Here is a 72089-nt window from a genome sequence, read left to right as displayed (position 1 = left end):
ATTTAGCTATGAAACATAATTTAATATGAATAAAATATAAAAAAAAAGTTGAGAAATTAAAAGATTTTTCTTTTAGTTCTGCATGACATTTTAACTGAATGTCATAATACATTTGCTTTTACTGCAATAAAATACACATTTGTATTCAGCGATGTCTCATGTGTAAAACAGTAACACTTATGTACAGGTTTTATGGTGTTTTGGGAAGTTACAGGGTCAAATATAGCAGGTTACATTTTTCAGTTTTTTTCACATTGAAATTTGCCAGATTGGATTAAGTTGCCTTTGGGACCGTATGGTAGCACAGGAATGTGAATTACCCCCATTTTCAATACTAGACAACCCAAGATATTGCAAATGGGGAATTTCCAGTCTTTTTTAGTAGCCACTTAGTCACAAACACTGGCCAAAGTTAGTGTTAATATTAATATTGTGTGAAAAATGCAAAAAAAATAAATAACGCCAATTTTGGCCAGTGTTTCTGACTAAATGGTTACTAAAAAGGACTGGACATACCCCATTTGCAATACCTTGGGTTGTCTACTTTTGCAAATGGTTTGCCATCATGGGGGTTAATTCTCATTCCTGAGCTACCATACAAGGCAACGTAACCAATCTGGCAAATTTAAATGTGAAAGAAACTGAAACACAAGCCTTATATTTGACTCTAACTTTTGAAAACACCATAAAACATGTACATGATAGGTACTGTTATGCTCAGGAGACTTTGCTGAACACATATTAAGGTTTGAAAACTGTAAAACGTATCACAAGAATTATATAGTCCGTGTAAGTGCTGTTTGTGCGTGAAAAATGCAAAAAACTTCACTTTCACTGATCCCATCGTTTTACTGTTTTGAAACACTAATATTTGTTATCAGCGAAGTCTCCCGAGTAAATAGTACCCCCATGTACAGGTTTTATGGTGTCTTGGAAAGTTACAGGGTTAACTATAGTTCTAGCAAATTAAATTCTCTGGACTTTCTGCCTGGGTTGTCAGGCAGGTCCAGCAAATTGTAAACTGATAAAATGACTTATGTAAAAATATTACATAAATATATATGTAGAAACAAATGAAAATATATTGTTATAATTGTATTTTGATATCTATTTAATAAAATACAGCTAGAACGAAATTACACAAAAATTTTGTAATTCTTTTAACGTATTTATATATAATTATATATTTAATTCATATCATTCTACATGTATTTTGATATTAAAATATACTTAGTGTAAGTAGATATTATTTTACATGGTTTTAAAACGTTATCTTACTTGATTACAGGCAGCAGGGGGACTACCTGTCATTCCAGGCACTCCTATTCAGTCCATGTAATCTTGAGGTTTGGGCTGGATCAGCAGCAGGGGGACTCCCTGGGATGTCAGGTAACTTCCTCCATAGAGATTGTTGTGGGATCACAGTTGAGCAGGTAAGTCCCCTGGACAGCGTGGACGTACTATGCTGCCCGCCGGCATTTAGAGCCAGGTCCTCAAGGACAGCATAGCATGCCCGCCGCCCTTAAGGGGTTAAAGGGACACTACTATAGTCACCTGAACAACTTTAGCTTAATGAAGCAGTTTTGGTGTATAGAACATGCCCCTTCAGCCTCACTGCTCAATCCTCTGCCATTTAGGAGTTAAATCCCTTTGTTTATGAACCCTAGTCACACCTCCCTGCATGTGACTTGCACAGCCTTCCATAAACACTTCCTGTAAAGAGAGCCCTATTTAAGCTTTTATTGCAAGTTCTGTTTAATTAAGATTCTTATCCCCTGCTATGTTAATAGCTTGCTAGACCCTGCAAGAGCCTCCTGTATGTGATTAAAGTTCAATTTAGAGATTGAGGTACAATTATTTAAGGTAAATTATATATGTTTGAAAGTGAAACCAGTTTTTTTTTCATGCAGGCTCTGTCAATCAGGGGAGGTGTGGCTAGGGCTGCATAAACAGAAACAAAGTGATTTAACTCCTAAATGGCAGAGAATTGAGCAATGAAATTGCAGGGGAATGATCTATACACTAAAACTGCTTTATTAACTAAAGTAATTTAGGTGACTATAGTGTTCCTTTAAGTATAATTTGAGGGACCAGCCTGCCAACCCAGGCAGCAAGTCCAGAGAATTTAATTTGCAAGTTCTATGTTTATCCCTGTAACTTTCCAAAATACCATGAAACCTGTACATGAGGGGTATTGTCGTACTCTTGAGACATTACTCAACACAAATATTAATGTGTTTTAGAGCAGTAAAATGTATAATACGGATATAAATCGGTGAAAGCAGTTTTTGACTAAGTGTCTACTAAAAAAAAAAAAAAAAACTACTAGACATATCCCATTTTGAATACCATGGGTTTTCTATTTTTACAAATGGTATGCGCAGATGGGGTTCATTTTCATTCCTGGGCTACCATACGGTCTCAAAGGCAACATAGGCCCAGCAAACCAATCTGGCAAATTTCAATGCAAAAGCTCTATATTTGACGCCTGAAAGTTTCCAAAAACTTGTACATGGGGGTACTGTGGTACTCATGAGACATTGCCGAATACAAACATGTATTTTATTGCAGTAAAAACAGCATCAGGACATTCACAATTAAAATGTCACTCAGAACTTGAAAAATAACATTTTCTTAATTTCACATACAATTATGTTTTATATATAAATATGTTATATGAAATTAAATCCCTGTTTCTCCTGAACAAAAATATACAATAAGTGTGGGTGCACTTAATAAGAAGGGGGAATTATGGTTGAACATTGCACAAATTGCAGGTTTTGTTTTGATCACAACTTGTATAATTGGCTCTATCCTTAAGGGGTTAAAGGAACACTATATAAATCAGGAACACAAACGTATTCCTGACCCTATAGTGTTAAAAACCACCATCTAGACCCCTCTCCTTGCTTCCCTAAATATAGTAAAATCCTACTTGTATTTAAGTCTGCAACTCCTGGCTCTGCCTCTGAAACTGCCTACTGACAACAGAAGTAGTGGTCCGAGCCAATCACATTGCTTCACCACAGCATTGGCAGGGACTGACAAGGAGGCAGTTCAGGGGCAGAGCCAGCATGATTCAAAACACAGCCCTGGCCAATCAGCATCTCCTCACAGAGATGAATTTAATCAATGAATCTCTAGGAGGAAAGTTCAGTATCTGCATGCAAAGGGTGGAGACACTAAATGGCAATGCTGCTCACTACAGCACTGCCCCAGAAAGCACTTCTAGCAGCCATCTAAGGAGAGGCCAGTGGAGTGATCACTGGGTGGAATGTAAACACTGCAAAAAAAACCAACAAGCAAAAACAAAGCCTGTTTACAGCAAAAAGCCTGAAGGTAATGATTCTACTCACCAGAACAAATACAATGGGCTGTAGTTCTGGTGACTATATTGTCCCTTTAACTAATATAACTATTAGTATATGAATGTGTGCAGTTGCAACCCTGCAGTCATGGACAGAATTTTAGGTTCACATACTTGTTAATAAGTGACACGATACATTATGTTGTGAAATAATTTTTATTAAACATCTTGACGGGATAACATGTCTAGGATCTGGGTCTCTCCTTCTTGCCTTTGTACAAGGCCAAAAGTGACACGTTGGCTACTTTCACAACCTTGAATCGGACACCAGGAATATCACCAACGGCATGACCAGCACGACCAAATCCAGCAACAAGAACTTCATCGTTTTCCTGGGGGAAATATAAAAAAAAAAAAAGTAAGATATGAAGAAATGCCAGTGGAAGAAAGCGGTATAAGGAACAAGTATACAGAACTATAGAGTGTGCAATTCTGACAAACAAGTTTATTCACTGAACTCCAAATTGTAGTGAATCTAAAGGGTTATTCCAACCACCAATAACTCTTCTGTAATTTGAAGTGGCCATGGTGGTAGGAGTCCAAGTGTAGAGTTTTTGCTTGAAATATCTGCATTAGTTACAGATTGTGTGAATGGGCTCAGTGTCACAAAATGGTCCAATCATCCTGGCTGATGCCACGAAGGATCATGGAAAGCAATGGTGGGAGCTTCGCCCATTGCTGTAATCCAGGTAAAAATAGAAGACAGACATAATAGTGGTCAATAAGGCATTTTACATAAAAAATGGTCTCTCCAAAGGAGGGTTGGAGCAACCCTTTAAAGTCCAAATGGCAAAAAATAGCCTTGCAAGTTGGACAATGTTTTCAGAAAAAGCATTTGTGTTACTTTTGCCATTTGAATTTCAATAAGCTAGAATTCAGAATTTAGTGAATAAACTACTATGGAGCAACAGAGCTGCTTTAATAGTGATTTGAAGTTTCTGCAAACATAACATATTAAAGACTGCTAAATCATACCCATCACACTTGTATTGTACATAATTACACTACATGCCATTTTGTAATAAAAATATAGGCACACATACATTTGATAAATACACCTTAGTCAACACCATCCATACCAGAGTTCATTCACTAAATTAGACTTATGAAAACCCCAGATCTGCTATATGAAGCCTTTAACCCCTTAAGGACACATGACATGTGTGACATGTCATGATTCCCTTTTATTCCAGAAGTTTGGTCCTTAAGGGGTTAAAGGAAAATAAAAAAATCTTTACTCAAAGACTTCAGAACAGTGTGGGGGTGGGGAGAGGAACATAGTATTCCTAAAATGACTAGCACCAGCTCTTCAAATTTGGCACCAGAAAGAGGAATTCAGATTGCACATGCGGTAGTAGTGCTATCAAAACCAGTGGGATGCAAATGTTGCCAGGGTGCAGACTCAATGCCTGCCCAATCATAGGCACTTCTCCTATGCTCCCAGTACTTCCTATGTGCCTTAGACATAATGGAGCTGTATGAACCGCTATGTAATGTCACCAGCCTACGACTGCCTTGCAGTTCTTCATTAAGGGAACCATCCGTATTGTTCCACCAAGTCACAGCCCCTGCACTTCAACAGACCAAGATCAGAAGGTTCCCACCAGTGGGACGAGTAAGAGCTGGGATTGTGGGATCAAATGCCAATATTTAAGGTATGAAAGGGTGGGGCTTCCTTCAAAAGGTTTTCATATTTTATCAGAGGCTACTTGTGCACCTGAAGGAAGAACATCCCTTCTGTACTGACACAAATAAAAATATTCCCTTACAATAAATGAATAAACCTTATTCTTGCGTCAAATATTTTACAGAAACTATCACTACTAGTTTCAACTCAGGTATTGTAATACATGCTGGGGAAAGATTCGCTACAGAAAATGAAGTTACACCTGAAAGATGTTCTAATACATGTGCTGTAAATCCACACTAGGATTATTTATTACGACGTCTGTCTCCAAAGGGAAGATTTAACTGGGATTATCGGCAGAATTACAGTGTTCGCTTTCTAGCACCAAGAAAATCCCAGTTAGACAAAGATCCCACCTGCCAGAACAACATTTATATATTTTGCTTAATGATATGCAACTGAATAGATCAATTGTGATATAAGAGTTAAAAGAACATTACAGTGCACTGAACTCTGGTGCTCTCCCAGGGTAATTAAACGGTCAAAGAAAGAGGTGGAGGGTGGTTTGCCGCTTACCTCAATAAAATTCAAGCAACCATCATTGGGTACGAAGGCGGTGATCTTCTTGCCGTTTTTAATCAGCTGGACTCTGACACATTTCCTGATAGCAGAGTTAGGCTGCTTAGCCTCTACACCACTGAATAAGATACAATAAAAAAATATTAAAATTCACAAAAATGACCACCATCATGCACAATTAAAACAATTATGAACTGACAGGGAAGAGGGGAAAAAAAGAAAGAAAAAAAACGCAACATTTTCCTTCTCAATGGAAGCTTGAGAGTTGAATGTCAATCAAAGTTCGTATTTAGAGAGCTTTACAATGCCATTTCATTCATCTATAAAAGTACCAACATAATGCAACATTATCAACTCAGTGAAATTCCTAGAGTCCAGCTTGACTCGGAACATAATGCAGTTCTGTCTTTTGAGTTTTTCATAAAGATCTCTTTTTTTAGTCTGGTTTGGAATTCCTTTGAAAGTTTAACGCAATCAAAGAATACACAAAATAAAGTAGTGACTATAGCATCTTACAAAATTGCAAGACTTTGGCAGTGCGAAGAGATTCCACCTTCCATTCCAGAATATTGCAAAAATAAAAATAAATTATCTATGCCACTTTAGTAATGCAAGCACTATAATTTCAAACCAGCAGCCAACATTAAACAGCCAAATTGCAAGTTGTGCTATAAACCAAACCATTAAAAGTTACTGAAAACAGATCTTTAATTTTACTGGTGGAAAGGGTCACCAACAGGAATTATGACAGCTCTGCTTTGTCTATACTTTCATTTGAAATTTACATTATTTGGGATTTAGTTAATGCTAAGACTGCTGTGATATAAACAAAAAGGTGACTACCTAACTTATGAACACCCATGAACATTGAGCGAACACATATGAGACGAGACATACCGTTTGAGATTTCAACTGCCTCCATCTGATCAGCTATTGGTCGGAACACCAATAATTTACCATCGACATTAAATGGGCCATCTGTTGTAGAGGCTCTATACAGGTATAACCAGAACAAATTGAGCTACTTACACTTTTTCAAGCACAATTCCTTTGGCATGGGAAGCACCTCCAAAAGGGTTAGCCTTCAGAGCAGTTCCCAAATGTGCCTTTTTGTACTGCTTGTCATGCCACTTCTGCTCACGGCGGTGGTTGCGGAGCTTCCTAGCTGTACGAAGACCACGGCACTTGCCTATGGGAAAAAAAACGAAACATGGTAAATGATATAACGTGCACAAAATAGGATGTTAAAATCAATGTTTTAGAATAATGCATTGATCTATTTAGTATATAACTAACCCAGTTCCTTTGGACTTACATGGATAAACTAAAGATGATTTGGTGTCTATAGTACTCCTCTAAATCTGTTTTCCAATTGAGCTCACTTTGCAGTAGTGAATAGTTTAGAGTCTCAGACTACAGTAACCATCAAATTGTCATACACCAAATTTGCACAGGATTCACACTAGCCACCAGGAATTTGTGTTCTCTGCTGGCTAATTACACCCCAAAGACACAGCCACAAATGGAGTTACACCTCTTGCAACAGAAGAGTGAAACGGTATGAGCAGCAATTCACCGCTAAATCTTGATCTAGGCACCATAACCACTAAAGCTATGATAAACAATAAAAATATTTTTTTAAAAACCCAGCATTGTTTGTAAACGTAAAGGGCTACTCCAAGCAACATAACTTCATAGTTTTTAAAGTGGTCATGATGCCTGGAGTCTGTAAATGCCACATTTAGCAAAATAGAATCTGCTAGGAATTCAACACTAACTTCACGTTTTAGGCCAAAAGAAATAAATAGTATGAGCCAAAATAGGGAAGATAAAAAATTCTCAGTCAACTGTGCATAAAACCTGAAATTAAGTCTCAGTTGCCACTATTCTGTTCATAGCCCTGCTAATACATGCATCTTGGGATTCATCACCTACAATGCTACATTGTTATTTCTATAAGACAAATGTAGGCCAATCGCAATGCTACTTTTTTTTTTTAAATCTATATTAGTTAAAAAAAAAAAAAAAATAACCAAACTGCCCACAGTATTTGCCCGATCCTATATAATAGCCCAATACAGTAGAACACACACACACACACACAAAAAACAAGCTTACACTTCACCACATTCCTGCACAATCAAGACAATCACGTACAAAACCAGATAAAATTGTATAAAAAAATTATTCTGAGCACCAGCCATCTGATCCAAAAGGCAATAATACTCCATCTCTAAAAGGTAATATTCCCCCATGGCCTGTACTATCCAGCAGGGAGGACTCGGGTCTGATTTCCTACATGCTGTCTGCCCTGCATTGACAGAGCTGGTTCAGATCATTCAGTGTCCCCCTATCAGTGTGGAGACTACAGCCACCAGGCCATGTGTTTCCCGGATCAGGAGGCAGCCTGGGCCCATGATGGCCGCTCTGTGTACCCCTGGCCGCCTCGTGGTATCCCTCTCCTCCCCCCCCTGCCGGTCACAGTCTGAGCTCCAGCGGCCTCGGACTGTCCTGACACTCCCTGCCGTGTTTGCCAGCGCCCCCTCCCGCGTGTCTCATCGCCCTCCCCGCTGATCCGCCGGCAGAGAGACACTCACCCATCCTGCCTGTCCCAGGGCTGACTGCGGAAAGAGCGATTCCCAGAAAGCACCGAGAGACAGAGCTGGCCGCAGGACCCCAGCGGGGCTGCCCGGAGATGTGCCTGATCAGACACAGCACAGCGAGGACAGAGTTACCGGCTCATTTTACACATTACACTGTTACATTCACACTATCCGAGCTCTGTCTGGTGTGCGCACAGGGGAGACTCGATTTTAGTGCAGATTTCGTGGATTTAGTGTTTGGAGGTTACAGGCAAATAAGTGGACGGATCAAACCAGGGAAAGAAAAAACTACATTTCCCGTGATGCTGCGCGCCAGAAAGGTCCTTTACATTAACACCTCCCACGCAGGTGGCTTCTTCCTGCAGTCATAGAAGATAGCTCAGTGTCTCAATGCTAGTACACAGACAGCATGTATAGTAATAATAACTGTACAGGCATACCCCACTTTAAAGTACACAATGGGACCAGAGCATGTATGTAAAACGAAAATGTACTTAAAGTGAAGCAATACCCTTTTTTCACTTCCCAATGCATGCACAGCATTGCAATAGTAATTTACAGGCATAACTGATACTGCAACTGCAGGTTTCCTGTGATTTTATTTCCAGTGATTTATTTAATGATTTCCAGTGGGCTTTTATTCAGTTAAAACAAACAGTAAAAATAAAAAATCTCATTCCAGATTGTGCCATTCATCTTTAATGTCTTACCCATCTGACAACCTTAAACTGGGAGGAAAAGTAAAATAAACCTGCTCACTGGACCATTTTCTGTCAATACATTGTAATTTTGTATTTGTTAGCAGCTTAGTTTAGAAACACCTCTTCATCATCTTAAAGGACCACTATAGGCACCCAGACCACTTCAGCTCAATGAAGTGGTCTGGGTGCCAGGTCCATCTAGGATTAACCCTGCCTGCTGTAAACATAGCAGTTTCAGAGAAACTGCTATGGGTAAAAATGGGTTAATCCAGCCTCTAGCTGTCTCATTGATTTTCACAGTGAGAAGACGCCATGGTCCATAGGAAAGCATTGCGAATGCTTTCCCATGAGACTGGCTGAATGTGCGCGAGTCCCCAGCGCAGAGGGAGCCCGACGCTGGAAAAAAGGTAAGGGATTAACCTCTTCCTCCCCCCAGAGCCCATCGGGAGGGGGGCCGTGAGGGTGAGGGGGACCCAAGGACCCTATAGAGCCAGGAAAACGAGTATGTTTTCCTTGCAAAATAGTGGTCCTTTAGGCATTTATGGTTTGACTTTGAATTCTCAGAATTATGGCTAATGCAGCTAAGCTGCTAAGTCATAGTTATAGAAAATGGCAGGGTACCCTTTCACTGGATGGCGCCGATTGCAGAATATGGACAATGTAGGCATTATAAATTTTAGATGATTAACCTGTGCCATGTCAGAAAGTGTCCCAATGACACTGAACTGAGCTGCTCCAGGCGAGAATAGAACCTTCCATTTACTGTTCACTAGCAAACAGAAGAGGCACGGGAATGTCTTTACTCGTAAGGCACCTTTAAGTACCTTTAAGTACACTCGCGGGTATGTCTGTACTCACGAGTGTATGTAAAGTGAGTGTATGTAAAGCGGGGTATATAGTAATAACTGGATATAGAACACTGTATAGTAATAACTAGATACTAATTACTATGATGGACTGGATAATAATAACTAGATATATAGCACTGTATAGTAATAATTGTATATTAATAAATAGATATATAGCACTGTATGATAGACTGGATACTAATTACTTGATATATAGCACTGAGTGATGGACTGTATAGTAATAACTACATATATAGCACTGTATGATGGACTGTATAGTAATAACTGTATACTAATTACTAGATATATAGCACTGTATGCCGGACTGGATACTAATACCCAATCATTGATTATGGGGATGTAGTATATGCACCTGCACCGCAAATCCACCTTAATAAATTCAACACATTGTATAACTCGTTCTGCCGCTTTGTGCTACAATGTAATTACATGACCCACCATTGTGACATGCTAAAAAAAAACTAAACTGGCTCTCGCTGGAATCCAGACGCACCTTTCATCTTTCCAGAATTGTGTTTAAGAGCTTTTCTGGGAAGCTCCCCCCCTACCTGAGCAGAATGCTCTCCTCGGCCGTTACCACCTCCTATAACATCCGATCCAGTACCAGCACTTTAGTTAGTCTACCTCAATACAAAAAGAAAGTGGCCCGATCCTCATTTTTCTACAGAGCACCGCAATTGTGGAACGACCTCCCGCACAATTTAAAATCTTCCCTAAGCCTAAAGTCCTTTAAGAGATCCCTCTCTACATACCAAAAACAGAATGCACCTGTCATGGTTGATTATATATTTCCTACCTGTTCTATGTAAAATTTTGTATATATTGTGTATTAATATTGTTTTTGTATTTTATTGTACCCTAATGTATCAATGCAATGTTTTGTGGACCCAGGACATACTTGAAAACGAGAGAAATCTCAATGTATCCTTCCTGGTAAAATAGTTTATATATAAATAAATAATATATTGCACTATATGATGGACTGTATAGTAATACCTGTATACTAATTACTACATATAGAGCACTGTATGTTGGACTGTATAATGGATGTGGATATCTTGCATTGTGTTACACTGGAAATATACAAGACAATTTGTATAAAAAATATTAAAATTGAAAAAGTTTATTAGTTGAACATAAATTAAATTGCATCCTTGTTTATGGTGACTAAACCACAGAGCAAATATTATTATTATTATTATTATAATATTAGTATTGCATTTACTGCTCATTATTATTGTGTTTTTTTCTGCTGTAGCCTTAGCTGAGATTGTAATATTGCAGTTTACTTGCCATTGTTACTTATCTCAGCTAGTCTAAATATGCTCCATTCTATGAAGTTAATAGTATTTCTTGGCTTTTTTCTGTTTCACTTGTAATCACTGCCCCACTGTGCAATATTCTGGATTTATTTGTACTCTTCCACTTTTTTGGGGGCTCAATGTAATTGGGTTGACTATATAAATTTAAATGTATTAAAAACATGCAAACAAATTAAATATATACAAGGGAAGGAGCGGTGACGTGCGTATAAGCCACGTCTTGCGGTTGAAGAAAGCCGTTGGGCGGATCAACTGAAGCGTGGGAGGACAGTGACCACAGGCGGTTCGCGGCAAGTATTAGCCAGCGAAATACTACCTGCTGATCATGTGGGGCTCTATTTCCCTGATAATATTTGGTGCAACATGAGACAGATAAGCTTACGGAATGTCCGGATATTCCCCCAGGGACTTTGCCAAGTTAGATAGAGAAGTGCTGAATATGAATGTCTTGAAGCACAACTCAAAAAAATAAAACAAGAAATTCATACTATCTCTTTAAACTTTAAAGAAGAATTGCACAACTTGAGTAACAAATTCACTGCTCTAGAAGAAAAAGTTGATCACTCACTTTTACAAAGTGGCATACAGGATGATAAAATAAGAGTATTGGTACGAAGAATAGAACATCTAGAAGCAAAAGTAATAGATAATGAAGACAGAGCTTGCAGGAACAACATCAGGGTTAGGGGAATCCCTAGACGTGCAATTCGTTTCGGTCAGAATATGTATTCGGACGAATTTCAGGCAATTCGGACATTCGGGTACTTCCGAATGTCCGAATTGCCGAAGTACCGAATTGCCGAGGTCCCAAAGTTCCGAAATTACCGAATTTCTGAAGTGCCGAAGTTTCGAAGTGCTGAAGTGCCGAAGTTCCGAAGCACAGTATTGCCTAAGTACTAATATACCTAATATACTAATATATGAAAGAAGAAGAATGTTACATTGTATACAATTTTAAATAAAAAGTATACAAACATAGCCAGGTTTCACCTGTAAGCATTTGCAACACTTACAACAATCAAGTAACCTACATTCATATAAAATGTAAGTTACTTAGCCAGTCAGTGTAATGACAGGAATGAATAAGTAGATAACTCCCTAATTCCCACGGTATTAGGGAGCTATCTACTAAAAGGCTTAAAGACCTAGATTGGTCTTTCAGCCAAATTTACTAATACTAAGTAAAGATTACTTAGTATTAGTAAATTATGCCCCTACTCGCTATACCGCGAGTAGGGGCATGTCTATTAAACAGTGAGCAGTTAAAAAAAAAAACTTTTAAACTAAAGGGGGGACCAATTGCCACCCCCGCGCCCCTTTAGTGGGGTGGGGGCCAGGGGGAGGACATTAGGTCCCCCCCCTTATTAGTATTTAGGGCCCCCACCCGCCGCTCAGGGGTGGGGGCCAGGGGGAGGACATTAGTCCCCCCCTTATTAGTATTTAGGGCCCCCACCCGCCACTCAGGGGTGGGGGCCAGGGGGGAGGACATTAGGTCCCCCCCCCTTATTTGTATTTCGGGACCCCACCCGCCGCTCAGGGGTGGGGGCCAGGGGGGAGGACATTAGGTCCCCCCCTTATTAGTATTTAGGGCCCCCACAGGCCACTCAGGGGTGGGGGCCAGGGGGGAGGACATTAGGTCCCCCCCTTATTAGTATTTAGGGCCCCCACCCGCCGCTCAGGGGTGGGGGCCAGGGGGAGGACATTAGGTCCCCCCCCTTATTATTATTTAGGGCCCCCACCCACCGCTCAGGGGTGGGGGCCAGGGGGGAGGACATTAGGTCCCCCTTATTAGTATTTAGGGCCCCCACCCGCCGCTCAGGGGTGGGGGCCAGGGGGGAGGACATTAGGTCCCCCCCCTTATTTGTATTTCGGGACCCCACCCGCCGCTCAGGGGGGAGGACATTAGGTCCCCCCCTTATTAGTATTTAGGGCCCCCACCCGCCGCTCAGGGGTGGGGGCCAGGGGGAGGACATTAGGTCCCCCCTTATTAGTATTTAGGGCCCCCACCCGCCGCTCAGGGGTGGGGGCCAGGGGGGAGGACATTAGGTCCCCCCCCATCATTTTACTTAAGGGCCCCCACCCGCGGGGGGGGCTATTTTGTATTTATTTTTTTAAAACAGTGAGCAGCCACAGGCTTCTCACTGTTTACTAGACATGCCCCTACTCACGGTATAGCGAGTAGGGGCAACATTTACTAATACTAAGTCATTTTTACTTAGTATTAGTAAATTTGTCTGAAAGACCAATTTAGGTCTTTCAGCCTTTTGGTAGATAACTCCCTAATACCGTGGGAATTAGGAAGTTATCTACTAAGTGGCTGCAATAGAAGTCCCGAAGTGCCGAAGTCCCGAAATTCCGAAGTGTCGAAGTGCCAAAGTTGCCGAAGTTCCGAAGTGCCGAAGTTCTGAAGTGTCCGAATTTCCGAAGTGTCGAACTGCAGAAGTGCTGAAGTGCCGAAGTTGACGAAGTTCCGAAGTGTTGAAGTGCCGAATTGCCGAAGTGTCGAACTGCCGAATTGCTGAAGTGCCGAAGTTCCGAAGTTGACGAAGTTCCAAAGTGTTGAAGTCCCGAATTTCGGAATGCCGAACCGAACCGAAAATTTTCCCCATGCACATGCATAGGAATCCCTGAAAATTTATCACAAACAAATTTGGAGGAATTTTTCATATTCTTGGGTTTACACCCAGGTATTCATCCATATGGTATTGAGAGAGCGCACAGGATTATAAAGGCTAAGGGTCTACCGGACCATATCTCTAGAGAAGTAATAGTCTACCTTCACTCGTTTGCTTTCAAAGTCAAGATTACCACGGCATTAAAGTCCAAGTCTCTTAAGGACTCTCATTTTTTTTTTATATTAAAATCTTCAATGATCTATCAATATCTATTAGAACCGGATAAAAGGCATTTACAGCACATACTTTGAAATTGAGAAGCAACGTTATACGTTATACATGGATGTTTCCAGCTGGACTGAGAATAACTTACAGAGATAAAATGGAGTTGATCAAGGATGTGAAAAGCCTACAGCATTGGCTTCAGACCAATGACATTGCCCGATCGAGTGGAAGATCTTGGTGGTAGACACACCGGACTAAGTGGCAATTATGTGATTTACCGAAATTGGTTTTTATTTATCATGCAGCGGCTCACTGGATGGGCCTTCAAATAGGATATAATTGTGCTTTTTTTTTTTTTTTGCTACTGAACTTTAGTTAACTCACATGGAAACTTTAGCTATTTCTAACACACAAAGTTTACTACTTACCAACACTGGGGGTAATATAGGAACTTTTACGGCTCTCTCAGTCTGTTAAACAAGACACTTTAATCGTAAGCATATATGTTTTTTCTATCACACAATATATATCAAACTGCAATATAGTACAAGGTGTAAAGTTAAGCAGCTTGGTCTAACCAAGATTGATTATTATAACACTACGATAAACATGTAAAAGAATTGACACTAACTGTGATATATAGTCGGGTAACCGTTATTATTTTTCAGGGTTAAAAATTATAAGTATGTTATACATCCACTTATTATATTCACTCTCATTGAGAAATAATATCACTTTTATAGGCCCACATATAAGGGCAAACGTCAAGGGGACAGAGGTTCAGGAAGTAGGATCGAATGGAGAGTATTGTTTCTAAATCAATATTGTATATTATCTAATTCAAATGTCTAAATTACAGTAGCAATGATTGATGGTATATAGAGGTTCCTTGATAAACCTTTTATATATATATATATATATATATATATATATATATATATATAAACTGCAAATGTCCCGCACTCAATGTACCGGTCTTGTGCTTGCCTCGGTGCTGCCTCAGCCTTCAATATATACAGATGAAAAGAGTGCACTCTTTTCATCTGTATATATATATATATATATATATATATATATATATATATATATATTGAAATGATTTAACAGATCTAAGAGTATCAGGGATATACACTGAACAAAATTATAAACGCAACACTTTTGTTTTTGCCCCCATTTTTCATGAGCTGAACTCAAAGATCTAAGACTTTTTCTACGTACACAAAAGGCCTATTTCTCTCAAATATTGTTCACAAATCTGTCTAAATCTGTGTTAGTGAGCACTTCTTCTTTGCCGAGATAATCCATCCACCTCACAGGTGTGGCATATAAAGATGCTGATTAGACAGCATGATTATTGCAAAGGTGTGCCTTAGGCTGGCCACAATAAAAGGCCACTCTAAAATGTGCATTTTTATCACACAGCACAATGCCACAGATGTCGCATGTTTTGAGAGAGCATGCAATTGGCATGCTGACTGCAGGGATGTCCACCAGAGCTGTTGCCCATGAATTGAATGTTCATTTCTCTACCATAAGCTGTCTCCAAAGGCGTTTCAGAGAATTTGGCAGTACATCCAACCGGCCTCATAACCACAAACCCCGTGTAACCACAGCAGCCCAGGACCCCCACATCCAGCATCTTTACCTCCAAGATCGTCTAAGACCAGTCACCTGAACAGCTGCTGCAACAATTGGTTTGCATTTTCTCTACCTTTGTTTTTTTTTTTTTTTTTTAAAGGATTGGTAGTCTCCCTGTTTCATGTGGCACCACAGTGTAGATCTTTCAAAGGTGTGTTCCTTTTCTGTGCTTAAAATCACTTTTGTACATTGACCTCTGACATCCTGCTCCTAAGTGATGTTTTTTCCTGACTCCTGACCTTCAGCTTGACTCTTTACCTCGCTCCTTTGCTGCCAGCCCTGACCATTAGACTGCCTATTACCACCTCCTGTCTGCTGCTTTCTGACTTCTTCGCTTCCTCTGTAAATAAAGGTACCCATGCCCTCATAGATCTCCCAGGTTCCTGTATCATTATTAGGCACCTGGGAAGGTCCTGTTAGCAAGGGCTTGCCGTTCCACTGTAACCGAGTTCCTCTCTAAGCAAACCAACCAGTAATAAGCTGTACACTGTGGAGCTCGCAGAAACTATAAAGGCTATAGTTGCACTTATTCAACAGGTGACAGCAATGACTCAATAAGTTTTGCAATCCAGCCAAACTACCCTTCTCATATGTGTGCAACAGAGGGCTGAATCCACACCACTACCTGCTTCTCCACCTGCCTCAGCTCCTACTCCTGCTATCCCAATGCCAGATAGATTTTTTGGTAAAAAATCTAAGAAAATTCATCACCACCTGTGAACTATTGTTCACTTTAAAACCATGCACCTACCCAATTGAATATATTAAGGTACGCACTGCTATCACATTACTATTAGGTCAACCACAAACTTGGGCTCAACTACTTCATACCAACATTCCTCAACTGGCTTCATGGGAATCCTTAATTTCTGCTATGCAAGTTCTATATGATGATCCCTTAAGTACATCCACTGCACGCAAAGCCAAGCTGTTCCTGCGGAAAAAAAAAACTGTAGATGACGACATCACAGAATTCAGGGAGGTGGCCTGAAATACAGTTTACAATGAGATTGTTCTCATATAACAATATTGTGTAGGACTATCTGAACTATTGAAAGACGAGTTGGCTAGACTAAGCATTCCGCCCTCTTTTGATCCTGTTTGTTTCCCAATTTGGACAGAGGCTTTCTGAAAGGTTGAAAGAGCCTTCTCCACCTCGACTCCCTGCTCAAACCAATACTACTTCCCCTCACATACCTCGGAGGAACCTATGCAAATAGGGTTGTTTCACAGGGACTCTGTCTCTACTGTAGAAAAGCAGATCATTTATTGTGAAACTGCCCTGCTTGTCCGACTCCACCTTTGGGTTAACTAAACATAGCCTTCACCTCCTGGAACCTCACAGCTCCATCAGTTTTCGCTTACGCTCAGCTCAGGAGCTAGTGGCTTGATTAAACCAGTGCAAATTCTTGGATTCTTATCCACACATAAGAATCCGTATCCCCATCAGTTATATTTGGTTGATGGGACTTCTCACAAACCTGAATCTATACTCCTGTAGACTGAACCTATTCGCCTTCTCATTGGCCAACATACCAGGACTATACACCTGGATATAGTCCCATCCCCAATATTCCCACTTATATTGCGACTGCCTTGTTTCAGGCTCACAACCCCTCTATTGACTGGAACAAGGGAACTATTACATTCTCTTTCGAGTCCTGCACCGCCAAATGTTTAACTATTGGTCCTACAAATCTCCTTGCCAAATCTACTGCTCCTCCTGTTTCTTTGCCTAACCCCATGCACCACTCCAACAAATGTTCTCCATTCTTTGTAAACTACAGTTATTATTTATTGTGACTCCCATACCTACGATGCCCTACGACTGTACCTGACATCGCTCAAAGATGAAATAAGTTCAGAAAACAACAACACCTATTACATCAAAACCTGGTAGCTGCATAACAACGCTATAAGAGGCATGCTGACACCAAGAGATCTCTAGCTCCTACCTATGAGCCAGGAGACTCATACAGGGCAAATGCGTATTCTATGTGGCTCTCCACATAGAATATGTATTTGTCCTGTACCTCTGACCACACTCTTTAAGTTAACCAAGGATCTCAATCCTGCCACATTACACTTGGACTTTGCAGCCTCGTATAAGGTCCATCCAGTGTTCTATGTGTCCTTTCGACATCCTGGTTGGCCAACCCAAGTTCGCACCCTGAGGTCATGTCTGTGCAGGGGTCCCTGTCACGTAGACCGCCTGCACTTACCTGCTCCAGAGTGCATCCGAGGAGCAGGTCTACCAGGGCTGCCACTGCAGGACTGCTACCAGCAGTCTGGTCCAGTGTTCTATGTTGGTGACAGTCTCCGCAATGGCAGAGCCGCAGCAAGATGGCAGCCGCCATGCAGATTTCCGGCGGCGTGTGGAGCCTCTCAGGACAGAGTGGAGGAGGACAGGTTGGAGATTCCCTGATGCAAACAATATGGGGGCTCCGCCTACAGTGAGGTAGGGGCTGGTAACATGACATGCTCTCTCTATAAATTCTCAAACACTGCACTTGGTCAGTGCTTGGCTGTTCTTGTGCTTGCCCCAGCCTCCTAGCATCCTGGTTCCTGTTCTTGATTCTTGTTCCTGGTTCCTGATGCTTGTTCATGATTACCTGTTCCTGATTTCCAGTAAATTTCTCGGCTTCTGACCTTTGACTTTGACCCGGTCCACGCTACTTGTCTCTGACTTTTGATCTCTGTCATCCTACTCCCAATTCATGGATTTCATGGCTTTTGACCTTCAGCTTGACTCTTGACTTTGATCCTTTGTTGCCAGCCCTGAACATTGGGCTGCCTAGTTGTTTATCCGTGCATACATTTCTTTCCTGGTGGGACTCAGGATGGGATGGTTTCCCAAAAACCCAATGTTTTATATAGTGCAGACACAGAATTCCTTTCAACATATTTTACAGAACAGATGTCACCATCAAACCTTCTATCCCTGATGTAGAGAAGGCAACATTCAGTTAACACAACCCCCTAAGCCAGTGGTTCTCAGCTTTTTTGGACCAAGGTACACTTCAATAAGAGAAACATTATTACAACACACCAACCTTATTTCCCTTTTACCTTTTGTCAATAAATGATGAATTCCCTTGAAGCCCTGCTAGAGATATGTACATACTACTAGACAAGCTGACTTATAAATAAATAACTGCTCGATGGGAATGGATAGTACAAATAACAGGCAGTCAATGACCTTTTACCAAAACGTAGAAAAAAAAATAATATAAAGTAGGTGGGAAAAATCTTCCATATCCGAACATTAGACACGATACATTAAAAACAAAACGTTAGCATCAACTACAGACAAAATTCTAAATAGGAAAAAGGTTTCAATAAGGAATTCATAATACAAGGTAAGAGATGATGAATATAAAAAGAAAATAATGCACAGTTCATTGCACACAAAATGAGCTAATTAATGCCCAAGAAGCTGTCTAGAATTATGTATGCAGTGTTAACAAGAAGCTGGTATTGTGACATTGTACCTGCTACTCAGATGGATTGCATCCTATTGGGTTAATCTTGTCACATGCCAAGTGCGATGGGAAGGTCAAATCATTCTTTCTGCTTCCCCAGATTAACAAATGCATTTGATCTGAAAAGGTTTGCGAGCGCTCAATGGAAAATAATAGAATTTATCTTCTTCTAGCTATTTTAGGAATACTGTTTCTTAGCTCCAAGAAGCTGGTTTCTGCAAAACTGCATGACAGGTGAGCATGTGCAATTATTGAACATTTTGCTTGCATATTGTTATTATATTGTCAGCACCTTTGCTAAATTGTAAGCTAATTTTCTTTAGCAGGGCTTCCTCCAACTCCTGTTTATATTCAGTTTAACTTGTTTTTTATTTCTCATTTGACTGTTTTATTTTTTTTTTTTTAACATGCCTATTGTACAGCGTTGTGGAATATGGTGGCGATATAGAAATGCTACTTTTACTAATTATACTATTGTTGTAACTATAAAAAAAGACTGAAAATATAATTGATTCTAAATGATCCTGGCCAGAATAAAACATATTGGATTCAGAGTAATATCTAAATGAAGAAAGTTGAACCTTTTTGCATTTTGTGTTTTCTAAATACGGTATTACAATATAATGGTACAGTATCGAATAGTGATGGTTATATAGCAAAGGGTACTAATGTAATCAGCTCTTGATTTATTAGAATTTCCCCATATAAAGTTTTTGTTTATTGCAGAATGTTGGGGTGTCATTGTTTGATGAACTATCCCAGCTGTGGAAGTTTCAGAGGCATATTCACTAAACTGTAAATAATATAATGCATCAAGCAATCAATCTAGCTCATGCTTCAGTAAATTTACATTGTTGAGGTTTTCGCTCGCTTAGACTTAGTTTAAATTAGTGACATTATTATTATTTGCAAGTGCCAGTTACATAAAATATCCTGATTACAGCAGACATAGTAGGAATCAAATCTCTGGATATAGGGCAGTACGAACATGTGGCGATTCTTCTAATCTTCTATTAAGAAGACTTTGGGTCAGTAACGCTGTAAGCCACAATACGTTTATACTTATGCATACAGCACATATTTAATTAGCGGAGTATTAGCCTGTTACAAAATAGCTTGATGCTTAAAAAAAGAGATACGTCGAATGAACATACACGTGCATCAATATGATATATTTTAGTAATTCTGTTTGATGGAATGTTTAAAGAGGAACGCTTGCTTTTCTCTTCGTGTTGTACTTCCTCTTTCACGTACTCTATTGGGGTGCGATGTACAACAGGCGTAAGTATTAAACTCACTTCCACTGCACCTACAGGTGATCGGTACCACTTTCTTTCGAAGATGCTCCTTATGCAACTTCTGTGTTTCTCTGGGCATGCGCATATGGTCCTAGTCCATAAACTTTTTGAATTTGCATCTTATGCCAGGCAATGCCACTGCAGATTTACAGTGAGTACAGATCTATAATAATGAAATGGTCACTCCAACCCTTGTAATAAAAATGCCCTTTTACACTATAAATGCCCTATGTGGAATAACTAATAGACCCCCCCCCCCCAGCCCCCACTGTAAAACCTGTAAATAAAAGTATTTCAATTTACCTTAATGCAGCGCTGGGAGAAGCGCCCGACACTGATCTTCCATGTCTCGTTATGACATCACTCGTCACTCCCACAGTCCAATTTCATAGGCTTCTCATAGATAACACATTAAAACAAGTAATTACATTTTAGCTATTAGTTGTGCAGGAGGTGGGGGGAGCCCACAGTGATACGGAGAGGGGGTGCTCTTCTTGCAAGGTAGATTATCACGTCTATCTGCAGCGCGCAGTGCATGCTGACGACAGACGTAAAATATACACAGAATTAACATTAGGCAACTTGGAAAAGCATTCTTGGCTGGGGGTGCAATTACCCCTTCCCCCTCCCCAGCACACAATTAAAAATTCTAATGGATATGTTGTGTTTCAAGCACAAACACTGCACATACATGTTCCCACGACTATGACCACTTCAAATCACTGAAGTGGTCATAGTTATTCTAGTAACCCCTTTAAATAATAATGGAGGACAATGTAAACACATTATAGCACAACTAATAGCTAAAATGTAATTTGTTGTTTTAATGTGTTCTTTGAATATGTCAAAATATTGAAAATGTGTTTGTTGAATGTGTTCTGTATTTTTGTTAATTGTTAAAAATAAACTGTTTACAATTTTATTTATGAAAGCATATATATAATATACCACTAATGCTGCATAGCACATCATCTTACCTTTACTTACAGAGCCCTTGTTTCCTTGTTTCTAAACAATGATTTGCTCATTCAACCGGTTCTTTTTATGACCTTACTCCCCACCTCATTCATAAAATATTCACTCTCCCACTTACATGACATTTTACATGCTTGGAACACACTTTTACATCCCACCCCCTCACCATCTTCATATACTCTCTCAAACCTCAGCTGTAGATTATTTTGCTTATCTGAACTTTCAATCAATTCTAATTGTCCTTCATGTTTCATCGCTTCTTTCCATTTTAGATTTGGGCTGAGCTGTCAAACCTGCTGCGTTGGCATTTTTTTTTCTGCCAATCTTTTTGTTGTTATTGTTATTATAACAAAGCAATATGGCTCACTAATGGAGGAACTGGAAATCATTATGGAATACAGATGATGTAGTAGGTGGTGCTGGGGCTAGTTTCTGGGCATTCCTCTTGATCTTGGTGTATGGTGGTGGTTGACATGTAGGTGGACCAGGAGATTGGAGAAAGATACATATAGGTCTGTGTGAATGTAAATGCACTGGAAGATGGAAAGGATCGCGAAGACTGGTTTCATGAAACAAAGTTATGATGGGCAACAAAACTGAAAACAAAGTTTCGACCTCCAAGCTAACACCAAAGGCACATAATTAACCACAGATACAAGTGAAATTGCATACACTTAGTTGAATGAACCGAACAAGAGACAAACAGGGTACCAAGAAGTAGCCCGAAAATACACCACAGACAGTATTAAAGTATTAGTAGTAAAGTAGTAGTAAAGTATTAGAATATGCAGAAATGTTAAAGTATTGTAATAACTTTCAAAAGTCTCATATATACTAAAGAAACTTCTGCATGAGCACAAGTATAGAGTACACTCAGGCAAATATAATATATAGCATATGTACATAACAAACTATTATCTTGCGTAATAGGGACACTCTGTAGATGAAAAACCAGATAAAGTGAAAAGGTGCTTAATGCCAAAATAGTACTATAGATATTAATACAATTACTGCATGTGAAAAAAATACAAAAATACTATCAATACTTAATTGGATCACAGACCAAAAGAAAAAGTACTGTTGCTAAAACCTTAGGTATCAATTTTAAGTACAAGGTCAGTGCAGTGAACTAAGAACTGAAAACATGCTAAATAAACCAAACAAAATGTAAAGTGCTAGAACCTAGTATTTTGTACATCCAATAAATTGACTATGCTGATTTAATAAAATAAATATGTAATATCACTAGTAGAAAGTGCAATATACCACTACACCCACTTTATTTGAGACTTTATGTTATCAAGGAAGGTATAGGAAGGGGCTTACTACAGACATCTATACTGAACTTTGCTCGACCTCTAAAGCTTAGGGTCCCTTGCGATATGTAGAACAGTGGGAGAGGGACCTCGGGGAGGAGATTGAGGGTGATGAGTGGCAGGATATGTGGGAGGCAGCGGCAAAGGTCTCGGTATGTGTGGCACACCACTCCAGTGCAGTTATATAGGATGGGTGTACAACTCATGGATGATTGTTGGCGTGGATGTGGGATGAGGGGAACATACCCTCATATGTGGTGGTTTTGCCCCACTCTGGCACAGTTCTGGGGGGATATCAGACAATTGCTTAGGGAGTTCTTTCAAAAACCGTTTGAGCTGGATCCCTGGCTTTTCTTACTTTCCAAACCCCAGGATGTAATAGAATAACTCTGGCAGAGAGACGAGTAGTTGTGTCACACTGGTTACAGCCCTCCCCGCAACCGATAGGAGGGCTGTAACCAAAAAGGTAGAAGAAAATCATCTAATGGACCAATTGACGGCAACAGTACATAACATCCTCCCCTCATTCTATAAAATATGGGAACTCTGGCACGAGTATATGGATAAACTTTAATAGCCATTTCTGTGCAAGGTAGATTCATCTAGGATTTACTGAGAACCACTATACTTAAGGACTTACATACAGGAGACGTCCTTGGATATGGCAGATCTAGGGAGAGGTAGAGACGGGGGAGGAGGGAGCTAGGATGGGGGAGGACTTTTACCCCCTGAACCAGTAAACAGAATCCCGAACCCCACCCCTGGCGAACGGAAAGCAAGGGGAAGGAAAGCACTCTGGAGGTGAAATTCACTCCCAGACACCCAGGACAGAGGCCCTCACTATTGCAGATAATTTTCACATAGGATACATCACTGGTATCCCTCGACTTCCTACTCCCTCCCTGCCCCCCCCCCCCACCTTCTTGTTACAGCTACATGTTCACTTTTTCTTGTTCATTGGTTGGGCCAGTACTTGTAGTTCCACCGCATAACTACCTACTACTAGCAAGTCTCTTATTATTATGTGCATACTTGTCAATAGCAAGTGGGTAGGGCAGGGCTGGTTAAATGGTTACAACCACTGTTACAGTATTTTCGTATATATTTATAAAAACCTTGTCGTTAGATATACAACTGTTACTACCGCCGGTTGGATACTATGATGTGATACTGTGGTTACACATGGGCTACCATATCTTACACTTTGTTGGAAAGTCGGATGTTATGGCCTTGTATGATATGATATTGTATTGAATTGTATAAGATGGCAATTTAAAATAAAGAATTAAAAAAAAAAAAGAAAGTGCAATATACATAACATATATACATAAGAAACTATTATCTTGCATAATAGGGACACTCTGTAGATAATAAACCAGAGATAAAAAGTGCTTAGTGCTAAAAAATATATTATTAAAAATGATTGCATGTGGAAATAATACAAAAATGCAATCAATACTTCATAAAGCATTGTTACATTGATAAAGGCACAGGGGTCTCAAAACATTTGTATTTTTACAGGCTCTTCTAGTAAATTTAGGTTTCACCAGTGGGCCTGATTAACTAAGCTGCACATTGTACTTATTCTGAAGCATGTCAGACTGATCCTTCATGTAAGGGCAGTCCGGAACAGAAATGCCAGTAAGTTCTCTCTGCGCGAGAGATACGGCGACCCCAGATGATCATTTCTGTCTTCTTTGGGCCTCGTCAGTGAGATGTAGCGGATACCCCTCCAGGCACGGGGTCCACGTCTGGATTACCCTTTTAACAAAAACAATGAATATGAAAACTCTGAAAACAGAAAAAAGCTTGGAGAAACTCTAAGAGTAACTTGCCCTTTGGTAAATCCCCACTCAGGTCTCAAAATAGTTTTTGCTCGCTTGTGCCATTAGAGAGAGAACATATTCTAAAGCATATCAGACTGATCCCACCCATAAGGGAAGTCCAGAACCCAAACCGCACTCATGCAGCTCATACAGTACAGAATCTTGTCCAGTATCCCACAAAGTCTAATTCACTGGTTGCTGCAATTGTCAAATTACTGTATATACTTTCTTTGCAAAGCTTTGTTTAGTGTTCTCTTGCATGTTATCGCCTATCCTTACGTGGTCAGTCCTGTGTGTGTTCCCCAGGGGTCAATTCCAGGGGAATTAACGCAAGATTTCCAACCACCCCAAGATAAGCGAAATGCCATGTTCGTTTAGCAAAGCGCAAGCAAATTTAATGGCACTCACACTGCTGCTGGTCTCTTGTCTATGGTGTTCCCACAAGTGGGATACCAAAGAACAAAATTGTACAGGATTACATGTGTGTCGAAGGGGCTTTTTGTGGTGAAATGTGTGTAAAGGGGTCTGTTTGTGGTGTACTTTGTAGCGTTAGGGGCTGTAGTTTGTGTCTGCGTACACATGTTTAAGGGCTGTAGAGATTCTGTATGTGTATACAGCCTGCAGTGTGTGAGTATATGTGTTTTGGGGTTGCGTTGTGTATCAAGGAGCTGTACTGTGTATGCACATTTATTGGGTTTGTGGAGTCTGTGTATAGGAGTAAAGCGTGTATATATGGGTCAAATGTGTATGTGTGTGGGGGTGAAGGTTGTATGGAGGTGAAGTGGGAAAGTATTGCATGTGTGTGTAAATGTTGATGTGTACTGTGTGTGTGTACCTTGTATATACTGTGCGTGCGTGTGTGTGAAGGAGTGTGTACTATGTGTGTGTGTATGTATGGATATAATGTGGAGTGGGATAGGGAGGGGAATTACTATTTTTATATTAATTATTTAAAAAATAAATTGCAGGGTAAGAACAGGGAGGGTGGCATTCAGATCCCTTCTGGTAGAGGCTGCTCTCTTGCAGCTCCATCACTTATGTTTATTGTCAGTTTCAGCAACGTTATGAAACTGTAAATGCAGGATCTCATGAAAGATATTAGATGTGGAGGTGCAGGCTTCCTAACGTAACAATTGGACACTTTCCTCCGAAAACCACATATATTAAGTAACACTAGTTAGCGTGCCAGCATTTCAGGCCTGGACTGCCCTTATGGACAGGATCAGACTAATATGCAAGTGCCAGTTAATCTCCCCTGCCAAATCATCCTCAGCTACAGGGCAACTTTCCACCTGATTAAAGAACTAAATCCCTGGAGTACTCAGATACTAGATAGGTTTTAATAAAGGAAAATCATCATAAATTCCTCAACAAACTTGACACTTTAAGCAAACCTTGGAATGATTTAGAATTATCCTGGTCGGGACAGGTAAACACTATCGAAATGATGGTACTGCCCAAAATGTTATAATTGTTCCACACCCTTGCCTTACCAAATCCAATTTTGAAAAAGTCTAAAATTCTCCTACCCAAACATGCCTGGAAATGCTGGCCGACCACAGGTGTTGCATGGGTCAATGAAGTTGATGATGAAATCAGGGATCTTTGGAGTTCCAAAACTGAACTGTTACTACCTATCTGATTTTAAAGCTACCTGGGAGAATCTTTCCATTAGAAAATGTGTATACATCTCCCCATATCTTGTAACAGCTCGTCTGACTGGTAAAAACACCTGCATCCTCTCTGCCACCATCGATTGCTACAGGCACCTTTATTTTCACTCCAGGTGTGGCACAAGTAGGCTAACTCATCCTTTATGTAATAGCCCTGCTTTCTGTATTGTGTCTTCCCACCCCTAACATCTCGCATGCATCCTGGGCCAATAGTGAAAACACCCAAATCACGCAACTCTTTAAGCTGGCAGGGGACAAACAGTTCCCGTATATCTAATCTGAATTTTCCCTCCCCTCTAGAGAAATTGTTCACATGCATGTGAATTATACTCATTCTCTCCTGTCAACACATGACACGAGTCACCTCTGTCTAATCCACAAATGGAACATAGGGTACAGTTTATTTGCACAGCTCCTTTCTGTAGCCAACTCCTAATTTATACAACTACAGGTCCCTGAGAGGTTATCTTATATGCAAGGTTAGGAAGTTGAGCTAGGGAAAACATTTGATGCTGCACAATGTCAAAAGTATTATTGAACATGCGTGCCTGCGGGGGGATGTCTCGGTGAAGGGCTAGCCCATGACATTGTGCTGTCTGAGTTCAAGGATGAAATGCTGCCCCCCGATAAAAAAACACTCCCACCAAAAAAACACACTCATATACACACACACACTCACTGACAGACACATACCCTCACTGACAAAGACACACTCACTGACAGACACACACACTCTCACTGACAGACACACACACTCACTGACAGATACACACACTCACTGACAGATACACACACACACACACACACACACACTCTCTCACTGACAAACACACACTCACTGACAGACACGTACACACTCTCACTGGTTTGGCACACCCATGTACCCATTCTCCGTACACACATATAACACTATGACATGACACACAGACACCTACATGTACACTAATATGCCTCACACACACTCACACCCGCTGGTGTGGGGGAACTGTTTGTGGGAGGGTGACAGTGTGGGGAACGCTGTTGGGAGCGATAACAGTGTTGGGGCTGAGTGTGTTGGTGACAGTGTGGAGGGTGGGGCAGTGTGTGTGTTTTGGTGACAGTATGGGGGCAGTGTGTGGGAGGATGACAGTGTGGATGGACAGTGTGTGTGTTGGTGACAGTGTTGGGGGGCAGTGGGTGGGAGGGTGAAAGTGCAGGGGGGCAGTGTGTCTGTTGGGGACAATGAAGGCAATTTCTGTGTGTTGGTGACAGTGTGGGATGGCAGTGTGTGTTTGTTGGTGACAGTGGGGGGGCAGTGTGTGTGTGTTGGTGACAGTGTTGGGGTAGTGTGTGTTGGTGACAATGGGGGGCAGTGTGTGGGAGGGTAAAAGTGCAGGGGGGTAGTGTGTGTTGGTGACAGTGGGGGCAATGTGTGTGTTGGTGACAGTGTGTGGCGGTAGTGTGTGTGTTGGTGACAGTGTGTGGAGGATGTTTTAGTGATAAGACTCCCCACATTGAAATACCTTTATTTTTAAAGTAATACGTTTCCTGGTGCAGAACTGCAGACCATGTGATGCGAGCACCCAGGGCATAGCCATAGTAACCGACTGGAGCTCACGAGACCTCTATAACATGGTCAGCAACCCTGCACCCTGCGGAGCTGCAGAGCGGAGGCACATGGGCAGACTGATTGGAGGGGCCCTGAACCCTGCAGCATATAGGGCAAACTGACAGGCCCCCTCTCAGTGTTGGGCCAGCGGTCACGGACTGAGGACCTAACAGGTCAGTCTGACCTAAGGTTATTTAGGTGACCACGCTAACACAGTCAGCATGAGTACTTAGGCGGGGGCACCTAAATCGCCTAATAAGAGAGCGGGCTCTGGCTGTTAAATAATGACAGGGGCAGCAAAATTTTGGAAACCGTACCCACATTTTTTTGGTCATGTTCTCTCCTCTTGCCCTTGTGTCCTTGTGGAACTTCCTCTGCTTACAGCACACTACCTACTGGATATGCTTCCATACATCTAACGGTGCACCTTGAGAATTCTGGTTATGCATTTCCTAATTTCAGCCAAATTGTGTATAGTTTCTGCTTGGAAATCTACTATACCTACTGATATCCTCATAGTCAGAGGCGGCTCTCTAATCAGGCGAAGGCATTGCATGGTCTGGGGCCTCGCAGCTGCCTAAATCGCCATAGGGCAGATTGACATGTCACGTCTTCCGTCTATGACCGAGGGCCCAACACAAGAGAGGGCCCAGCGGCTTGCCTATAATGCCGCCAGTTGTGAGGCCCCTCCAGTCAGTCTGCTCGGGAGAGAGCCAGCCTTCAGTCTGTAGCTCTGTCGGATTCGGAGCTGGAGACTGAGGTGTCTCGCAATTACCAACCATTACAGCAACGCTCTGGCACTTGGCAGAGCTGCAGACCGGATAGGGAGCCCACTGGACCACCAGGGATACAGCCTGCCCACCTGACCACCAGGTATACAGCCTGCCCACCGGACCACCAGGGAATCAATTTAATAAAAATATATTCATGACACCCTGCCCTATCACGGTCTCAGCTCCCCACCACCCCCTACCTGTCATAGCCCCCGTACCATCCCCTACCCTGTCATAGCCCCCCCTAACACCCCTTGCCCTGTCACAATCTCCCTCTCAATCCTGTCAGACTCACCTTCTCTTAAACTGACCCACTCACCCCCTTCACCCTGCCACACTCACCCTACCACATAAAACCTTACAATCCTGTCCTCCAACTGTGCCACATTCACCCAAACCTTGTCACACACAGGTAGACAATGCCAGATACACTCAGAAATATGTTACTATGTCACCATACCCCACAGTCGTGTATAAACAATTAGCATAATTGCTAATTAAATTTTTTATTTTTTTACTTTTTGTTGTAAATTAATTAAGTTTGCAAATTATGCCATAACTACACAGGGAGACACTGCTAGCCTCTGAACAATGAATACAGAGACTAGCTCTCTGTATCCAGCTCTGCAAGCTTGTCCTTCAATACAACTACAACACCTTACACAGACAATGCTTATACACTCAATGCAACCCCTATTTCATTTTTTACTTTGGGTGTTAGTGGGGGCCTCTTGTTTAAGTTTCACCTAAAGCCTCACAAAGTCTAGAGCGGACATTGCTCATAGTCATTGTATTTGTGTACTTACTGACATTGTTTAACCTTTGTGTTTGTAGCTCTGCTTAATGTTTCATCTGTCATTCACATCTTGTATGTATTTTATACTAGGTATAATTTCATATAAATTCATACATTGAAAATAAAGTGAACTGTGAATGCAAGGATGCCAGACGTTCTTACAGGATATTAGGTGGAAAATATGAAATGTATCACTGTTGCTGTTTTATTAGCCATCACTCACAATAGAACGGTACCAAGCATGTATAGAAATACCAGCTGGCATAGTACCATGACTTTCAGGAATGTTGCTTTGGGGCATTACATGAAATGAGCACCGTTTACCTCCTGAGTGAGTAATACTACCTGATAAGAGGACTTGACACATAATAACACCAATAAGCTTTTCTAACCAGATTCTGCTTAGTGATTAGGCCTCCGGTGATTTACCTAAGCCACTTTTCCTGCTTCTGTCGGCTAATGCAATTTACATTCACGATGATCCCCTTTACTGTACAAAATCCCTTTACAATTTGTTTTTCGCAAATTAAAGTACAGTGATGCATAATAATGGATTTGGATTTGAAACATGGTGTGAGACGTCTACTGCAGCTAAGAGCAATGTTTTAAAACCAAAGAAATATTAGTGCCACATGTGAAAAATATATGTTTTATTCAAATTGATTGCTTATGGTATTTTTAAAGTTATTTTTTGTTTTATACAATAATATGCTAGGCTTGTTTGTTTCTCTATTCCACATGTGAAAAAACTGAGTAAATGTAAAAGGTGAGCTGGCTCTAAACCCTCTGACATTTGAAATATTGATACCTTAATAATGGCTAAAAAGTATTCAAAAACTTCCACAGTTTGAGTGTTTGTCTGCAGTGCGCATCTGTGTGTTTGTCAGTGTGCATCTGTGTGTGTGTGTCTGGCATTATGTATTTTTGTGTAAGAGTATGTATTTGTATTTGTGTCTGGTATTGTGTATCTGCATATGTGCCTGACATTATATGTGTGTTAGAGTTTTTGTATCTTTTAGTATGTATGTCTGTGTATGTGTCTTGTTGATCATATCTGTATGGAGTGTCTGTGTGTGTCTGGCAGTTTTGCATCTGTCTGTGCTGTGTGTGTGTGTCTGTGGCACTATGTGTATTTGTGTAAGAGTATGTATCTGTATTTGTGTATCGTGTAGTGTGTATCTGCATATATGGCTGGCAGTACATGTGTGTAAGAGTTTGTATCTTATACTGTGTATGTCTTGTTGATCAAATCTGTTATCTGTAACCACTACAATAAGCTGTAATAGTTGGAATGCTTAGTGTCCCTTTAAATGCAATTCTTATTATGTTTATTTATAGAGCAACACCATGTTTCACAGCACTATACGAGTGGTGAATTAAAAAAACAAAAAAATTATGACAAGCAAATAAGTTTGATCGAATCAAGGGGGGAAGATGTCCCTGCTCTGTGAAGATTACAATCAGGAGAATAATTCACTTCTAATCCTAAGCAATCTGAGAAACAAATTAGCATCACATGCAGTATCTATAAAAGTCAATGTCACAAATTGGATTGCAACAAATGTGTCACTGTGTGGGACTATGACATATGTGTTATCTTCTAATGCGTGATGTTCTGAATTCTGTCTTCTAGATTTCGTGATTCTTAAAAACACAAATGCAAGAATGCTGACCTGATAATACTAACAAATATATTTTTTCTTATTTTTGTTCTTTTCAGCTATAATTCACAAAAACCTTCCGGAGAACATGTAGCCTTGCACTATGGTAAGCTGTTATTTTTTCCATTAGGAGTCTCTTTATTTATGTGGGCAGTCTATTAAATCAGTGCCACCAGGTTAGTACCCTACTCCAACAGTGAGCTGTGCATGCTGTGAATATCACACATGACTTAAATTAGATTAGGAAGAACATTAATGAAACAAATAAATACAAAATCTTACCTTGGAAGATTCTGAAACTGTACAATTTAGACATTCCGTGCCCAGGCCGACTGTAGATACAGATTCCATGACAGGAGAGCTGGGTATATGAAAGCAGAACAGGTACGAAATCATGAAATAGGTATGAAGGAGTAAAATATCGAGAATGGAGAGACACAGTCATGACTAATACATTAATATATAGGTATAGGAGAGAAATTACAAGAAGAGCAGGACCTACTCCCTCTAGATCAGGGGTTCCCAACCCAGTCCTCAAATACCTCCTACCGGCCCAGGATTTAGGGTTTACCCTGTTGTGTCTAATGTGCTTTTTGTGTTTTTTTTTCTAAAAAAAACTTAGGGGGGGGGGGGGAGGGGTACTTAAGGACTGGGTTGGGAACCACTGCTCTAGAGGAACACTAAAGTAACCGAAGTAGGAAATATAAAACTATGCAAGAAAGCTCAAACGTTATGAGAGAAACTAAATCCAGCATTTAGCTGCTTCTTACATAGTAACACATTAACATTTAGGAAATTGTACATATATTCTTAGTAGAATAATCTGGCTAGGGATTTTATTTGGGGAATAATGGAGAACTATGGCTGCAATGTGGTGGATTTGCGGAGATTGGAGATGGCTATACTGTGTGACAAATCCCAATTTAAATATATATATATAAAGGTTAGCAAGAATGTTGTGCCTGTTTAATTTGTTTTATTCTTTTATACTGTGTTAATGCAATGTTTAGAGTTATTGATGGCACAGTGGTACAAAAATATTTTGTTATTTTTTTGTAAATTAATTGGATGGATTAATACATGTTCTATTTCCTTTGCAGATCAACCAAATGAACACAGACTCTTCCAAATCAATGGACTATATAAATCAGGGCTTAGGCAGGTGAGATGATTATAATTCATGCTGCTTTTGAAAGCAATTTTGTTACCCCCACCTCCACACTAAAAAACAAACAAAAAAAGTGTTTCTTAAATACTCACTTTGACTGTATTGAAGGAACTACTTTATCTTATGTATTTTCTTACACATGAAAATTTGATGAAAGGCAGAGCCTTTTGTCAAGCTCTAAGCCTTCACTAGTGATGGCTGTGGGGAAAACGTCTTTATGTATGGAGGCTCCTGCTGTCTCATGGTATCTTCCATATACATTGGTGTTGCATGCGCAAGACTACTGAAGTGGGCTCCTTCCAGATGAAGCACCAGGAGTTGAAGAGGTTTCCGCGGCAGAAGAAGGTGGTGCCTGCAGGGGACAACTTCAGGTAAGTAAAATTCACCTTTCGCTGCACCCACAGCCTCCTCACTGCAAGCAACAAAGTCACCCAAGTACCCCAGAAAGAGAGAGAGTTACTTTAAGTATGGTTCTAACTTGGGTAAATATAAATATCTTTATTGCGGGGGGGCGGAGCCGACCGCGAGCCGAGCTGGACGTGCACTAGCTGAGCTCTGCAGGAGACCGCGGGCAATCCACGACCATCGGGCACACAGAGCAACATGGGACACCCCAAAAAAGGTACCACACCTGCCCAAGCCTCCCACAGACAATCCGCTGTCAAAACGGGCGCCCTTAATACATTTTTTAAAGAAAATCCGGCGCAAAACGCCGCCGACGAGATAGGCCCCAAAATGGCGGCGGAAGCTCTACACGAGCACCCCTCATCCTCACCCCCACTAAGCCCAGCCATCTCGGACAGTGCCTCCACAAACATAGATGCTGACCTGAGAGCCATACTCAGCAATCTACCAACTAAACAAGATATAGCAGCCTTGATCCAGAAAATGGAATCCTCCTTTCAAAATAAATTAGACAACATGGCGGCGGAAGTTAAAGTGGTAGAGGAACGTATAGAATCACTGGAAGATAATCAGGACCACACACTCACACAAGTTAAACAGGTCCAACAGGCACTAGAAGCACAAAATACGCAATTAGCGTTAATGTACAGAGCTATTGATGACCTGGACAATAGGGGGCGACGTAACAACCTAAGGCTGAAGGGCATGCCAGAAATAGAAGGGGAAAACCTCCCTAAAACACTCCAAGAATTATTCAACTACCTACTGCACAAAGATCCAGCGGAACATATCCTCTTTGACAGAGCCCATAGAGCACTTAAGCCAAGAGGTCCAGCCTCAGACGCCCCGAGAGACATAATCTGTCGCCTACACTATTATGGGGTGAAAGAAGACATCCTCCGCGAACTCAGAAAAACGACTCAACCGCTACTGTTTATGGGGGCCCAAATACAAATTTACCCGGACCTCTCCTGGATGACTCTGCAAGCAAGACGAACACTTAAACCCCTGACAGATATCCTGCGTACTAGGAACATCAAGTACAGATGGGGTTTCCCCCTCTCCTTAACAGCCACCCATAACGGGACCACCGCTACTGTAACCACTTCAGAGGACATTGCCACGTTCACTTCTACCTTAAATCTCCCGGATGTACAAATACCAGACTGGTACGGCCCGATTCAAGCTCCTCATAATTATCCACGTCCCCAGAGATCAAGATGGCAAACCCCGCCAAAAAGGCGTCGCAACGACAACCAACCTCATCTCCGAAACACGCAAAGGCAACAGGTTGAACCACACCGATTCTGAAACCTGAGACGGAAACACGACATAGAAAAGAACTGAAAACCACATAAATTGCCAGAAAAGCGTCTTTATTCACAGGTTATCACACTCTTAAGAGCCTGCTCAAGACTACTCACAAAGGGACTGAGACACTGATTTCCCACAAGACATGGCTACATCAGCCTCTCCTTCGAACAGCAAGTCTCCCGCTCAATTAGACCTCACGAGCCTAATATGAAGCCCTGACTCTTGGAAAACGCCTGATCCACAGGAAGCCTGGACTTAAGACATGGCAGCTCTTCGTCAATGTCTTATATCAAGCCGGAGAAGGGCCATCGGTGCGATCCCAGTGACTTTTACCATAAAGCTGAGTTTGGCACCACAGATCTTGTCACCCACACCTGAAGGGCTCCAAATACCCACGAACTTATCTGACCAAGGAGCATACGTACTTGCTGTCTACCAAAAGGTTCAGGGTTCTGTTGTTATGCAAACCACTAGATAAACCTACTGTGTTCTTCTGCTCCCTCCCCTGTCCTTTCTCCCGGCCCTCTGGGCCGCGGGCCTGCTCTCCCACCTTCATCTTTCCTTGCTCTTTTTACCCTTCACACCTCTCCAGTACAATATTTAGACATGTATTTGGGGATGTCGGGAGGGGGGAGGGCGGGGGGCGATGGGGGGGGGGAGAGTCGGGTGCCCTGAAAAGTCACCACCAAGAGAAAGCTTTTGAGAGTGTTGACCATAACCGAAGCCGCACACAACCTGACACATAACTGAGCCAGGAGACCCGTTCATAACGAGCAAAGTTCACATGTGTCCCAATTCCTCACTAAAACTTAACGCCCGAAATCCACTTCCTTACATAAGTTGACAGGTGGATTGCCCGCCACCTCTCCTTATATCACTCAAAACTTAGATTTACCCCCCACCACAGACTGCGAGACACTCTGCAGCAGCATCACAAGCCCCAGCGGTGCCATATCTGTATCCCCGAGATCTCCCAATACACTCGGGGAAAGCCACCGGCTAAAAGGGCCTACACACCCACAACACCTTCGCACTCTCAATTGCTAGCTCCGGAGTTTATTCAAAGTCTTTGTATATAGTTAGATTAATCCGTTTTTGATATCCTTTCTTTCTTTATTTTTTATTTTCTCTGGTTGATATATTGTAATCTGCACTTAATACTCTCGCTACTAGAGTCGATATCTCTCATATATTGTTTTCAGTGTATCCACTGTGCCTGCATTTACATTATCTAACACTCCTAGAAGCAGTGACTTCACCTAGATAACCGAACATGGCAACCATACGTATCACGACCCTAAACACGAGGGGGCTTAATTCACCAACCAAAAGATCCCTAGCTCTTCGAGAACTTCACACTCTCAGAACAGACATAGCATTTCTACAAGAAACGCATTTTAAAGCTAACTCAGCCCCAACCCTTCGCAATAAACACTACCCAAAAGGATATTTTAGCAATTATGAAAGCTCCAAATCCAAAGGGGTAGCCATTCTGATAGGGAAACACGTACCCTTCACGTACCTATCACACCACTCAGTCTCAGAAGGTAGGCTTTTGATAGTCAAAGGTAAGATAGGGAACACCGTAGTGACACTTGCCAACCTATACCTTCCTAATAGCAAACAATGCAAACATACACGCAAATATCTGAACGCAGTAGACAAAACCACGGAAGGGATCCTTATACTGGGGGGAGACTTCAACATCTCACTAGATTCTGACTTAGACACAACTTCCAAGTCCACTAAATACAACGCAACCTCCAGATCTAGAATCGTTCAAATCCTAGACAATCGTCACCTGTTTGACTGTTGGCGAATAACACACCCCACCTCCCGGGACTACTCCTTCTTCTCAGCGGTTCAGCACACATACTCGAGACTAGACATGTTCTTCCTGCAACACAGACACCTACATCTCATACGTTCCTGCGAATACGGCCCCATTACGTGGTCCGACCATGGTCCCCTATCTATGTCTATCCAGATACCTAACCTGTTCCCATCTAGATCACAATGGAAACTTAACGACTCATTACTCAACGACCCAATACATGTTGCCCAAATACAGGAGACGCTCAATAACTACTTTGAAGAGAACAGCACACCTTCGGTTTCACCCACAGTAATCTGGGAGGCCCATAAAGCCGTTGTACGGGGACACATAATTGCCCTTGCATCCAGGCACAAGAAAGCGAGGGAGGCCCAAATTACCTCTCTCACGGAGGACATTAGACGCTTAGAAAATGCTCACAAAAGGCACATGATCCTAGATACATATAAAGAACTCATAGACAAGCGCTCTACCCTCCAAACACTTCTGAACACGAAAATTCAACGGTCGCTCCTATATACTAGACACAAGTACTACACCCAAAGCGGAAAATGCGGCCGCATGTTGGCCAGGGCGATACAAAAAGAGAGGCAACTAACGTACATAACCCACATAAAAAAATCCTCAGGGACAATAACCCACTTACTGCCAGACATAATGAGAGAATTCCACTCCTATTACTCAAACCTATATAACCTAAGATCCCAACCACCAGATCCGGAAGCCATCCAAAATTTCCTAGCAAAAAGACTAGCCCAGACAATCCCTCCAAACGCTAGGCAAATACTAGACTCTCCACTCACATCAGAAGAAGTCTCCATGATTATAAGACAACTACCACTAGGAAAGAGTCCCGGGCCAGATGGCTTTACAGCCAAATACTTCAAAACTTTCTCCAAGACCCTGAACAAACCGTTCCTAGCGGCGTTCAATTCCTTAAACCATGGGCACACTCTGCCTCGAGAAACACTAGAAGCGCATATTACACTTATCCCCAAACCAGGCAAGGACCTAACGGAATGTGGCAGCTACAGGCCCATTTCACTAATAAATATTGACCTTAAAATTTTTACAAAGATACTAGCTGTCCGCCTCAAACCATACTTGCAGGGACTAGTTCACCCCGACCAAGCTGGGTTCGTGCCAGGGCGAGAAGCCAAAAATAATACCACCAAAGTGTTGAACCTTATATACCATGCACAGACGAAGGGGGACCCGAGCCTTATCCTCACAATCGACGCCGAAAAGGCGTTTGACAGGGTGGACTGGTCTCTGCTAACAGCCACAATGCAGGCCATGGGCTTCGGCCCCAATTGGCTGTCGTGGCTCTCAGCTATTTACTCTAAGCCGGGTGCAAAAATAAGGGTTAATGGCCAACTCTCAGACACAGTCCATATCTCTAATGGCACGAGACAAGGATGTCCTCTGTCCCCCCTGCTTTTCATCCTAACACTAGAACCCTTCCTTCAGGGGATCAGAAACAACCTGAATATCCAGGGCATACACATAGCCGACCGGGAATACAAAGTTTCTGCCTTTGCAGATGATTTACTATACACGATAAAAAACCCAGAAACCTCACTACCCCACCTGTTGCAAGAGATCGATCTATATGGCCTAGTATCCAACTACAAAATAAATAGTAGCAAGAGTGAGATCCTCCCCTTGAACATTTCAAAGGGGTTGGAGACCAGACTTCAACAGACATACCCATTCCACTGGCCACAGAATTCTGTAAGATACCTGGGAATACAATTGACGAACTCCTTACACAAAACATACGACCTCAACTTTCCCCCACTATTGGCCAACATTGACAGAGACCTAAGAACCTGGAACAAACCTCAATTCAGCTGGCTCTGCAGAGTACACATCTTGAAAATGGCCATCTTGCCGAAATTCCTTTACATTTTACAAACACTACCCATAAAGATCCCAACTTCATTCTTCAAGACAGTAAAGCACTGCCTCTCCAACTTTCTGTGGGCAGGAAAACACCCAAGGACTCAATACACAAACTTAACGAGACACAAAACACAAGGCGGCATGGGGGCACCAGACGTAGAGACATACCATAGGGCAGTCATCCTATCCCGTATCTACGATTGGACTAACAATTACAACCAGAAACAGTGGGTACAAATAGAAGCAACCAGCCTACAAGTCCACATTCGAACGCTACCATGGCATGCCTCAGGCCTGGAATTAGTACGCCCAAACCACAAAGACCATCCAACATTAATCCCTACACTAAGATACTGGAACAATATTAAGAAATCCGACCATGTTGCCCCGCATCCATCCCCACTGTACCCGATTACAGGAAACCCACACTTCAAACCAGGCATTCCACAGAATGCATACCGAGACTTCGGGAACCAACAGGAGCAACTACTCCTGAAAGACGTACTAAACAGTCAGGGAATGGTCCCTATTTCGGATCTAATCCCCACGCCCACACACACACCAATGCAGGGTTACAAATACACACAACTCATGCACTTCCTACAAACTCAACCTACCCTCACACAAGGTAGCAGACCATTGACAGCATTCGAAGCTAGAACCTTTTTGGGGACTATGACAAAGAAACACATCACCGTGTTCTATAAATGTTTACAGACGGATCTCCACGCTCACCTCCCAGAATTCACAAAATCCTGGGAAAAAGACTTAAAGATCACAATTTCACCTGACGATTGGAGAACTATATTTAAAAATGCCTTTAAGTCCTCTAGCAACACTATAACCCAAGAGAGTAACTATAAGCGCATTTCTAGATGGCACTTCACCCCAACCAGAATATGCAAGTTCTTCCCGAACGCATCCAACCTATGCTGGAGATGCAAAACTGACGCAGGGACCCCGGGCCACATCTGGTGGTTTTGCAATGTAATACAATCATACTGGTGCAAAATAACCACCATAATAACACTTATTACGGGCTACGCAATCCCACAATCTCCTGAGGCCTTACTATTCATGCTCTTCCCCACCCCTCTACCAAAATCAATGCGTACCCTACTCTATCATCTGCTTACCGCAGCAAATAGTCTAATTCCCCTCAAATGGAAGCAAACCAAGCCCCCATCCATCAGGGAATGGATTACCAAAGTGGACACCTTTAGGCAAATGGATGAGCTCTCACACTCCTTCTCTGGCACTTACGATGTGTTCACATATACCTGGGCACCCTGGGACAAGTATATTAAAGATTCTGATGGTTCTCCACTCCACGATACTTAACCCACTTGGTTTTTCTTTGAGCCATTCAGACGATTACCTAATATATACGTAACCACACCGTTACAAACTGCTTCTAATACCTCACTGAACTACTGTGTATTGTTCTCTAAGATGACAACAATGTATTTTAGGAATTTGTCAAGCTAGGACTACCCTAAAGTTTGAAACTTCTGTACCACTCGTGCATACTGTAAAGTATTACATGTTATGAGATGTATGACTCCTATATCCTTTTCACATGATGTCAAGTGCAAAATTAAACAATAAAAGTTTAAAAAAAAAAAAATATATATCTTTATTGCATCAACTAAATAAGAGACTTAAAAATGAAAGGTAGAATTCTTACGTGTTTCAATTATTGTATTCTGCTTCTGGAGTAGCTTGTAAATAAGAACATTGGATAGGCATGATAGACATGTGCCAAGCGTGCCCTGTCACAACATAATGCAAGGCCAAATTTTCCTCGCATTTATATCTCTACCTGCACTTTGCATCACTTTTAGTAAACTCATTATCTGTTGTAAATAGACAATGAAAATTACACTTGGTTAAAAATATAGAAAAATAATTTTGTGACTAATATTTTTTATTTTAGAGCTCTGAGTGCACAGTGCACAACCTTTCATTAAGGGGTAGCCACACGGTACAAATATCAACAACTCAGCCTAAAAGTTGACTGAATATTATAGTGACTATAAACAAAAACATCTTACTCACAAAAATGTTGCTAGCCAATGACCCTTTAACTTCATCTTCTACCCTTTGGAACTGACTTCGAGATGCTTAGAACGGTAGAGAAACTATCTGCACTTTGTGTAGAATTGTGCACAAAGTGATACACTGCTGTTTTACTGAAGTACACAGAGAACACACAAACTCAACCAATGCAATTGCCATTGTCATGCTTTTAAAAAAAAAAAAAAAACAAAAAAAAAAAACCTGTTGTGTAGCACTCTGTGTACAATTCTGCATTCCAAGAGGCGCTTCTTTCATTTTTTTCTGCTTTGGGTTTAATATTTGTCCTCCTGCATAAACAACATGAGGTTGGCATATAACAGCACAGAGGTATTTTCTTTTTTTAGACCCTGCTCACCCCTTTAATTATAGCTTTCCCTCTATTGGTTTGATACCCTTTTTTGCTTTGTAAATGTAAACAAAACCTTACATTGTGCATAAAGAAAAATAATAGATATGCGTATATTTTAAGAAAATCCATTACATACACAGTTTTATACCTTCACTTTTCTTTGGTGCAGAGAGGGGGCTACAGTATAGAAAGGAAAGACTCGCTGGCCGAAGAAACCGTATCTGAAAAGACAACATCTTACTGTCCTATCAATGTCACAGAAAATGGTAACACATGTCTACTCTTTGGATTTAAAAGGATATTGATAACATTTAAAAATCACACTCAACTGGACCTGACTGATAAAAATACTGCTCTGTTCAATGCTATGGATAATGAGAAATCACAGTGCAATGAAGAAAATGCTACGTAAGTAAGATACGTATTTCCTGTATGTGATGCTTAGTGTTGCATATATCATTCTGGTGTAATAATGTGCAATTTCACCACTAGGAAGACAACCATGGCCTCAATTTAATATTTTTGGATAATCTTTTAAAATAATATAGTTTTTTTGAATAAACATTTAAAATGATTTAATATTATGTGTAACGGAGCTCTTAGTACTCCGACCGAGTACCTCCGTTGATGGATGCTCCTAGTGCTTCCCGAGGGCTCCAAGCGCTACTCCAGACACCTTAAGCACTGCAGACCAAACCTCTCTTCCTGCAGAGAGCGAAGCTGGAACAAGCTCTTAAAAGAGCTTTAGTGATTATAGCTAGGGGAGTATACAGAGTATAGCAATTCCCCAGTGTAGATGCAATCGTATCCCCCAATCATAAGGCGAGGCTCTATGTTGAGGGTCAAACAGGAACAGACAGAGCTGTGGGTTTATTGTTCTTATATACACATTCTTACACATTAGTACCACCCACAGGGTTTTGTGGAACATCCAATCAAACACGTAATATACAGTAAAACACTCCCATTCATTCCAGCAAAATCCTCCCCTCTGCCTGTGATATAATTACTGAACACAATGGGCTAACATAATTATCACAGGCAGGAAAATACAGTTTTACACAATATTCACAACTTTAAAAGTATACATCACATTCACATAAAACTTACATTTTTTTAGAATCAGCATACTCCAAATACAAACATACTCAAATCAGACAATCAGACAATTCCCTCCAGTGGTTGAAGTCCTTTGTGACCAACTGCAAGCATGGCTTTCCAGCCCAAACCAGTTCCACAGAGTTAGGCTGTGCGAGATAATTGGCTTAACTGGGCGTGGTAAGCCAACTATCTACAGGTACAGAAAATATCTCTATTCACAACAACAGCAAAAATACACAAAAATACATAACTCCTATCATACTGAACAGAACCCCCACATTCAACCTATCCCCAGATGGCTTGGATCTGAGCGCTCAATATATCCAAAAAGCGCTCAGATCCCACAAACACAGTCAAATCACCATGGGGTTTAAGTTTAGCATGGGCTGAGGAGAGGGGGCCATAGTCATGAGGCAGGAGGCTGGCAATCAGGCTTCTCCATAACCCAGGGAAGCAGGGCAATTTGCCATAAGAGAAAATAGGGACAAAAGACGTTTTGTAACACAGGCTTCTCCAGGACCCAGTGGCGAGGTTAGTTTCGCCACATTATGAATTAAAAAAAATAAATCTTTATATATTGACATTTATTTTTTAAACATGATATATTTTCTGATATTTCCATATTTTTTTTATTTTTTTTTAATAAATCTTTATTTTTGTTGTGCATGATAAGTACAGAGCATGTCACCATATTCACTGTTTGGTAGGCATGTGCATGAGAAAAATATTCGGCTCGGTTCGGCATTCCGAAATTCGGGACTTCGTCAATTCAGCACTTCGTCAATTCGGCACTTCGTCAATTCGGCACTTCGGAACTTCAGCAACTTCGACACTTCGGAACTTCGCAATTCGGAACTTCACCACTTCGGAACCTCGGCAACTTCGGTACTTCAGAACTTATACACTTCGGAACTTCGGCACTTCGGTAACTTTGGCACTTCGGAACTCCGGCATTTCGGGACTTCTCTTGCAGCCACTTGGTAGATAACTCCCTAATTCCCACGGTATTAGGGAGTTATCTACCAGAAGGCTGAAAGACCTAAATTGGTCTTTCAGACAAATTTACTAATACTAAGTAAAGATTACTTAGTATTAGTAAATTATGCCCCTGCTCGCTATACTGCGAGTAGGGGCATGTCTATTAAACAGGGTCTATTAAACAGGGGGACACCTAATTTCCTCCCCTCTGGCCCCCACCCCTGAGGCTTTATAAGCCTTCCCCCACCCTGCAGAGCTCAGTCTGCGCGGAGCCCTCCATGGGTGAAGATGGATTTTTTTTTTTTTTACGCTCGGGTTTTTTTTTTTATTGCATCGGCTATTATGGATTTTTATTTGGCCTTTTTTGGGTCTGAAAAAAGAAGATTTTAGAAGAAATAAAACATCAAATGGTAAGTTTATTTTTATTTTTACAGGTACTTAGTTAAAGGTCCCCCTTATTATTTTTAGGGTGAGGGGGTAGGTAGGGGTTAATTTTTTGGGGGACGGGGTGACTAGGGTTTGGGGACCCCTAGTCACCTGGGTGGGGGGTAAATTTGTATTTAGGGCCCCCACCCGCCGCTCAGGGGTGGGGGCCAGGTGGGAGGACATTAGGTTCTCCCCTTAATTTGTATTTAGGGCCCCCACCCACTGCTCAGGGGTGGGGGCCAGGGGAGAGGACATTAGGTCCCCCCTTATTCTTGTTTAGGGCCCCCACCCACCGCTCAGGGACATACCCCTACTCGCGATATAGCGAGTAGGTGTATAATTTACTAATACTAAGTAATCTTTACTTAGTATTAGTAAATTTGTCTGAAAGACCAATTCAGGTCATTCAGCCTTTTAGTAGATAGCTCCCTAATACCGTGGGAATTAGGGAGTTATCTACTTATTCATTCCTGTCATTACATTGACTGGCCAAGTAACTTACATTTTATATGAATGTGTGTTACTTGATTGTTGTAAGTGTTGCAAATGCTTACAGCTGAATCCTGGCTATGTTTGTATAATTTTTATTTAAAATTGTATACATTGTAACATTCTTCTTCTTTCACTGGGTAAGTATATTAGTACTTAGGCAATACTGTGCTTCCGAACTTCGGAACTTCGGCACTTTGACACCTCGGAACTTCGGCAACTTTGGCACTTCAGCAATTCGGCACTTCGGAATTACTACACTTTGGAAATTCGGTAATTTCGGCACTTCGACAATTCGGCACTTCGGCAATTCAGCTATTCTTATTCGGAAACACCCGAATGTCCGAATGGCTGAATTTTCATTCAGACCGAAATGAATTTGGAACATCAATAGTGTAGTTCAACAAGATTAAGTGTACAATAAAAGTCAGCAAATTTTTAGTTATGAAAAATAGAAACAAGAATAATATAGTGCATACTAGGCATTTATATGCACCGTGAGTGCTTAAAGTAAAGAGAAGAAAGCCCTAGGAGGCCCCCGGGTACATTAGGTGTAAGTCCTATATTCTAGAAAAGTAAATGTAATCAAAAAGAACAGAGGATTAATTTTCTTCTCGGTGAGCATGCAGACAGTGCCCGAGATGTTATGAGCTAACTCAGAAGTCAACCCACACCTTGTTGGAGACTGACCACGGGAGTCGTGGTATGAGGCACTGAAGTCCACCTGGTGGAAGGTAGAAGACAAGATCCAAAGAAGTACACTGGATCCTCCGTAGTGATGTTAAGTCCCAGTGTGGGGTTGAGTACAGGCTCACTGGGAATGTTGTAGACCACTGCCAGTAGCCAAATTTAGGGTGAGTCTCCAGTCTCTGTTAATGGAGCCCCGCTGCTTCTGGTTTTCGGTGTGTGATTTTACGATTAGATGGGAGATGTCTCCATCTCTGCTGCCCTTTTCAGCCATGCTTTGTCACTGGATCAGAGTGCTGTGATAGGAGCGTGTGGGCATTCCCTGAGAGTGTTCACTTGGTTTGGGTGTAGTGGTGTATTGCTGTCAGAGTGCTAGGCTTCTCCAGAAGGAATCAAATATGCTGTTATGCTGTCCAGCCTGGTCATGAGGTCCAGCTGTTCAGCACTGTACTTAGGTGAGCACGTGGCGTCCACCATAACACTTTTCTCCGAGGCTGCAGCTCGTGTAACTGGCACCATTGAATGCTTCCACATAGCTGAGTTGCCTCCCAGGAGTGGACCGGGATTACCCTCACTGGTCCGGGGGGGAGGGCAGGGGTTCAGAGGATTCCGCACTGCCGATGCAGGGCTAAGCAGAGCGACCGTCTTTCCCGGTTCTAGCACCTGCAGGCCACATCCAGCAATTTCAGGCTCCCGAGCTCCAAAGCTTGAATTGAGGGTTCAATATGTGCATCGGGTAGTGCACACAGGTATGTGTACAAGCTTCAGAAGTATTCAGGAGTATTTCAATGGAATTCGTATATATGGCAGGAGCCCTGTGAACTTGCAACTGTTTTCTGTGCAGGCCCCGTCCCCGATATTTCCATATTTTTAAAACATAATTTTAAAAGTTTATCCGACAATATGAAATAATTTAACAGCTAATCAAAAATATTATGGTCTGACCGTGGGTATTAAATACAAGTGCATACATTTCTGGCTGTACTTTTTATATTAGATGACGTATCGCTGTACTTTATCTTTGTTAATTTCTTTTATATGTATTTGCTGCAGACTTTCATTAAAGTTTTTCCGCACTGGAGATATGAATGGACTTACATTAAGGTATGTTTTTTTTGTTTTTTTTTTTTAAACAAATCTATGCTTAATAATCTCTAATTGTGAAAATGCACAAGATAACATCATATTTGTAGAAGCTGTATACACTATACTGTCTGTGCTCGGGTCAGTGCAAAGAATAGTGCTCATCTAAGCAAAGTTGACCTCATATGCCCTTTGACATAAAAAAAAACTATTTAACAAAAATGTGTTTCAAAATCCTTCTTGACTCCATAATGACAGTCAGATTTCTCCTTGAACCAACAATCAATCTACACACATATCAATTATATCCTTGAATATTTTGTTTATGCAAAAAAGCATCCAAACCTTTTTTTAAATGTATCTATAGAATCTGAAAACACAACCTCTTTAGGCATTGATTTCTACATCTTTATTGTTCTCACTGTAAAGAACCATTTCCTCTAGTGTATGCGAAAACTCATTTCTTCCTGTCTGAATGGATGACCTCTTGTCTGTTATATATTCCTGCTAATAAACAGATTAGCACATAGTAGTTTGTACTGACCCTGTATATATTTCTACAGTGCTATCACGTCCCCTCTGAGGCACTTTTTTTCTAAAGAAAACAAATCCAGTTTTTCATTTCCTCAAAACTTATGTTTTCCAACACATTTACTAGCATTGTAGTTTTGAAATATTATTCTTTAAAACGGAGGCCCACAATTACAAACAAGGTGGGGCATTTGCCATTGATTTGTAAAGAGGCAAATTTATATTTTGATCACATGAATCAAAACCTCTTTTACACACGAAAGCATGTTACTAGCTGTTGTAACGGCTAACTGGTATTGCATACATTTACCTAGTTTGTGATCTATAACTGTTCCCAAGTTTTTTTTTTATTTAATGTTCTCCCTAACTCTACAATTGAGCGTGGGACAAGACCTCAAAACTGTGCCTGTCTCACCCGATATTAGACTGTCAGGAATTGTTTGATACTATTCAAGGATTTCAGGAATTGAAGTTAGCATTTGTTTTAATTGTTGTTCGGGCTATATACACGTTATATAGAAGCGTGAAGGAACATTACATAACATTAAAAGAATATAATAACAGTAGCACGTTTTTGTATTCATGGTCGAATCATAAACGCATGTTTCTATTAATTTTTATCATATATTGTGAAATATATACTTTTTCTTTTCTTTATTTTTTCCCACCAGGTTTCTCTTAATAAAAAGCTATTACAAACTCTCTGTTCAAAACTGGTTCAGACTACAAAGCGTCCAGATTCTTGTCAATGAATCCGTGCAAGAGACGTTCAATGCTACGAGAATCTTTGCTCCCACCAGCTATTCCTACCACTGTGACCTTGTCAGCTCTCTGCAGAAATACGAGGGGCTCTTACTACGTAACTCTGCAAATGGCAGCTCAAAGTTGTGGGATGTCACATTCCTGGACTTTCAGGTAATAAAAAGTAAATATACATTATGCCAACACATCGCAAATAATTATTTTACCCAGGGTGCAAGGGTACAGCAAAACTAAATGGAGGAATAAAAGCAAGAGGCTCTTTAAAGCATTATGTACTTCCTAGTTGTGCAAGCTTAAAGACTGAAGGCTTTTAGAGTAATGATGTCAGAAATGTAACATATTTAAACTTCAGTCAAAGTCAAAAACTTGACTCAAAGCTGTTACATTAACTTGATACACTGAGTGTTCTTGCTGGGACTGAATTTTTTAATCTAATAACACTATGTTGCTATAAGCTCTTGTTACTGTTATATATGTTTTATATATATATATTAATTTGTTTCTGTGTCATGGTTGAAACAATGCATTTTATAATTTAAAGGGACTCTCTATAAACAGTAAAAAGCTACATCTCAGTGTAGTGGTTATGGTGCAAAGAGTTTCAGAATGCCGTCCCTCACTTTCCTGTCAAACTGTATGGTAGTGGGTTGAAAAAAAATGGGCTATTTTTGGCACCCAGAAATAGCCCCCTTTATTGGTCACATTAAGGTTTCATTCAAATTTAAATTGTATGGAAAGGGGCAAGAATTGCTTTGAACGTTCTTCAAATCTCTTGAAGGAACATTATTGAATTGTAAATTGTATATCTACGTGTATGAATTAAACCTTTAAAAAAAAAAAAAACTTTCAGCATTAGCTTTTCTTATTCATACACACAGAAAAGTAATTGCCATGCTCACTATTTCTCAACACAGAAAAAAAATATTTAACAAAATACTTAATTAGCTACTATTGGGCTTTTAAAAAAAAATTGTTTAGATTTAGTTTGTATGCAGTGAACATATAGCAAGTGCACCCTTAAAGCAAACCCCGTCACTAGTTTTCCGATCTGTTGACTATAACATACTCATATTGTCTTTTTATTTTTTCCATATGTCTTCTCATGAGAGTATTTTGTCATGTGTATGCTATTTACTCTGAATATACTCAGTAAAATTGCTATTCAACACTAAAAAAGGAAAAAACCTCTTCAACAGTGTAAGTGAGTAACCTATATGCACAGAGAGTAGTTTAGAATCCTCCAGGAGGCCTCAGTTAGCTAGTTGTAAGTCCCTAATTGAAAAGACTAAATTTCCCCCCACATCGTGCAGTGAATATTATGAGGACCTATCTTTGCCAGAAACGGTAAGTTCCTCAGCTCATCGCAAAGTTCAGCCAATGTCACACTGGGAAAACGCAAAGTCTAGCCATGAGAGTCCAAGTGTCGGGCCCAGCAGCCCACTAGAGTAAAGACATGCAGTGGAGTGACAAGAGTATGGCAGGCCTAGTGAGGTTTGCAGGGTTCTACCTGGGGATATCAGGACTGGTGTGGAATACAGACACGCCAGGAACCTCAATTCGGTCATGTTGGGAAGCTGAACTTAGATGAAATTGGTATTTTTCTTGCGGTGGGCCCAGCTGCATCCGTGCTCGACCATGTAGGTTTGCATGCAGGTGAGAGATGTCGCCTTCTTCGATGCCATTTTTGAGCTCCCTTCATTCGGAAGACTGTGAGTTTATGACTAGAGTGTGGGCCACGATGAACCACCTCGGGCTCCTTATTACAAAAAACACTCGGGTAATCTTACAGGAGGTTCACCAAGGTGCCCTTAACTTGGGTAGTGCACCCTGGTGTGTATACTAGCTCAATATTGGTGAGCATTTTAGATAAATTGACAAGTAGAGCAGGAGCCCAGGTAGTATGCATCTGCTCAGTTTGCAGATCAAGCTCTCTCCCCCCCCCCCCCCCCCCAAAAAAAAAAAAAGTAATTTAACTCCTAAATAGCAGAGAATTGAGCAGTGAGACTGCAGGGGCATGATATATACACCGAAACTGCTTCACTAAGATAAAGTTGTTTTGATGCCAATAGTGGTCGTGGAACTAACACCAAAAACATCTCCCACCAAGCAACACTACCAAACATATACTAAGAATTCCGTGATAATTAATTAAATCAGCAAAATGACATAGCAATCGATAACACAGCCTGAGACATTTTAAGATTGTGATCGCATTGAAAACACCCACTAAATATTCTCCAACAGTAAGCAAACATTATTGATTGGATGCCAACACTTGATTTCAATGTATCCCTATAGATCTAAAGTAGATTCCTTTAAATTGATTATAGTTTATTGATTAGAGTCAATGAAATGCGTGTTATAGTGGAGAACAATCTTACATTTGAAGGTGTCATTGCTATCCAGTACGCTCCAGCACAGGACATTGTAACCAGGCTTCCTGCAATGCCAAGAAGCTAGACATGTGCATTCGGTTTCAAAAAACTGAAATTCGTCTGAATTTTAAAGGATCGGCACGTCACCCAAATTCCATAAATCCAAAGCTCCATATCGACTTACACAAAATCTCTTATCATACCCAAACTCTTATCATACATAACCAAATGCCCAAAACTGCAAATAATGACCCAAAACTCTTACCATACATAACCAAATGTAGACAGAATTTGAAGGGTAAAATAACATTACATTCAGTTAACTGAATTCAGACCAGAATTAACCTCATTAAAAGTGCGCAAATATTAACCGATCACTGTACTGCAAAATATATATATATGCATATAAATATTATGTATATATATATTGCAGTACAGTTAATCTAATTATATATATATATATTTTAGCATGAATGATATTAGAATGAGTGAATTAAAAAATGTTTTTGGTCTTATAAAAGCAAGGCTCGCTCTTTTTATGTGCCATGTAGACAGATTAACAGAGAAGTATAAATAGAAAGATCGGGAGATCTGCACCTTAGGATGGCCTTTTAAGATGTAAATCCAGTTATTTTTTATCAAATTTAGCAATGACTCCATGGTGAAACCACATTGCTGCATTTATACATACAGTTGTGCTCAAAAGTTTTCATACCCTTGGAGAATTAGTAATATATGTACTATTTTCTAAAGAAAACATGAGTGAGCAGGCCAAACACATTGCTTTTATTTCTTGTTGTTCATATTCAACTGTAGGTTGTAACAGAATGGCACAATCATAAAACAAAACATGGCAACAAAGAAAAAAAATGAAATGACCCCTGTTCAAAAGTCTGCATACCCTTAGTTCTCAATACTGTGTTTTGCTCCCTTTCGCATCAATGACAATGTGCAGTCTTTTGTAATAGTTGTCCGTGAGGCCTCTAATTCTTGCAGGGGTTATAGTTGCCGATAAGTCTTGGCAAAATGCCTCCAGGTCATACAAAGTCTTTGGTCATCTTGCATGAACCCCATGTTTGATGATATTAAGGTCAGGATACTGTAATGGCCACTCCAGAACCTTCACCTTTTTTCTGCTATTAAAACTGGAGAGTCAACTTGACCTTGTGCTTAAGGTCATTGTCATGCTGGAAAGTCCAAGAGCATCTCACGTGCAACCATTGTGCAGAAGAATGCAAATTGTCTGCCATAATTTTCTGATAACATGCTGCATTCATCTTGCTATTAATTTTCACAAGATTCCCTGTGTCTTAGAGCTCACCCCCCCCCCCAAAAAAAACCCATCAGTGAGCCACCACGATGCTTCACAGTGGGGATAGTATTCTTTTCACTATAGGCCTTATTGACCCCTCTCATAACATAGCACTAGTGTTGTCGCGAACCCGAAATTTTCGGTTCGCGAACGGCAAACGCGAACTTCCGCAAATGTTCGCGAACCGGCGAACCGCCATTGACTTCAATGGGCAGGCGAATTTTAAAACCAACAGGGACTCTTTCTGGCCACAAAAGTGATGGAAAAGTTGTTTCAAGGGGACTAACACCTGGACTGTGGCATGCCGGAGGGGGATCCATGGCAAAACTCCCATGGAAAATTACACAGTTGATGCAGAGTCTGCTTTTAATCCATAAAGGGCAGAAATCACCTAACATTGACACCTGTCCTCAAAGCCCCTGATACACACTGACACAGAGCAGAATAGAGACTGTTCCCCGTCCTCAGAGACCATGATACACACTGACACAGAGCAGAATAGAGACTGTTACCCCTACATAGGGTCACTTGGCAGATATGGCGGGGTCGTGGGAGAGGATGACTTTCACCTCTTCCCCTGTTACATTCCTGTTGTGCTGTGACATCACCCTTATACGCTGTGTAAAGCATACTATTTAATTTGATCAGCATGGCCACTTGAGTTTTTATAGTTTTCACGCTGTTGTAGTTTATATATGACACAGAAGCTGGCAGGCAGGTAACTGCTCTTCTATTACAGTGAAAAAAAATGATTTATTTAAAATCTAAAGCTTAAGCTATTGTTAAAACAGATATGAGTGGTGGCACTGGGCAAGTAGGCACAGTATCCAATGTGAACCTCTTTTTGGGGTGCTGTCCTTACAGCAGAGATCAGATGAGTCCTTCAGGATTGTAGTGGACACTGAATACCCTAGCCTAGCTATCAATTTCCCTATCTAATCAGCAGCAGCTAAACTTTCCCTCCTCTCACTAAGCATGCAGCTTCAGAATGAATCGAAAATGGATGCTTGGAGGGAGGTTGGAGGGTGTGGAAGGGAGGGAGTGCTGCTGATTGGCTGGAATGTGTCTGCTGACCGAGAGGCACAGGGTCAAAGTTTGCCCAATGATGACGAATAGGGGGCGGATCGAACTGCGCATGTGTCCACCCGCCGCGGCGAACGCGAACACGCTAAGTTCGCCGGGAACTGTTCGCCGGCGGACAGTTCGGTACATCACTACATAGCACTTATGGTTGTAACCATAAAGCTCTTTTTTGGTCTCATCGCTCCAAATTACAGTGTGCCAGAAGCTGTGAGGTGTATCAAGGTGTTATCAGCATATTGTAACCGGGCTTTTTGTGGCATTGGTGCAGTAGAGACTTCTTGACCATGTAGCTCATTTTCAAGTATCGTCTTATTGTGCTCCTTGGAACAACCACACCGTCTTTTTCCAGAGCAGCCTGTGTTTCTCCTGAGGTTACCTGTGGGATTTTCTTTGTGTTCCAAACGATTCTTCTGGCAGTTGTGGCTGAAATCTTTCTATCCTTCAATAAAATACTTTTTTTTTTGTATGATCAGTCATATTTTCAAAATGAATGACAACATGTCAATTTCTGCCAAGGTATGCAGACTTTTGAGCACTACTGTAAATAAACGCAATGTTAATGCATTATGGCCTCAAGTAAATACTTTTGAATAAACCTTTAACATGATTTAATAGTTTGAAAAATATTTTAGTATTTTAATATTTTTGATATATGTTTATATATAATATTTTTTATATTTTATTATTTAAAACATTTTTAAAAAAAAGTTTATCCAATACTGTTAAATCATTTGGAAAGTTTGTCCAAAAATATTAAATCGAGCCCAACTTTTCATCTGAATTTCAGTGATGTTCCTATTTCATTTTCATCCCCTGCTTATTCCACATCCCGCAATATTTAACTGTTTACAAATAATGTAATGAGTATAGGAAAAAAAAACCATTTACGACAAAAGGTCACGATTCTCTCTTGAGATTAGTTCTCTAGAGTTGAACATGTAACACTGTCATTCTGTTACAGATACAAGGATTTACCATTGAAGATGGACAGTTTGCATTCGCCAAAGATTGTAGGACCTATTTTTCTCCCGCCATTTTGATGGGTCTTGTGATGTCCCTTATCTTACTGCTTGTTTTGGCCTATGCCCTCCACATGCTCATCCATCTGAAGTCCGTCGACAGACAGTATCAAAGGAAACCGTCCACAGTCTATTTCCCCAAGACAAACGACAATTTACTGGAAGATGAGAGAGAGCCTCTCAGAGGGAATCTACAGGATTTCTATGAACTGCGACAGCATGAATATTGTAAACTTCACATGCAGCAATGTACATCTGTTCCCTATTAACACTACAATTGGCCATTGTTCCCTCTGTGTATTTATGTTATTTTGATTTCGTATTAAGCACAGTTTCCAAGAAATTACTCCCCAGATAAAGAGGTTATAAAACAAACTCTTATGCAACATAGTACCTTTGGAACCGAAGGCCCTGCTACAATGTTTTGAGACAATAAAGATTCTAAGCCAAAAAAGAAATAATATAAATCCATACATTATTTTATCAATTATTCCCCCAAAATTATACATTGCCCATGGCTTAAAAAATAAATAAAATATAGCTAAATCACAACAAATACAGTCATTGCCTTAAGCTTTAATTTGCTTTTCTAAGCATTTCCTAGTATTTTATCTAATTTGCTCAATTAGAAATTAACCTAAATGTCAATACGAAGATGATCACTTGAGGCTTATTTATTGACCTCTGTTTTTGTTTTTGATTCATAAAAAACTTTGAGGCAGTTCAGAGTTGATGCATTCGGTGAGTTTGAAAAGACTTTGGTTATTAACATTAAACAATCACAATACAATGTGTAATCTCTTTATTCAAAACTATTTACAGTCCATAAAAGTACATTGAAATTGTAGCTTTGACCATTAGCATTAAAACTGTATATATATATATTTATACAATGTAAATGATTTTTGCTGTCATGAGGGTGCATGAGACTGTGAGTCCATATTATTATTATTATTATTATTATTTTATTATTTATATAGCGCCATCAGATTCCGTAGCACTGTACATATCATTCGGTAACCTGTGTGGATCCTTGAAGTTTTTTTAGTTGTATTGGACATGTTGCATCATTCAAAATGGGAGACCAACCCCACTAATGTTAATACTTTTCAAATAAAAAAAAAAAAATACGGTAAGGAGCCCACACTTGAAAGAAATCCAGAAAAAATGGTCTTGCTGGTCTAGATAGAAACATGAAAGTGTGCCATAAACCTCACAAGAAAATCTTTCACCCACTTAAAAAAAAAAAAAAAAAAAAAAAAAAAGTTCACAGCCAAAATAAATAAACAAAAAATCTGTTTAGTAGATTCTTCCCCCCTCACCCCACAATGAAAACATGCATACATGTAATCATACATTTTTTTTTTTTTACTGCGGGTACATCTAAAACCAGCTTGCAAAATCTGCAGATCTCCATCACATCAACATTGGATGTGTGGCTGAAGACTGCTGGGGGCTGAGCATCTCTGCTAAACGGTATGTAAACTATTTATTAGTAATGTGGAACCAGACACCCATCGTGTTAAAGGTATACTGTAGGCGCCGTGTACACTTGTAGTTGTTATGGTGCCCACAGTTTTCTATAAACACACACATCCCTTTGACTGTGATGAAGATTATAAACAACAGAAAACTGTTTACTAACGCCACCTGCTGGGCACGAGTAGAAAAATTAGGGGGCGCCATATGTAAGTGCACCCATTTTTTTCTTAATATTCTCTATCCCACCCATCAGAAGATAGATAACACACTTATCAGTAATTACCACCAAACACTGGACTACCACTCTCATCTCTTATATAGGAAAAAAACAAAACACTTCTGAAATATAAAAAATACTTTAATCTTTATTTCATTGTATGTATGCACAAAATAAAAGTATATACACTTACACGAAAGGGCCACTGCAACCAGATGAAGAGTTTTTCTCAAATCACATTTTTTTCCTGCAGTTTTCTCATTATTTATTGTGTAAACATGCTGATCACTAGCGATGATATAAAGATGAAAACCTTTTTGAGCTCCGCGATGCAGAGTGTGCATGGTATGGCTATATTGGAGGCTGCAAGGGGGTCACTGCAATTCACTTGTTTCTTCATTCATAATTCATATATTGCATTGATCACAGCGCTGGGGTGTTGTGCTGATCACTTCTTTATGGTCTATTGTTATCTATTGGTAATAAAGAAAACGGTTAGTAGTTAAAGATACAAATAACTGTCCAAGAACAACATTATTTTTGAACAATATAAATATTATGCAGGTGTATACATGCACGTTTGTGAATTGGTCAAGGTTCAAGCTCCTGGTTAAAGGGACTCTAAAGGCACTATAGCCATTCACCTCACTTAATTAGTTACAATGTCTGGCGTCCCATGGTGCTTTCCCTTCATTCTGTGATAAACCGTTTTCTTGCAGTTTAGCAGTTCCAGACCACCCAGAGCCTGGCCCTTGCTGGGGGTGTGGTGAAGGCAGAGATTACACACTTCCTTCTAGGAATAAAAATTCATACCAGCAATAGGCACTGTGATAGGCTAAAAACAGTCAGCTGACACTGTCAACCAATTACAGTTGCCCATTACATGCCCCTACTCGCGGTACAGCGAGTAGGGGCATAATTTACTAATACTAAGTAATCTTTACTTAGTATTAGTAAATTTAGCTGAAAGACCAATTTAGGTCTTTCAGCCTTTTAATAGATAGCTCCCTAATACCGTGGGAATTAGGGAGTTATCTACTTATTCCTTCCTGTCATTACATTGACTGGCCAAGTAACTTACATTTTATATGAATGAATGTTACTTAATTGTTGTAAGTGTTGCAAATGCTTACAGCTAAATCCTGGCTATGTTTGAATACTTTTTATTTAAAATTGTATACAATGTAACATTCTTCTTCTTTGACTGGGTAAGTATATTAGTACTTAGGCAATACTGTGCTTCGGAACTTCGCCACTTCGGAACTTCGGCAACTTCTGAACTTTGGCAACTTCAGAACTTCGACACTTCAGAAATTCGGTAATTTCGAAACTTTGGGACCTTGGCAATTCGGCACTTCGGCAATTCGGACATTCGGAAGTACCTGAATGTCCGAATTGCCCAAAATTCAACCGAATTCATATTCGGACCGAAACGAATTGCACATGTCTACGTAAGAATTTCTTGTTAGCCCAAGCACCACAGAGGGGAAGCTGGGAACTATTGTTTAACTTAAAAAAACATTACAAATGGTTTAATGCTGAAAAACAAATTTTCCTGAGAACCCTTCTGAACAAGGCTCCAATCTTCACATATTTACCAAACTTAAATCAAGATCCATCCTTTCTGGTGTGATAAGCAGGTTTTCATCCCCACACCCTGACTCCTCTTCTGCAACTGTCAAAAATAACCTACTATACCCTCAGTGAATACGTTTCCAGCAACCTACTTTGTTACCCTTACTTTTACCCTTTGTGTCACTATACCCCACTCCCTCTAGCATGTAAGCTCATTGAGCAGGGCCCTCAATCCCTCTGTTCCTGTGCGTCCAACTCATCTGGTTACAATTACGTGTCTGTTAGTCCACCCATTGTACAGCGCTATGGAATTTCCTTGCGCTATATAAATAATAAAATAATAATAATCAACGTATGTCACAAAATACTATTGTCACTATGTAGATTTCATTGCAGAAAATATCTCACATTAAACATGCTCACAGCTGGCAAGATTCTGGTACCGTCACAATGGACAGATCACTACCACCTTGCTGTTTGTAAATGAGCCATTCACATATTGGAATCGTGTTTTTGACCTCAGTCAACTTTGAGGAAAATTACATGTGCTTCTAGCCCCACTCTGTTAAAATCACTGGTGACAGATTTCACCAATGAATTTAACTTGTTAACATCTGCTATATACCTTGATATTAATCTCTAATTATGCAGCTGCTATTTGGAAATGATGACCATAGAGAATATATATATCGATACAAGCAAAAATAGGTTGCGCCAATAATACAGTCCAATATATTCAGAGAATATATGACAGGGGGAGGACATTAGGTCCCACCCTTATTATAATTTATGGCCCCCACTCACCGCTCAGGGGTGGGGGCCAGGGGGAGGACAATAGGTCCCCCCCATTATTTTACATTAGGGCCCCCACCCGCGCTCGTGGGTGGGGGCTCGGGAGGGGGGACCTTTTTTTTTACAGTGAGCAGCCACAGGATGCTCACTGTTTAATAGACATGCCCCTACTCGCGGTACAGCGAGTAGGGGCATAATTTACTAATACTAAGTAATCTTTACTTAGTATTAGTAAATTTAGCTGAAAGACCAATTTAGGTCTTTCAGCCTTTTAATAGATAGCTCCCTAATACCGTGGGAATTAGGGAGTTATCTACTTATTCATTCCTGTCATTACATTGACTGGCCAAGTAACTTACATTTTATATGAATGAATGTTACTTAATTGTTGTAAGTGTTGCAAATGCTTACAGCTAAATCCTGGCTATGTTTGAATACTTTTTATTTAAAATTGTATACAATGTAACATTCTTCTTCTTTGACTGGGTAAGTATATTAGTACTTAGGCAATACTGTGCTTCGGAACTTCGGCACTTTGCCACTTCGGAACTTCGGCAACTTCAGAACTTCGACACTTCGGAAATTCGGTAATTTCGAAACTTTGGGACCTTGGCAATTTGGCACTTCGGCAATTCGGACATTCGGAAGTACCTGAATGTCCGAATTGCCCAAAATGCGTCCGAATTCATATTCGGACCGAAACGAATTGCACATGTCTACGTAAGAATTTCTTGTTAGCCCAAGCACCACAGAGGGGAAGCTGGGAACTATTGTTTAACTTAAAAAAACATTACAAATGGTTTAATGCTGAAAAACAAATTTTCCTGAGAACCCTTTCTGGTGTGATAAGCAGGTTTTCATCCCCACACCCTGACTCCTCTTCTGCAACTGTAAAAAATAACCTACTATATCCTCAGTGAATATGTTTCCAGCAACCTACTTTGTTACCCTTACTTTTACCCCTTGTGTCACTATACCCCACTCCCTCTAGCATGTAAGCTCATTGAGCAGGGCCCTCAATCCCTCTGTTCCTGTGCGTCCAACTCATCTGGTTACAATTACGTGTCTGTTAGTCCACCCATTGTACAGCGCTATGGAATTTCCTTGCGCTATATAAACAATAAAATAATAATAATCAACGTATGTCACAAAATACTATTGTCACTATGTAGATTTCATTGCAGAAAATATCTCACATTAAACATGCTCACAGCTGCCAAGATTCTGGTACCGTCACAATGGACAGATCACTACCACCTTGCTGTTTGTAAATGAGCCATTCACATATTGGAATCGTGTTTTTGACCTCAGTCAACTTTGAGGAAAATGACATGTGCTTCTAGCCCCACTCTGTTAAAATCACTGGTGACAGATTTCACCAATGAATTTAACTTGTTAACATTTGCTATATACCTTGATATTAATCTCTAATTATGCAGCTGCTATTTGGAAATGATGACCCGCTGATAGAGAATATATATAACGATACAAGCAAAAATAGGTTGCACCAATAATACAGTCCAATATATTCACAGAATGCTTTGGTGCTTCTTAATTAACGGCTCTCCAGACTTCGGCTTGTAATCCAATATATGAAAATAAAACGAAGAGATGGCCGATAATAGTGCAATATGTTTAGTGCTAGGTGTGGACTCACAACACAGATATGAAAACTAGCACTAACATTTGATGGAGCTATAGACCAGCTCTAAGTAAAATGGGATACAGCGGTATAATCCCCACTGGCGGATATGTTTCTTTCTAATATATCCCATACATCTCAGCTTGCAGATAAATATACCAGAAAAAATATAAAAACAAACAATAGTGCTCACTGTGGTAAAATAAAATGACAGATAAGAATAATGGTAATTTCCTCACATTTAGTTGAGCAGGGATACTGCTCAATTATTAGCGCCTGGGTGGTATAATCCCCACCAGGAATATATTGTTGGGTAAATTCTCCAGAGAGTTATCCTCACCAGGATACAGATGTAGGATGGATACTCCAAGGAATAGGTGCGTCAGGAACAGAATACAATTGATAAAAATAGTAAATGCATACAAAGTTAATTAAATAGTCAAACACACAGATGAGTGGATGCCCAATATACTTTATTGCTAAAAAAAAAACAGAATAATAAAACAACACAACGGGTTTGGCCAGTATAGGGGCTTCTTCAAGTGTATTATTCTTATCTGTCATTATATTTTACCACAGTGAGCACTATTGTTTGCTTTCATAATTTTTCCGGTTTATTTATCTGCAAGCTGAGATACTGATCTATAAAGCTGCATATCCGCCAGTGGGGATTATCCCGCTGTATGCCGTTTTACTTAGAGCTAGTCTATAGCCTTTGATAAACTGAAAAGCCTTTTAAATTGTCGCATACGTATATTTGGGGACTTTAATGGGAGTAAGGTGGGCAAGGGAACTCTGTAATAAAGTTTTCCAATGCACATCCAATACATATGCGTACACCTACCGTATGACAACCATTTTCCCTAGAATAAATGTTGGCTATTTTAGCAGTTTCTCAGTAAACCACAAGATGGCACTGGTGCACTGGTAATTTCATTGGCAATATCTTAAAACACTTTTTTATTAACTCCTAATTTAATCAGCTACTTTCAGCTAAATAGTTTTATCTGTTTGATTTCATAAACATCAAATCTGTATTGACAAAAGGTACTGCAAGAATTGCTGTGCTAGGTTAAGTAAGTAAACTAACACAATTTAAAAAAATGTCGGAGTCAGCACAAAGGCTGAAAAAGCATCTATCCCGTCCTAGTAACATAACAAAAATAGAATTAAAATGACAAAATCTTAAATTATATTAAATTATAAAATAAGAAACAAAGTAAATTAAGATTATGAAATGTTGTGCTTTTCCATGTGATGCAATACAGTTAACTAGCAGAATGTAAACTAACAAACACGTTATGTAATATAAACAAAGGTCACAATGTTATCTATTAAATCTGTTGCAATACTCCAAATTATCTTGGGTTTGACAAGACTGTCTTGATCTCAGACCCTGTTCTAATATTCTGGTTTATTCCTGTGATCTCACACTACCTGGAGATATCCCAAAATCTTAGTGTGGCACTAGAAAACCAGCAAAATAAGCAAACCCTCTCTTTGTTTGTTTTGCACGTTAATTGGTTTCCGGTTAGCAGGCTATATGTATTATAATGATATATATTATCATGAATGTGATAAAAAGAGACTTTAATGTTTCACATGGCACAAGATGCAGAGCCTTCCCCCATGCTGAGATATCTGCCTGGTAGTTGCTGTTTGAATATAAAGGTTGTTGCTGTTTGTACCAATAAAAAAAGCTGGTTGTCTCTTTCCTTGCTGTAACTATCCAAGATCTGCGTTAATGTGAATGCTGATGGATAAAAGGACTCCAAGCCCAGGTCATAGCACCTAGTATAGTGATCAGCTGTACAAGTTAGTGCAAGTACCCACGGATGATATTAAGGCCGTATCGTCACAATGGCACAGGATATATTTCATAACATGCGATCGGCATTAACTAATTATATCCAGCTAATGTAACTTCTCTGAATACTCACATTCCTACCTAGTTTTATAGAAACTGACACCTTCTCCATAAATTGATCACTGGTTATTGTCAGTTTCCGTTCAGTTTCCGATACTTCAGTTAGATAATCTGTATGTCTTGTTTAACCAATTTCTCTTTGTTGGTCAGTAAATTGGGATAATTGTTTGAAAAAAAATCTAATTGAGCAATCATTTTAAAAATGCCAACTTCCAAACGGTGAGAATTATAGTAGCAATTTTATTAAAATAAGATGAAAAAAAAAAAAACAACATAAAAAGCACAATCTATCGCTACCTGGAAAAAGAGAAGAGGAAAACAAAAGCATAGAACATTAATATATTGTGACTGACTTTGAGTGTGGTCTCAATCAGAGTCCAGTCTGAGTTATCTGCCAAAAATAGGATCTGTTGAACATTGTGATGGTGATAAATACCTGGCATTTCACTGGAATAAAAGTAAAAATCATGGAAATATCTCAATTTGGACACATTTTATTCTCTCCTCACCAAGGCCCCAGTTTAATATTGTTGGATAAGGTTTCAAAAAGATTTACTATTTTTGGATAAACTTTTAAAATTAATTTTTTTTTTGTCAATCTTTTTTTTTTTTTCATAAATTCTTTATTTTCAATCATTGTTTTTATTGAAGCATATGATAAAACAATAGAGAAAATAAAGCAAGGAGTCAGTGCACATAAATCACATGGTATGTAGAACAAAGATAGCAATATCACTGCTGGAACTCCCGCAAACAGCCTCTATTTTTGAACGATGTATTATTATGCAGTTTTAAACAGGTAGATACAGCTTAGTTACTGTTATTAAGAGCAATTAAGCCTTAAGTAGCATATATGGTAGACGTTCTACCCCTGAGATTAATAAAACACTTTGCTTAGTACGGCATGCATTCAAGAATTTTACGTTATGTGGGATTTTTGCTTGTTCTGCAGAGTCTGAAACTAGGTTAGAGATATCAAGCTAGGCAACTATCAGAGTACAAGTTAGTAGAAGTAAACTGCTAGAATTGCAGGCTATTCTGGTGTGCCTAGCTCTTAGATAATGAAGGACTAACTGTCCAGAGAACAGAGAAAATTATAAGGTAGGTAGGCTATTTCAGCTTAGTGAATATGTCAACAGATCATATATGCATTGTTTAAATACGTTATGGCTTACCTGAGCACATGTTGCCCTGCTGAGAATACCACTGAGTGTGTGAGCAAGTACCGCAAAGCTCAGTTAGTCTACAGCCTACAATCTAGTTTTCAATATAACAGTAGTATCTAGGGTAATCTGCGTTAGAGACAATCATCCCTCTTTTAAGACTAGGGTGTCTATATGTATCATTTTATAGCGATGCCCTAAAACCCTCTAGGATTGACAGTATGACACTTTCAATTACTTGCAATTAACCAGGGTAATGAGCACCACAGGGTGAAATGGTGCTATAATATATGGAAGCTAGTGATGTCGCGAACATAAAATTTTCCGTTCACGAACTGCGAACGCGAATTTCCGCAAATGTTTGGGAACGGGTGAACCGGGCGAACCGCCATAGACTTCAATAGGCAGGCGAATTTTAAAACCCACAGGGACTCTTTCTGGCCACAATAGTGATGGAAAAGTTGTTTCAAGGGGACTAACACCTGGACTGTGGCATGCCGGAGGGGGATCCATGGCAAAACTCCCATGGAAAATTACATAGTTGATGCAGAGTCTGGTTTTAATCCATAAAGGGCATAAATCACCTAACATTCCTAAATTGTTTGGAATAACGTGCTTTAAAACATCAGGTATGATGTTGTATCGATCAGGTAGTGTAAGGATTACGCCCGCTTCACAGTGACAGACCAAACTCCCCGTTTAACACACCGCAAACAACCGCAAACAGTCCATTTGCACAACCGCAAACTCCCCATTTGCACAAGGTTGGATACCAAGCTAGCCATGTCCCGTTCCTTGTCCTCACTGATGTCATTGAAGGTCTCTTCCTCCACCCAGCCACGTACAACACCAAGGGTCCCCGAAAGGTGACAACAAGCCCCCTGGGACGCCTGCTGTGTTTGGTCTTCCACCTCCTCAAAGCCACCTTCCTCCTCTGACTCCTCTTCTTCAGACTCCTCTCTCTGCATTGCCTCTCTCTGCGTTATTATAAGGTGTGTTAAGTAGTACTATTCCCATCAGCTTAATCCCTGTTACGTCCCCTATCAGGGGACGTGTATATGGCATCGGTTTTAGGAACCGGTAGACGGAAAAAGGTGCTTGGTCGGTCCTACTACTTCAAATTTGGGGCACTGCGCGTGCAATCTAATGTGCCACCAGATAGGAGTGGTGTGTTAAGTAGTACTATTCTTATCAGTTTAATCCCTGTTACGTCCCCTATCAGGGGACGTGTAGATGGCATCGATTTTAGGAACCAGAGGATGGAAAAAGATGCTTGGTCGGTCCTCCTACTACAAATTTGGGGCACTGTGCGTGCAATCTAATGTGCCACCAGATAGGAGTGGTGTGTTAAGTAGTACTATTCTTATCAGTTTAATCCCTGTTACGTCCCCCTCATCAAGCCTTTTTTAGTCGAATGTATCGCCCACTGTCAGTCCCTTCGGGATCCATGCCTCATTCATCTTAATAAAGGTGAGGTAATCTAGACTTTTTTGACCTAGGCAACTTCTCTTCTCAGTGACAATACCTCCTGCTGCACTGAAAGTCCTTTCGGTCAGGACACTTGAAGCGGGGCAGGCCAGAAGTTCTATCGCAAATCAGGATAGCTCAGGCCACAAGTCAAGCCTGCACACCCAGTAGTCAAGGGGTTCATCGCTCCTCAGAGTGTTGATATCTGCAGTTAAGGCGAGGTAGTCTGCTACCTGTCGGTCGAGTCGTTCTCTGAGGGTTGACCCCAAAGGGCTGTGGCAATGCATAGGACTTAAAAAGCTCTGCATGTCCTCCATCAACAACACTTCTGTAAAGCGTCCTGTCCTTGCCCCTGTTAGATTCCCGTTGTACTGTGGCATCACCATTATACGCTGTGTAAAGCATACTTTTTAATTTATTTCGGAACTGCTGCATCCTTTCTGACTTGCGGTAATTCGGTAACATTTCAGGCACTTTCTGCTTATACCAGGGGTCTAGTAGCGTGGACACCCAGTACAGGTCGTTCTCCTTCAGCCTTTTTATACGAGGGTCCCTCAAAAGGCACGACAGCATGAAAGACCCCATTTGCACAAGGTTGGATGCCGAGCTACTCATGTCCCGTTCCTCGTCCTCAGAGATCTCACTGAAGGTATGTTCTTCCCCCCAGCCACGTACACACCACGGGTACAAGATAGGTGACAACGATCACCCTGAGATGCCTGTTGTGGTTGGTCTTCCTCCTCCTCCTCAAAGCCACATTCCTCCTCTGACTCCTCTTCCTCACAATCCTCTTCCAACGTTGCCGCAGATCCAGCAAGCGATGCTGATAAGGCTGTTTCTGGTGGTGATGGTGACCACAACTCTTCCTCTTCCTCTTCACACTCATCTACGGCCTGATCCAGCACTCTTCGCAGGGCACGCTCCAGGAATAAAACAAATGGTATGATGTCGCTGATGATGCCTTCGGTGCGACTGACTAGGTTTGTCACCTCCTCAAAAGGACGCATGAGCCTACAGGCATTGCGCATGAGCGTCCAAAAAAATTCCCAGCTCCGCAGAGGCTGTCCTAGCACCCCGTTCATACAAATACTCGTTAACGTCTTTTTCTTGTTGGAGCAGGCGGTCAAACATTAAGAGTGTTGAATTCCAATGTGTCGGGCTGTTGCAAATCAAGCGCCTCACTGGCCTGTTGTTTCGCCGCTGGATATCTGAAAAGTGCGCCATGGCCGTGTAGGAACGCCTGAAATGGCCACACACCTTCCTGGACTGCTTCAGGACATCCTGTAAGCCTGAGTACTTATGCACAAAGCGTTGTACGATCAGATTACACACATGTGCCATGCACGGCACATGTGTCAACTTGCCCAAATTCAATGCCGCCAACAAATTTCTTCCATTGTCACAAACCACTTTGCCGATCTCCAGTCGGTGCGGAGCCAGCCACTGATCCACCTGTGCATTCAGGGCAGACAGGAGTGCTGGTACGGTGTGACTCTCTGCTTTTAGTCAAGTCAACCCCAAGACGGCGTGACACTGCCGTATCCGGGATGTGGAATAGTACCTGGGGAGCTGGGGGGTTGCCGTTGATGTGGAGCAAGACGCAGCAGCAGAAGAGGACTCAGCCGAGGAGGTTATGGAAGAGAATGGAGTAGGAGGAGTAGAGGAGGTTGCAGCAGGCCTGCCTGCAAGTCGTGGCGGTGTCACCAACTCCTCTGCAGAGCCACGCATTCCATGCTTGGCAGCCGTCAGCAGGTATACCTAATGCGCAGTGTAGGTGATATACCTGCCTTGACCATGCTTTGCAGACCAGGTATCAGTGGTCAGATGGACCCTTGCCCCAACACTGTGTGCCAGACATGCCATTACTTCCTTTTGCACAATCGAGTACAGGTTGGGGATTGCCTTTTGTGCAAAGAAATTTCGACCGTGTACCTTCCACTGTGGTGTCCCAATAGCTACAAACTTTTGGAACGCCTCAGACTCCACCAGCTTGTATGGTAAAAGCTGGCAGGCTAAGAGTTCAGACAAGCCAGCTGTCAGACGCTGGGCAAGGGGGTGACTTTGTGACATTGGCTTCTTACGCTCAAACATGTCCTTGACAGACACCTGACTGTGGGCAGATTAGCAGGAACTGCTCAAGGCGAGAGACGGAGTGGCGGATGGTTGAGAGGGGGCAAGGAGGACAGCAGTGGTTGACGTGGCTGAAGATGCTGGACCAGGAGGAGGATGGCGGCTTTGAGTTTGTGTGCTGCTTGTACTCATGTGTTGATCCCATAGGCGTTTGTGATGTGCGATTATGTGCCTTCGCAAAGCAGTTATACCTAGGTGGGTGTTGGACTTCCCACGACTCAGTTTCTTTTGGCACAGGTTGCAAATGGCATCGCTGTTGTCAGAGGCAGAAACAAAAAAAACACTGCTGAGCTCTGCAATGACATCATTCTGGTGGTGGCAACAGCATGCGTTGATTGGCGTGCTGTCTGGCTGACCCCGGGTGCCGATGCATGCTGTCTGACTGTGCCACTAGCTCCTTGCGACGACCTCCCCCTGCTTCCAACTCGTCTCCTCCTCCTCTCTGTCTCCCCATCTGAACTTTCCCCCTGTTCTTCTAGCGGGCACCCACGTGACATCCACGGACGCATCGTCATCATCAACCACTTCACTTGTATCTGACAACTCAGCAAAGGAAGCAGCAGCGGGTACAACATCATCATCATCACACCGTATGTCCATGTGTGTAATGCTGCCTGACTGAGACATATCCCTGTTATCTACATCCTCTGGCAATAATGGTTGCGCATCACTCATTTCTTCCAACTGATGTGTAAATAACTCCTCTGACATATCAAGTGAAGCGGCTGTGGTGCTAGTGTTGGTGGTGGCGGCAGGCGGGCGAGTGGTAACTTGAGAGGTGCCCGAAGCTAAGCTGGAGGAGGATGGTGCGTCAAGGTTCCGAGCGGAAGCTGTAGAAGATTGGGTGTCCTGTGTTAGCCAGTCAACTATGTCTTCAGAACCTTTCGAGTTCAGTGTACGTGGCCTCTGAACACTGGGCATTATTCTAGGGCCAAAGGGAATCACAGCACGACAGCCCCTGCGGGGTGGCCTGCCTCTGCCTGTCATTTCTTTTTCGATTAGTGGTACTATGCGTGCAAGCTACTGTGACACCAGATAGGAGTGGCACTGTGCACTGGCAGAAGTTGGCAGAGTAGACGCTGTAGGCCTGACGCACACGCTTGCAGACAACTAACTGCTATTCAATCTATCTATTGTGACAACAGATATGAGTTGCACTGGTGTGACACTGTGCCCTGGCAGGCCCTGAAATGCACACGCGTGAAGGAAACTGACTGCTATTATTTCACAGTCAAAAAAGTGTTGTTGTTTTTTTTAAATGTACACTACTGTTACACCAGATATGAGTTGCACTGGTGTGACACTGTGCCCTGGCAGGCCCTGAAACGCACACATGTGAAGGAAACTGACTGCTATTACATTACAATCAAGAAAGTAGTTTTTTCTTAAATGCAAGCTATTGTGACACCAGATATGAGTTGCACTGGTTTGACACTGTGCCCTGGCAGGCCCTGAAACGCACACGCGTGAAGGAAACTGACTGATATTATTTCACAGTCAAAAAAGTGTTTTGATTTTTTAAATGTACACTACTGTTACACCAGTTATGAGTTGCACTGGTGTGACACTGTGCCCTGGCAGGCCCTGAAACGCACACGCGTAAAGGAAACTGACTGCTATTATTTCACAGTCCAAAAAGTTTTTTTTTTTTTAAATGTACACTACTGTTACACCAGATATGAGTTGCACTGGTGTGACACTGTGCCCTGGCAGGCCCTGAAACGCACACGTGTGAAGGAAACTGACTGCTATTATTTCACAGTCAAATTTCTAGTTTTTTTTGTTAATGTACACTACTGTTACACCAGATATGAGTTGCACTGGTGTGACACTGTGCCCTGGCCGGCCCTGAAACGCACCTGTGTGAAGGAAACTGACTGCTATTATATTACAGTTAAAAAAGTTTGTTTGTTTTTAAATGTACATAACTGTTACACCAGATATGAGTTGCACTTGTGTGACACTGTGCCCTGGCAGGCCCTGAAACGCACACGCGTGAAGGAAACTGACTGATATTATTTCACAGTCAAAAAAGTGTTTTGATTTTTTAAATGTACACTACTGTTACACCAGTTATGAGTTGCACTGGTGTGACACTGTGCCCTGGCAGGCCCTGAAACGCACACGTGTGAAGGAAACTGACTGCTATTATTTCACAGTCGAATTTCTAGTTTTTTTTTTAATGTACACTACTGTTACACCAGATATGAGTTGCACTGGTGTGACACTGTGCCCTGGCCGGCCCTGAAACGCACACGTGTGAAGGAAACTGACTGCTATTATTTCACAGTCAAAAAAGTGTTGTTTTTTTTAAATGTACACTACGGTTACACCAGATATGAGTTGCACTGGTGTGACACTGTGCCCTGGCAGGCCCTGAAATGCACACGCGTAAAGGAAACTGACTGCTATTATTTCACAGTCCAAAAAGTTGTTTTTTTTTTAAATGTACACTACTGTTACACCAGATATGAGTTGCACTGGTGTGACACTGTGCCCTGGCAGGCCCTGAAACGCACACGCGTGAAGGAAACTGACTGCTATTATTTCACAGTCAAATTTCTAGTTTTTTTTGTTAATGTACACTACTGTTACACCAGATATGAGTTGCACTGGTGTGACACTGTGCCCTGGCCGGCCCTGAAACGCACCTGTGTGAAGGAAACTGACTGCTATTATATTACAGTCAAAAAAGTTTGTTTGTTTTTAAATGTACATAACTGTTACACCAGATATGAGTTGCACTTGTGTGACACTGTGCCCTGGCAGGCCCTGAAACGCACACGCGTGAAGGAAACTGACTGATATTATTTCACAGTCAAAAAAGTGTTTTGATTTTTTAAATGTACACTACTGTTACACCAGTTATGAGTTGCACTGGTGTGACACTGTGCCCTGGCAGGCCCTGAAACGCACACGTGTGAAGGAAACTGACTGCTATTATTTCACAGTCGAATTTCTAGTTTTTTTTTTAATGTACACTACTGTTACACCAGATATGAGTTGCACTGGTGTGACACTGTGCCGTGGCAGGCCCTGAAATGCACACGTGTGAAGGAAACTGACTGCTATTATATTAAAGTCAAAAAAGTTTGTTTGTTTTTAAATGTACACTACTGTTATGCCAGATATGAGTTGCACTTGTGTGACACTGTGCCCTGGCAGGCCCTGAAATGCACACGCGTGAAGAAAACTGACTGCTATTATTTCACAGTCAAAAAAGTGTTTTGATTTTTTAAATGTACACTACTGTTACACCAGATATGAGTTGCACTGGTGTGACACTGTGCTGTGGCAGGCCCTGAAATGCACACGTGTGAAGGAAACTGACTGCTATTATATTACAGTCAAAAAAGTTTGTTTGTTTTAAATGTACACTACTGTTACACCAGATATGAGTTGCACTGGTGTGACACTGTGCTGTGGCAGGCCCTGAAATGCACACGTGTGAAGGAAACTGACTGCTATTATATTACAGTCAAAAAAGTTTGTTTGTTTTTAAATGTACACTATTGTTACACCAGATATGAGTTGCACTGGTGTGACACTGTGCCGTGGCAGGCCCTGAAATGCACACGTGTGAAGGAAACTGACTGCTATTATATTACAGTCAAACAAGTTTGTTTGTTTTTAAATGTACACTACTGTTATGCCAGCTATGAGTTGCACTTGTGTGACACTGTGCCCTGGCAGGTCCTGAAATGCACACGCGTGAAGGAAACTGACTGCTATTATATTACAGTCAAAAAAGTTTGTTTGTTTTTAAATGTACACTACTGTTACACCAGATATGAGTTGCACTGGTGTGACACTGTGCTGTGGCAGGCCCTGAAATGCACACGTGTGAAGGAAACTGACTGATATTATTTCACAGTCAAATTTTTATATATTTTTTTTTTTATGTACACTACTGTTACACCAGATATGAGTTGCACTGGTGTGACACTGTGCCGTGGCAGGCCCTGAAATGCACACGTGTGAAGGAAACTGACTGCTATTATATTACAGTCAAAAAAGTGTGTTTGTTTTTAAATGTACACTACTGTTACACCAGTTATGAGTTGCACTGGTGTGACACTGTGCCCTGGCCGGCCCTGAAACGCACACGTGTGAAGGGAACTGACTGCTATTATTTCACAGAAAAATTTCTAGTTTTTTTTTTAATGTACCCTACTGTTACACCAGATATGAGTTGCACTGGTGTGACACTGTGCCCTGGCCGGCCCTGAAACGCACACGTGTGAAGGAAACTGACTGCTATTATATTACAGTCAAAAAAGTTTTTTGATTTTTTAAATGTACACTACTGTTACACCAGATATGAGTTGCACTGGTGTGACACTGTGCCGTGGCAGGCCCTGAAATGCACACGTGTGAAGGAAACTGACTGCTATTATTTCACAGTCAAAAAAGTGTTTTGATTTTTTAAATGTACACTACTGTTACACCAGATATGAGTTGCACTGGTGTGACACTGTGCCGTGGCAGGCCCTGAAATGCACACGTGTGAAGGAAACTGACTGCTATTATATTACAGTCAAAAAAGTGTGTTTGTTTTTAAATGTACACTACTGTTATGCCAGATATGAGTTGCACTTGTGTGACACTGTGCCCTGGCAGGCCCTGAAATGCACACGCGTGAAGAAAACTGACTGCTATTATTTCACAGTCAAAAAAGTGTTTTGATTTTTTAAATGTACACTACTGTTACACCAGTTATGAGTTGCACTGGTGTGACACTGTGCCCTGGCCGGCCCTGAAACGCACACGTGTGAAGGAAACTGACTGCTATTATTTCACAGTCAAAAAAGTGTTGTTTTTTTTAAATGTACACTACTGTTACACCAGATATGAGTTGCACTGGTGTGACACTGTGCTGTGGCAGGCCCTGAAATGCACACGTGTGAAGGAAACTGACTGCTATTATATTACAGTCAAAAAAGTTTGTTTGTTTTTAAATGTACACTACTGTTACACCAGATATGAGTTGCACTTGTGTGACACTGTGCCCTGGCAGGCCCTGAAACGCACACGCGTGAAGGAAACTGACTGATATTATTTCACAGTCAAAAAAGTGTTTTGATTTTTTAAATGTACACTACTGTTACACCAGATATGAGTTGCACTGGTGTGACACTGTGCCCTGGCCGGCCCTGAAACGCACACGTGTGAAGGAAACTGACTGCTATTATATTACAGTCAAAAAAGTTTTTTGATTTTTTAAATGTACACTACTGTTACACCAGATATGAGTTGCACTGGTGTGACACTGTGCCGTGGCAGGCCCTGAAATGCACACGTGTGAAGGAAACTGACTGCTATTATTTCACAGTCAAAAAAGTGTTTTGATTTTTTAAATGTACACTACTGTTACACCAGATATGAGTTGCACTGGTGTGACACTGTGCCGTGGCAGGCCCTCAAATGCACACGTTTGAAGGAAACTGACTGCTATTATATTACAGTCAAAAAAGTTTGTTTGTTTTTAAATGTACACTACTGTTACACCAGATATGAGTTGCACCGGTGTGACACTGTGCTGTGGCAGGCCCTGAAATGCACACGTGTGAAGGAAACTGACTGCTATTATATTACAATCAAAAAAGTTTGTTTGTTTTTAAATGTACACTATTGTTACACCAGATATGAGTTGCACAGGTGTGACACTGTGCCGTGGCAGGCCCTGAAATGCACACGTGTGAAGGAAACTGACTGCTATTATTTCACAGTCAAAAAAGTGTTGTTTTTTTTAAATGTACACTACTGTTACAGCAGATATGAGTTGCACTGGTGTGACACTGTGCCCTGGCAGGCCCTGAAATGCACACGTGTGAAGGAAACTGACTGCTATTATATTACAGTCAAAAAAGTTTTTTGATTTTTTAAATGTACACTACTGTTACACCAGATATGAGTTGCACTGGTGTGACACTGTGCCGTGGCAGGCCCTGAAATGCACACGTGTGAAGGAAACTGACTGCTATTATATTACAGTCAAAAAAGTTTGTTTGTTTTTAAATGTACACTACTGTTACACCAGATATGAGTTGCACTTGTGTGACACTGTGCCCTGGCAGGCCCTGAAACGCACACGCGTGAAGGAAACTGACTGATATTATTTCACAGTCAAAAAAGTTTGTTTGTTTTTAAATGTACACTACTGTTACACCAGATATGAGTTGCACTGGTGTGACACTGTGCCGTGGCAGGCCCTGAAACGCACACGTGTGAAGGAAACTGACTGCTATTATTTCACAGAAAAATTTCTAGTTTTTTTTTTTATGTACACTACTGTTACACCAGATATGATTTGCACTTGTGTGACACTGTGCCCTGGCAGGCCCTGAAACGCACACGCGTGAAGGAAACTGACTGATATTATTTCACAGTCAAAAAAGTTTGTTTGTTTTTAAATGTACACTACTGTTACACCAGTTATGAGTTGCACTGGTGTGACACTGTGCCCTGGCCGGCCCTGAAACGCACACGTGTGAAGGAAACTGACTGCTATTATATTACAGTCAAAAAAGTTTTTTGATTTTTTAAATGTACACTACTGTTACACCAGATATGAGTTGCACTTGTGTGACACTGTGCCCTGGCAGGCCCTGAAACGCACACGCGTGAAGGAAACTGACTGATATTATTTCACAGTCAAAAAAGTGTTTTGATTTTTTAAATGTACACTACTGTTATGCCAGATATGAGTTGCACTTGTGTGACACTGTGCCCTGGCAGGCCCTGAAATGCACACGCGTGAAGAAAACTGACTGCTATTATTTCACAGTCAAAAAAGTGTTTTGATTTTTTAAATGTACACTACTGTTACACCAGATATGAGTTGCACTGGTGTGACACTGTGCCGTGGCAGGCCCTGAAATGCACACGTGTGAAGGAAACTGACTGCTATTATATTACAGTCAAAAAAGTTTGTTTGTTTTTAAATGTACACTACTGTTACACCAGATATGAGTTGCACTGGTGTGACACTGTGCCGTGGCAGGCCCTGAAACGCACACGTGTGAAGGAAACTGACTGCTTTTATTTCACAGTAAAATTTCTAGTTTTTTTTTTAATGTACACAACTGTTACACCAGATATGAGTTGCACTGGTGTGACACTGTGCCCTGGCCGGTCCTGAAACGCACACGTGTGAAGGAAACTGACTGCTATTATATTACAGTCAAACAAGTTTGTTTGTTTTTAAATGCAAGCTATTGTGACACCAGATATGAGTTGCACTGGTGTGACACTGTGCCCTGGCAGGCCCTGAAACGCACACGCGTGAAGGAAACTGACTGCTATTATTTCACAGTCAAAAAAGTGTTTTTTTTTTTTAAATGTACACTACTGTTACACCAGATATGAGTTGCACTGGTGTGACATTGTGCCCTGGCAGGCCCTGAAACGCACACGTGTGAAGGAAACTGACTGCTATTATATTACAGTCAAAAATTACATTTTTTTTTTAAATGCAAGCTATTGTGACACCAGATATGAGTGGTGGCACTGGGCAAGTGGGCACAGTATACGCTGTGAGCCTGACACACGCTGACAGGCAGGCAACTGCAATTAGATTACACAGGAAAAAAAAAAAGCAGACTGATGTTCTAGCCCTAAAAAGGGCTTTTGGGGGTGCTGTCCTTACAGCAGAGATCAGATGAGTCCTTCAGGACTGTAGTGGACACTGAATACACTAGCCTAGCTATACATTTCCCTATCAAATGAGCAGCAGCACACTGTCCCTCCTCTCACTAAGAATGCAGCTTCAGAATGAATCTAAAATGGATGCTGTCCAGGAGGTGGGAGGGTCTTGGAGGGAGGGTCTGCTGCTGATTGGCTGGAATGTGTCTGCTGACT

At 41.1% G+C, this 72089-nt stretch overlaps 2 protein-coding genes across 2 annotated transcripts; one reads left to right on the top strand and one right to left on the bottom strand.

Moving 5' to 3' along the window:
* Positions 1-3504: 3504 nt before the first annotated feature.
* On the bottom strand, positions 3505-8249 carry RPS23 (ribosomal protein S23). The gene is made up of 4 exons (XM_063456761.1): positions 8171-8249; positions 6603-6762; positions 5571-5691; positions 3505-3699 (listed from the first exon to the last, which is right to left on the bottom strand). The coding sequence occupies exons 1-4, from the start codon at positions 8172-8174 to the stop codon at positions 3553-3555; spliced, it is 432 nt and encodes a 143-aa protein (XP_063312831.1). The 5' UTR covers positions 8175-8249; the 3' UTR covers positions 3505-3552.
* A 10882-nt stretch (positions 8250-19131) lies between these two features.
* Positions 19132-52342, top strand: LOC134612409 (V-type proton ATPase subunit S1-like protein). Its single transcript, XM_063456760.1, has 7 exons — positions 19132-19262; positions 30994-31040; positions 32035-32096; positions 40158-40396; positions 44723-44773; positions 45955-46198; positions 51777-52342. Exons 1-7 carry the CDS (start codon positions 19171-19173, stop codon positions 52101-52103), a joined length of 1062 nt encoding a protein of 353 aa, XP_063312830.1. The 5' UTR covers positions 19132-19170; the 3' UTR covers positions 52104-52342.
* The last annotated feature ends 19747 nt before the right edge of the window (positions 52343-72089 follow it).

Source organism: Pelobates fuscus, chromosome 5, assembly GCF_036172605.1.
Source record: "Pelobates fuscus isolate aPelFus1 chromosome 5, aPelFus1.pri, whole genome shotgun sequence".
NCBI lineage: Eukaryota > Metazoa > Chordata > Amphibia > Anura > Pelobatidae > Pelobates > Pelobates fuscus.
The sequence above is the reverse complement of the archived record's forward strand: the minus strand, read 5'-3'. Positions and strand labels throughout refer to the sequence as shown.

Coding starts and splice junctions, on each gene's coding strand:
- RPS23 (XM_063456761.1), bottom strand. Junction 5,692..6,602: donor GGAATTGTGCTTGAAAAAGT/GTAAGTAGCTCA, acceptor TATCTTATTCAG/TGGTGTAGAGGCTAAGCAGC. Junction 3,700..5,570: donor GTTGCTTGAATTTTATTGAG/GTAAGCGGCAAA, acceptor TATTTCCCCCAG/GAAAACGATGAAGTTCTTGT.
- LOC134612409 (XM_063456760.1), top strand. CDS start 19,171: ATGGAAAATAATAGAATTTATCTTCTTCTAGCTATTTTAGGAATACTG. Junction 19,263..30,993: donor TCTGCAAAACTGCATGACAG/GTGAGCATGTGC, acceptor TGTTCTTTTCAG/CTATAATTCACAAAAACCTT. Junction 32,097..40,157: donor ATAAATCAGGGCTTAGGCAG/GTGAGATGATTA, acceptor TCTTTGGTGCAG/AGAGGGGGCTACAGTATAGA.